This window comes from Schistocerca serialis, chromosome 3, assembly GCF_023864345.2.
Source record: "Schistocerca serialis cubense isolate TAMUIC-IGC-003099 chromosome 3, iqSchSeri2.2, whole genome shotgun sequence".
Classification (NCBI taxonomy): domain Eukaryota; kingdom Metazoa; phylum Arthropoda; class Insecta; order Orthoptera; family Acrididae; genus Schistocerca; species Schistocerca serialis.
Window position 1 is genome coordinate 241853569 of NC_064640.1, and position 72089 is coordinate 241925657.

Here is a 72089-nt window from a genome sequence, read left to right on the forward strand (position 1 = left end):
CATTACGAATGGCAGCTAATAACGAGTGAAGAAAAGACCACCACTGTACGATGGAATCATGGATTAATGTATCACGGTAGGCCTTGGCATATACCGGTGATATGGTATAAGTACGTGGAGAACTACACTAGCTGATCAAAGATATACGGATACCTATTATTGGTCATTAAATCGTGTCTCGACACCTTCCACCTTTCTGGCGACTTGAACACTTACAATGAGATGCCTTAATATCTGTGGAGGAATGGCAGCTCATTCTTCATCAGTAACCAAAACCAGAGAAGGCTGTATTGTTGGACTCTAGGACCTGGAGCAAAGTCGACCCTCTATCTCATCCCAAAGACTTTCCATCGGATTCAGGTCAGGGCTCTAGGCAGGCCAGGCTATTTCAGAAATGTTATTGTCCACAAACCATTTTCTCACAGATGAACTTCTATGACAGGTTGCATTGACATACTGACACAATCATCTTCTCCGAACTGCTCCTCTACTGTACGTAGTACACAATGTTATAAAACATTTTCATAGCCTTCGACATTTGTGTTTTTCTGAAGCGCAATAAGGGGAACACAACCTAACCACAAAAAACATCCCTATACCGTAACAAAGTCTGCGTCATTCACTGTTGGCACTACACATAGTGGTAGGTAACGTTCTCCAGGAATTCGCCAAAACCAAACCATTTCATGGGATTGCAACGTGGTGTAGCGTGATTCATCACTCTAGATCACTCGTTTTCAGTCATCCACTGTGCAGTAGCGTCTCCCTTTACAACACTTCAAGCGTCTACATTGACTGCAGAACTGTGTGGCGTATGAGGAAGTGCTCCACCCTTGTACACCTCTCTTCTTAACTCACTATGCACAACCATTGTGCTAGTTGGTCTGCCGGTACGCTTTCGACCTCATGAATGATTGCTTCCGCTGATTTCATGCAGTTTCTTACAATCACCCTATGTAATGCTCCACAGTGTCTGTCCGTCGTACATGTGGTCTGCCTGGTATTGGCTAAGCTGTGGTCGTTCCTTCGCCTTCCCTCTTCGCAGTTACATCACCAATAATACACTGAAGTGTCAAAGAAACCGGTATAGGCATGCGTATTCAAATACAGAGATATGTAAACAGGCAGAATACGGCGCTGAGGTCGTAACGCCTATATAAGACAACAAACATCTCGCGCAGTTCTTAGATCTGTTACTGCTGCTACAATGACAGGTTATCAAGATTTAAGGGACCAACGACGACTAAAGAGAATCGTTCAGCGTGACAGAAGTGCAACCTTTCCGCAAATTGCAGCAGATTTCAGTGGCCGGCTGGTGTAGCCGAGCGGTTCTAGGCGCTTCAGTCTGGAACCGCGCGACCGCTACTGTCGCAGGTTCTAATCCTGACTCGGGCATGGATGTGTGTGATGTCCTTAGGTCAGTTAGGTTTAATTAGTTCTAAGTTCTAGGCGACTGATGACCTCAGAAGTTAAGTCGCATAGTGCTCAGAGCCATTTGAACCATTTTTGAGCCACTTGCATCCGTTCATGTCCATTGTGCATTCCGACGGACTTGGACAATTCTAGAAAGACAATGCGACACCCCACACGTCCAGAATTGCTACAGAGTGGCTCCAGGAACACTCTTCAGAGTTTAAACACTTCCGCTGTCCACCAAACTTCCAAGACATGAACATTATTGAGCATATTTGGGACGGCTTGCACCGTGCTGTTGAGAAGAGATCTCCACCCCCTCGTGCTCTTACGGATTTATGGACAGCCCTGCAGGTTTCATAGTGTAAGTTACCTACAGCATTATTTCAGACATTATTCGAGTCCACGCCCCATAGCGTTGCTGCACTGATGCGTGATCGCGGGGGCCCTGCACGATATTAGGCAGGTGTACTAGTTTCTTTGGCTCTTCAGTGTAGTTGACTTGGGCAGTTTTGGAAGCGTTGAAAGTCCCTGACGGATTTGGTACTCAGTTGAGATCCAATGATTAGTTCACGTTCAAAGTCGCAGAACTCTCCTGGCTGAGCCGGCCGGTGTGACCGAGCGGTTATAGGCGCGTCAGTCTGGAGCCGCGCGACCGCTACGGTCGCAGGTTCGAATCCTGCCTCGGGAATGGATGTGTGTGATGTCCTTAGGTTAGTTAGGTTTAAGTAGTTCTAAGTTCTAGGGAACTGATGACCTCAGGTGTTAAGTTCCATAGTGCTCAGAGCCATTTTCTATCCTCGGGAATGGATGTGTGTGATGTCCTTAGATTAGTTAGATGTAAGTAGTTCTAAGTTCTAGGGGACTGATGACCTCAGGTGTTAAGTTCCATAGTGCTCAGAGTCATTTTCTATCCTGGCTGACACATTTTACTTTTACTGCTTTTTTACTCACAACACAATACTCCTTGCCTCCTTTTATAATGGAGAGTCCGCCTGACGTGACACCTAGTGGCCAGTTTCGCATTACATATGGATGTTCGGATACTTTTCAACAGACAGTACACATGATTCGCTGCATGCTGCTTCACTGAGCAGACAGTGATGGACGTGGACGTATTTTCGTCAGCACTGCCATCCGCTCTCAACTATGAACGATTCAGGAATCTACTGCCTGACCATGTGCATCCCTTCGTTCTTTTGCTGCATCCCGTGGACAACTTACGCCTTCAGCAACAAAATGCATCTTATTGCCACCGCTCTCAGTTGTGTCAGAACGGTTTGAGAAACCCTCCACATACCGGAGGGTGCTTCTGTCAGCCATTAGGTCACACACACGATTTACTGTTGAGAATTTTGGGGAAGATATGGAGTGACATGCGACCGAAATATATTCCGCTCTGAATCATCTGCACGAGTTGCGGATGGCAGTAGAGTGGTCACGGATCAGTACGGCAACGCAACTCATTTGGTCTCTCGTGGAATCCACGCTATGAAGTTCGGTAGTGGTAGTAGGGCAGAACCAAGGTGTTTCCACTTTACTAGTTCATGAGCGTAAGATTAAACCTTGGCTGTCTGCACTCGTTCGCCAATTCAGTTTAATGCTAATTGAAACAGCTACTTGTGTAACATCTAATAACGACTTTGATACACTCGTTGCGGGAACTTAGATATCCACTTTTAGTAAGCAGGGTAACATATTTCCAGTTGGTTATTCTATTCATTCCATTTCTGCTCAACTCTTAATCTTGTATACAAATCAAGAGTATCACAGAAATTTCCAGATATTACCACTGAATGCAGGCAATAATAATGCTGCACACCCATCTCATGACTCAGTACATTTTTATGAAGTTGACGCAGTCTTTCCGTGTGACCTCACCTACAACTTAAACAATAATCAAAAACTCATTACAAACTGCGTGAGAGAGATTACTTCGCGCTGTAGCATACATTAACATTGCTTTCCGTTACATTTACAATTGAGACCCAACGGGAATAACTGATTAGACGTTTTTGTATATTCTATTATTACTCTAATTTTATGTTCATTACTTTTACGGAAGCCATATTTAAGGTCTGCCGAATATTCATAGTTTACAACTAGAAACTAGGTCCTTGTTATCTTCTAAGTAGGACTTTTTGCACGACACAGATAAGCATATAATCATTTTCGTGGCGTATTGAAGTATATTATATTTTAGCCTTCGAAAGCATGTGTTTGTGAATTGTCTAAGTTACGTCATTTCGTATTCAGACAACATTTAGCTTAATGGCGTCCAGTCGGGCACAGTGGCCACTCGCTTGACATGACATTACCTTTTCTCAATACAACTAAATTGATAATAAAACAACAGTATTCCATAAAATATGTATACTAAGGCAGTAGTGTATTACTGACTTGGTGAAGAGGTATGCTCTTTTATTACACATACTCGTATACAAAGATACTTTGAAATTATTTCAGAAACCACTACAAAATTCATGGTATTCTCAAGCTGCCGATTAAAATGGAGTCGTGGATAAAGGAGAAGTAAATGACAACGGCAAAACTGTAGGGTCATTCGTCAGTGATGTAAATGAGATGGCAACACAACCTCATACCTTTGCCAGTATTAAAATTAGGCCAGCAACAACAACAAAAAAAGAAAAGCTAAAGAAAGAGCAAGACAACAATAATAACGTCGAGCCCATTCAAAACAGAGATTTTTCATAATAAGTTGAAAAGAAAATAAGCCGGTCAACAAGAGAATAAGGAAGCCAGTAGAAACTGAAGAAAAGACCAGTAGGTCCTAACCTATCTAAATGAATAATAGCGAAACAAAGACACAACAGGGAAAGGATCCATTAGAGTGCAAGACGTAGCTTTTTAGAGAATACAGTTAAGAAGACAAGGTTACGGAATGTTAGTATTGCAACGAAACCTTTTCTAACGGTGAGGACAATGGGAGCTGGATTAGATGCTCTAATTGCATGCAGTTAGCTCATGAAGAACGTGCTGGTTGGATCAACTCACAATTGATCTTCCTGCCACCGCTTTCCCCGAATTGCTAAACAGTTTCACTGTCGTCTCCGTAAATTAATTGTAATTAGTAAATTATTCTGTTTGCAATAATGTTCTTGATTTGGGAATCCCAAGAGGTCTAGTAGATCCGTACATGGAACAATATTTATGTCTCTTCCATGAATATTTCTCACTTCATCTTCAATTTTCACTTGATCGTGAGACTGTGGTCATCAACCAAGTCACGAAATTTGATGTGCCACTGGTATGATGCATAGTGTTGCGAAATGACGCATATGCACTGACCAGTACAGATACTGAAGGTTTTGCACTCAAGAAATTCATCGAAGGAACATTAGGTTTAATGTCCCGTCAACAACGAAGCCATTAGAGACGGAAGACAAGGGAGGGAAAGAGTCATGTTAATTTCAAAGAAAACAGCAAAAATCGTTGAAATGGCTCTGAGCACTATGGGACTTAACTTCTGAGGTCATCAGTCCCCTAGAACGTAGAACAACTTAAACCTAACTAACCTAAGGACATCACACACATCCATGCCCCAGGCAGGATTCGAACCTGCGACCGTAGCGGTCATGCGGTTCCAGACTGTAGTGCCTAGAACCGCTCGGCCACTCTGGCCGGCAAGGAAAATGCAGCGAGTTATGAAAAAGCCCTAAGCTTAAATCTGAACGGCCAAGTGCAGTAACCACTACATCACCACTCCGTCGCATCACTGCGCTGACTGTAGTTTTCTCTTAATCCATCGTTGATTCAGGTACGCACCATGACATCTTGTTTACCTACGCCATCTTCTTTACCGACTCTTCGAATGCTGCACACAACATGCAGTTAAGCCCATTGCACCAAATACCTGTGCCCACACACACTGTTACTGACTCATTAAGCTGCCTCTTACCGGCCTGCCATATATACTACGTGTTTCCGCGTTGTTCCGTCACGGTTTAGCCCACGCAGATTCGTCATGACTGTATGTTTCCCTCTTGATCTCAGATGTCCCGTAACTAACAGACGTGAGTGGAAATGCCAGGGACACTGAGGCCAAGACCCTATTTCTCCAGCCACCACTTCTTTTATACCTACTTTGTGGGTCAGTAAATATGTCAGATGCCTTGCAGCGCGTTTTGCGCAGACAAGGTATTTTCTGTGCTTGTTTTAATGGAAATAATCTATACGGTGTAAAGTGTGACTTTTTCGCACAGGTGAGAAAGTATAAAGTCGGTACTTCTGTAAATATCACAAATAAATAGGTATATGACACAGAATCCCGGTACAGTTGTCATTTTCATTTCCTGAAACAAAGATTCCTTAATAGTTTCACATATGCGTATATAAGAAACGATACAGTTACAGCAGAAAGAGGACCTATATTTCTAAAAGAAAATAATTTTTTTTATAAAACCTTGTTTTAAGATTAATTTCACAATTTTAAAGTCCATTGTAACACCGTTTTCTGTTCTACGCTTGTTTTATCAGTATTTGCTATAGGCTTCTACAAGCAACCGTGGGAGAATTCTATTAAACGTATCTGCATCTCTTTATTCTTGGTGGAAAGGTCACTGCTGAAAACAACTTTTATTACGAAAGGAGATTTTGAATCTTGAGGATTCAATCACTTCTCCACAGCACTCTACCACTTCTTCACTACATAATTTCGAAAAATCTGTGACTCAGAATCGAAAGTTATGTTTAACGTAAATTTTAATTCTCAACGGCAGGACATATCTAGAGGAGCAGCTCTTCATTATGAAGATAATGTTCGAAGAAATACAGCATATCAGTGGACAACCTCTTCTAGCTCGCTGATTATTATAAAATATTTGACACTATTCTTCTAATGATTAGAGAATTAGACACTAAAAGTAGTAGATGAATTTTGCTATTTAGGAGCAAAACAACTGTTGATAGTCGAAGTAGAGACGATATAAAATGAAGAATGGTACCAGTTAGGAAAGAATTTTTGACAAAGAGAAACTTGCCAACATGAAATGCAAATATAAGTTTAGTAAATCTTTTCTGAAGGTGTTCGTCTGATATGTAACCTTGTATGGAGGTGAAACGTGGACAACTGAACAGTCAGGACAAGAAGAAAACAGAACCGTCTGACTTACAGCGCTACAGAAGAATGCTGAAGATTAGATAGGTAGGTCTAATAACTAATGAGGAGGTACTGAATCTTCAGATGGATGTTTTGATCAACAGCATGTCGTCTGCTCCACACTGTATAAGAATATTTGACTATTTAATGCCATTTTACGAATTGTTTCATTCATAAAAATGAACTAAAGTGCTTACATTTTTTGTATATGATGCAGAACAGTTGTGTTCACTTACATACGTTCCAGTAGATGACGATTTGTTTTGTTGTGGTCCACGTGGCTTTTTAACTCGATGTACATGTCCTTGATTGCACTCAGCACACATACTGTAAGTAAATTACTGTGCCACACTTCATAATATTCTTAAAATGAGTGCTGAGCACCACACATGTGCTATAAGCTTGATGTTTTTCCTTTAAACAAGAATATCACTTGCTTGCAGTAAAAACTTCAGCCATTTGCTGTGCATAGCCGTCTTAGAATCCTTGGTTGGGTTTAAGTCAACTAGCGACTGCGAAAATATAGTAAAAAAAGCTTTTTTGGGTTTTCCGAGGAATCACCCACGAACTAATGGTAACTTCTTAAGTTCCATCAAATCCTTCGTAGACCACATCAAATCGAAAAAGAATCAACCGATTTGTTCCATTTTCCTTAGCAGGACGAGGTATATAATATTCATACGTTGACTCTGTACTGTAAGATGGTGGCACTAAGACGATCCTTATGTTGGGTACAAAAAAGATTTCTAGCAAAAAGGCTACCTGAAAAACTTGATACTACCCCTTTATCATCAACAGCACGAGCACCAGAAAATCCCGTTTTTATGTCCGGCGTCTTGGAACATACTGGGAAACATGCTGCCGCAAATATACCGATAAAATAAAAATCACAGAATAATAAAACTTCAACTACCATTAAACATTGTAAAACATCCTAAAATATACAAGTATCATCGCAAACAATTTAAGTAGTATAGCAGATAGCTTGTCTGGCTAATCACTGGAATAAAATTGATGAGCTAGCAACTCTGCAACCTGCCAGGGTAAACGAGAGCGCTAACGCGCTGCTTCCTGGATCGAATCCGCCCGGCGGATTAGCGGCGAGGGCCGGTGTACCGGCCATCCTGGATGTGGTTTTTAGGCGGTTTTCCACATCCTGCTAGGTGAATACCGAGCTGGTCCCCACGTTCCGCCTCAGTTACACGACATCTGAACACATTCGCACTCTTCCATGGATTACACTAGACGAAGACGGCTGGAGTACACTAATTGCTTCCCGAGGGGTACAGGGTGGCGACAGGAAGGGCACCTGGCCACCCCTTAAAATTAACATGCCACATCCGATAAACCAGCAGACCCCACAAGTCGAGATAAATGCTTGGAAGGAGAAAGAGAGAGAGCTAGCAACTCTGCAACACACTGAAGTCTTAAGCCTAAATGTATAGGCTTGAATCCAGACTCTTACAAAAAATTTAAAATCCTTACCACACTCGTCTCGTTAGCAGCTAGAATATAAAGCAGATACCCACCTAAAATGTTGTTGTGTTGTCATAAAAATATAAAAGGCTCTCAGTTAATTGTGGTGTACAGTGATTTTCACATCACAGGCATCACAGAGTGGGGGTCGCCTCGCCGGTGTATGAGGCCATGTGACAGAGGAGAGGGCCCTATTTGGAGATAGGTCAGGGTAATCTCGTCGGAGTGACTAGTATGAGATACGATGCGGCTGGATAGCTGACTTCACCGTCCGCAGCTTATTGCCCCTCGCTGCCAGCCACTGCTACTGCCCCATTTATATGCCTCTCTGCCTCAGCAGCGGAAAGAAGGCTTGCAGAGAAATCATACGCAGTGTCCCGTCATGTTTCCTGCAGGCCTCCTAGGCTGCTTGGTCTGCTTGTTGGTTTCCCCACTTTATTACCTATCCTAGTACCTAGCATAATGGATATATGTTTCCCTAGTAGCTGAAGAATGGGCAAATTGTTTTTTGTATCATTTTCTCTGCTGGCTGCATTTGTTGCAACGCTTCAGAGATGGTAAGGGAATTAGAGCGACTAAGAATTTTTTTCTCTGAAGACACCTAATCGGCTTCAGTGCCGTTAGGATTGCTTGGAGCTCGGTGAAAAATACAGTGGAATACAATGGGAGAGAGTATGCTGAAGACACGGTGAGAGAACACTACTGAACAACCAAGGGAGTCTACATCTACATGTACATGGATACTCTGGAAATCACATTTAAGTGCCTGACAGAGGGTTCATCGAACCACTTTCACAATTCTCTGTTATTTCAATCTCGTATAGCGCACGGAAAGAACAAACGCCTATATCATTCCGTACGAGCTCTGATTTTCCTTATTTTATCATGGTGATTGTTTTCCCTATGTAGATCGGTATCAACGAAATATTTACGCATTCAGTGGAGAAAGTCGACGATCGGAATTTCGTGAGAAGATTCCACCGCAACGTAAAACGCCTTTGTTTTAATGATGTTGTTGTTGTTGTTGTGGTCTTCTGTCCTGAGACTGGTTTGATGCAGCTCTCCATGCTACTCTATCCTGTGCAAGCTTTTTCATCTCCCAGTACCTACTGCAACCTACATCCTTCTGAATCTGCTTTGTATATTCATCTCTTGGTCTCCCTCTACGATTTTTACCCTCCACGCTCCCCTCCAATACTAAATTGGTGATCCCTTGATGCCTCAGAACATGTCCTACCAACCGATCCCTTCTTCTGGTCAAGTTGCGCCACAAACTTCTCTTCTCCCCAATCCTATTCAATACTTCCTCATTAGTTATGTGATCTACCCATCTAATCTTCAGCATTCTTCTGTAGCACCACATTTCGAAAGCTTCTATTCTCTTCTTGTCCAAACTATTTATCGTCCATGTTTCACTTCCATACATGGCTACACTCCATACAAATACTTTCAGAAATGACTTCCTGACACTTAAATCAATACTGGATGTTAACAAATTTCTCTTCTTCAGAAACGCTTTCCTTGCCATTGCCAGCCTACATTTTATATCCTCTCTACTTCGACCATCATCAGTTATTTTGCTCCCCAAATAGCAAAACTCCTTTCCTAATTTAAGTGACTCATTTCCTAATCTAATTCCCTCAGCATCACCCGACTTAATTAGACTACATTCCATTATCCTTGTTTTGCTTTTGTTGATGTTCATCTTATATCCTCCTTTCAAGACACTGTCCATTCCATTCAACTGCTCTTCCAAGTCCTTTGCTGTCTCTGACAGAATTACAATGTCATCGGCGAACCTCAAAGTTTTTATTTCTTCTCCATGAATTTTAATACCTACTCCGAATTTTTCTTTTGTTTCCTTTACTGCTTGCTTAATATACAGATTGAACAACATCGGGGAGAGGCTACAACCCTGTCTTACTCCCTTCCCAACCACTGCTTCCCTTTCATGTCCCTCGACTCTTATAACTGCCATCTGGTTTCTGTACAAATTGTAAATAGCCTTTCGCTCCCTGTATTTTACCCCTGCCACCTTCAGAATTTGAAAGAGAGTATTCCAGTCAACATTGTCAAAAGCTTTCTCTAAGTCTACAAATGCTAGAAACGTAGGTTTGCCTTCCCTTAATCTTTCTTCTAAGATAAGTCGTAAGGTCAGTATTGCCTCACGTGTTCCAGTGTTTCTACGGAATCCAAACTGATCTTCCCCGAGGTTGGCTTCTACTAGTTTTTCCATTCGTCTGTAAAGAATTCGTGTTAGTATTTTGCAGCTGTGACTTATTAAGCTGATAGTTCGGTAATTTTCACATCTGTCAACACCTGCTTTCTTTGGGATTGGAATTATTGTATTCTTCTTGAAGTCTGAGGGTATTTCGCCTGTCTCATACATCTTCCTCACCAGATGGTAGAGTTTTGTCAGGACTGGCTCTCCCACGGCCGTCAGTAGTTCCAATGGAATATTGTCTACTCTGGGGGCTTTGTTTCGACTCAGGTCTTTCAGTGCTCTATCAAACTCTTCACGCAGTATCATATCTCCCATTTCATCTTCATCTACATCCTCTTCCATTTCTATAATATTGTCCTCAAGTACATCGCTCTTGTATAGACCCTCTATATACTCCTTCCACCTTTCTGCTTTCCCTTCTTTGCTTAGAACTGGGTTTCCATCTGAGCTCTTGATATTCATACAAGTCGTTCTCTTATCTCCAAAGGTCTCTTTAATTTTCCTGTAGGCGGTATCTGTCTTACCCCTAGTGAGATAGGCCTCTACATCCTTACATTTGTCCTCTAGCCATCCCTGCTTAGCCATTTTGCACTTCCTGTCGATCTCATTTTTGAGACGTTTGTATTCCTTTTTGCCTGTTTCACTTACTGCATTTTTATAGTTTCTCCTTTCATCAATTAAATTCAATATTTCTTCTGTTACCCAAGGATTTCTACTAGCCCTCGTCTTTTTACCTACTTGATCCTCTGCTGCCTTCACTACTTCATCCCTCAAAGCTACCCATTCTTCTTCTACTGTATTTACTTCCCCCATTCCTGTCAATTGCTCCCTTATGCTCTCCCTGAATCTCCGTACAACCTCTGGTTCTTTTAGTTTATCCAGGTCCCATCTCCTTAAATTCCCACCTTTTTGCAGTTTCTTCAGTTTTAATCTACAGGTCATAACCAATAGATTGTGGTCAGAGTCCACATCTGCCCCTGGAAATATCTTACAATTTAAAACCTGGTTCCTAAATCTCTGTCTTACCATTATATAATCTATCTGATACCTTTTAGTATCTCCAGGGTTCTTCCATGTATACAACCTTCTTTCATGATTCTTAAACCAAGTGTTAGTTATGATTATGTTGTGCTCTGTGCAAAATTCTACCAGACGGCTTCCTCTTTCATTTCTTAGCCCCAATCCATATTCACCTACTATGTTTCCTTCTCTCCCTTTTCCTACACTCGAATTCCAGTCACCCATGACTATTAAATTTTCGTCTCCCTTCACAATCTGAATAATTTCTTTTATTTCATCATACATTTCTTCAATTTCTTCGTCATCTGCAGAGCTAGTTGGCATATAAACTTGTACTACTGTAGTAGGTGTGGGCTTCGTATCTATCTTGGCCACAATAATGCGTTCACTATGCTGTTTGTAGTAGCTTACCCGCATTCCTATTTTCCTATTCATTATTAAACCTACTCCTGCATTACCCCTATTTGATTTTGTGTTTATAATCCTGTAGTCACCTGACCAGAAGTCTTGTTCCTCCTGCCACCGAACTTCACTAATTCCCACTATATCTAACTTCAACCTAACCATTTCCCTTTTTAAATTTTCTAACCTACCTGCCCGATTAAGGGATCTGACATTCCACGCTCCGATCCGTAGAACGCCAGTTTTCTTTCTCCTGATAACGACATCCTCTTGAGTAGTCCCCGCCCGGAGATCCGAATGGGGGACTATTTTACCTCCGGAATATTTTACCCAAGAGGACGCCATCATCATGTAATCATACAGTAAAGCTGCATGCCCTCGGGAAAAATTACGGCTGTAGTTTCCCCTTGCTTTCAGCCGTTCGCAGTACCGGCACGGCAATGCCATTTTGGTTATTGTTACAAGGCCAGATCATTCAATCATCCAGACTGTTGCCCTTGCAACTACTGAAAAGGCTGCTGCCCCTCTTCAGGAACCACACGTTTGTCTGGCCTCTCAACAGATACCCCTCCATTGTGGTTGCACCTACGGTACGGCTATCTGTATCGCTGAGGCACGCAAGCCTCCCCACCAACGGCAAGGTCCATGGTTCATGGGGGGGGGGGGTTTTAATGATATCTACCCCAAATCCTGAATAATTTCAGTGACACTCTCTCCCTGTGCCCTTCTTAACCGTTATCGTTACGTTTTTAACTTACTTCGGTTAGGGATGAACAACGCTATTTCCAATTTTACAAAAACGGGGTCTCACATTTGACATTAATCCTACCCGATTGTCGCATCTTAGAGACCTGAAAACCAGGTCGCTAAATGTCCTAAATATTTTAAAATTTGTTTTCTATACACTGGTGAGCCAAAACATCATGAGCAACTGCTTAATAGCTTGTTTGACAGCCTTTGCAATGAAATAAATCATTGATTCTTATCCACATAGGTCTCTGTAGATTCCATATGTAAACTGTATTGCGAATAGATTCGTTAATAAAGTAGTAATAGTTTAAAACGTCGCGTCTGTTTCTGAAATTTCAGTGCATGAATAGCGAAAATGTAGTGACCGAAAAACTTCATCTCTTTCATCAATTTATGAGAAATGTCAGCGATGAATGTTTCGTAAAGGTTTGAAATTATTTGTAAAGACAGTTGGGAGTCGCTAAGTGCTCTCTTGCACAAGTACTTGATGAACAAATTCGGGGTATTTCAACGCTGTCACTTACGTTGCCTCAAGACAAACGCACAGTTTCTAACTCTGTTACTTGTCTTGGTGTGTTAAACTTTTCACATATGATTATACCTCTTGATGAGCAGATTATGGTAGCATTTTAAATTTTTCAATTCGGTGAATAACCACACGAAATATTGAAAGTCAAATATTGTTTGCACTTGGAAGACGTTAGGTAGGCAACTACTAGTACCAGATTCTGGGTTCCAGGATAGTTGGTTAATAATATACAGAGGTGCATTGTAGAGATCAAATAGTAAAGTCAGCTTTTCGGATATCACACTTTTCGTTTCTTGAAGAAAGAAAACGTGTCACAGAGACAAGTCCCTATATTGCACGAAAGAACTCGAAGCGTGATGGTACACTGTAGTGGGGTGCTGTAAACAGCCGCGAGATTTCAAATTGGCTTAGTGATGGAACCACCAGACGCAGGAAGAAAGAAATGGCGCCCTGAATTGTGGATTAGAAAGGTGATTGAACAAAAGAAGGTCAAGGGTTTGGAGCATATCAACTGGAAAGGAAACATTGTTCCTAAAAGGGAAAAGGGTTCAGACTGTAGGTATATAGTCATACAGTGTCCATTGTTTGCATTCTCTGTACACAATATAATAGTAGAAGCAAATTGAGTAAAAACGTTATACTAAAATTTCTTTCATGTATGAAGTTTTCAAGGAGAGAGCAACCATGCTATTAAGACTGCAGCGTAAAATGAGTTGGAACCCAACAGCCTTCGGGCACGTCTGTTTCATGATAACATTAGATGTGGAAAATTTGTACAAGGAGAAGAGGCGTAAATATCCGAAATGATCACATTCGATTTGGACCAGAACGTACCTGTTCCACAGTGACAGGTAACCGATATGTTCTAATTACGGTAACCATGGGTATTTGGTATTCATAGATTTTCTGATAACAAAGCTCTGTGTACGAGAAGTAACCGTCAAGAAGGATAATAATGCAGTAATTTCCCCCCGTTATCGATCTCGTAATGAAACATGTGGCCTCTCGTGTGAAAACTTTCTATGTTTTTTTTTCAGTTTCCTATATGCGACAGAACAGAATCACACAATGGTTCAATTTTGGTGCACTTTAGTACATAATCATAGATTTTCCAACGCTTTCCCCATGTTCCCAACCCGTTGATATTCCTACGATGCTTGTGATAGGGATTTTACAAGCCTGAAATTACGAAAAAGGATACAGAACACAGTGTACACTGACAAGCCAAAACATTATGACCTCTTGTCCACCGCGACGTTGGATGCCGCCTGGTGATGTCGTGGGCACGGGCGCGGTGAAAAAGGTATATAAGCGGAGCAGACACGGACAGGGGATCACCCTCGTGAAGATACGTGATGCAGATGAGGAAATCCTTTGAGCTAGGTGACTCTGACAACGGGCAGGTTATTATTATGAAGAGCCTGTGAACTAGAATCTCGAAAACGGCGAAACTGGTAGAATGTTCACACGCAACTGTCGTGAACATATACGGAAAGGAGTAGAAGGACAGTAAACTACCACTAGGCGGTAAATGGTTGGACGTCCACGACTCTCCACAGAACGCGGGGTTTGAAGGCTTGTCTGCTCTGTAAAGTAGAATAGATGGTGATCTGTGGCACCTCTGCCGAAAGAGCTAAGTGTTGGTGCACGCACAGATGTTTCGGAGGATACGGTTCATCGTACATTGTTGAACATGGAGCTCCACAGTAGACCACGCCTACGTGTTCACATGTCGACCCAGCGACATCGTTAGTCACGATTGCAATGGGCACGGGTCCATCTGGATTCGACCGTCGATCAATAAAAGTATATCGGCTCCTCGGATGAATCACATTTTTGCTACACTAGGTGGCTGGTCGTCTTCACCAACACCGTCATCGAGGTGAACAACAGCTCGAAACGCGCCACGGCCTCAGGCTGGTGAGATGTTATGCTACGGGAGACATTCTCCTGCGGTTGCGTAGGACCTGTGGTAGTAATTGATGACACGCTGACAGCTGCGAACCATCTGCATCCCTTTATGCTTAATGTCTTCCCCGACGGCGTTGTCATCTTTCAGCAGTATAACTGTCCGTGCCTCGGTGCCAGAACCTTGCTACAGTGGTTTAAGAAGCATTATAGTGAACTGACGTTGATGTCTCGGCGACCAAATTCGCCTGATGTAGATCCTGTCGAACCCGTCTGGGTCGTTATCGGGCGCAATCACGGCGTACGCAAATCTCCGGCCCGTCATTTACGCGAAGGACATGACCTGTGTGCTGGCATCTAATGCCACATACCCCCACAAACCTACCAATAAACTGTCGGATCCCTGATACGTAGAATCAGTGATGTAATTTGTTCCAAAGATGAAAAAGGAAGCTATTAAGCAAGTGGTCGTAATGTTTTGGCTCATCAGTGTATACTCTCTATCAATAGTTCATATTACTAATCCGGATGTTGATCTGTCCACACGATATGCATTTTTTGACTATCACAGACATCTAGGCTCGTTTTTAAGACTTCTGTAACTGTGACAGGAGAAAAGTGAGCTTTTACACAATACAAAATATTTGAGCACACTGTTCAGTCAAAATACGTGTCTGTTTCATCCAATTGCAGAGAAACGGTGACTTACGATTTTCCTCTGGTTAAGACTGGTGTAGTCGCTCATATTCATAATGTGCCGAGAGCATACATGGATGTCATTCCTCTGAAACCTGAGAAACTACAGAATGTTTCATGCATGACTGACGTTATACCTTTCCAATTTCGTGGGTATTTTGATAATATTCTAAAGAAATGTGCCATTAATTAAGTTTGGGACAGTGATCAAGAGTGACAAGTTTATGAAAAGTGTGTCTGTCAAAATAAACGGGATATTTTTTGAAAACTGTGGAATTAACTCTTCCACGTCATAAACCAGGGCACTAAAAAGGATATTGGCTTCCATTATATTGTGAATTTTGATATATATTGTTCAATTATGAAAATTTATACAAATATTAAGAATGTGTATGAACGTGTTGAAATAGTTAAGAAGAATATTTTGCTCGAAAATACACTTTTTTTCGTTAAATTAACAAGGGAATATATCAGTCATTTTCTGTTACAGATTTTGGTATAGGGTTACATTCTTTCTGATGAGAATGTGGAAGTAAATATACGGCTTGGAAATAATACTATTCAAGATTGTACAGTTTTTCCGGTATATTTCACAACTGCTGTCGAATGACATGCTCCTCTTTATATCTCAACGCCTCACTTATTAACTGGAGTGAACTGTAATACCATCACTGATGAATTTAATGTAGCGAACTCCACATTGTTCTTAGAGCGCCGGAAGATGTTCACAGCTGAGGTACTTTCCATTCCTCCACTGGATCCCTCATATGTTTTTCTGACAGTTGTGTTCATAGAATTGTTTCCTTTCATTATTGGTAATCACTTTTGTTCATCCACGGTAATGTTTTGATAATACTTCAACGGAAAGTACCTGCCCAGTATCAATTCTTATGACAGCTGCACAATAATTTTTAGACTGATGGCCTGTTTTACGTCATGATCCGTCAAATGCTAAGGAAATTTCATTGCTACTATCATTTTCTTCAATTACTTTCACTTTTGCAGATTCTATTGTTTCTTTTTCAGGTATTTTTACTGTTTCCCCTAAACCATCTGTTTATTTTGAAACATTAGTAGTGGGCATGACTTATTCATAAGGGCACTCAAGATTTTGCCAGCCGATGGAAATACCTGACGTTCGCCTCAAAAAGATTATTGGTCTTACATTTTTCAGATGTTCGTAAGTCTTAACTCGAACAAGAGACTTCCAGACTAAGAACTACACCGTATCTTCAGAAGAAATTTCCAGAAATTATTGTCTCTCCATCACACAAATTACAGTATGCAGTTTGATCAAACATTGTTTTAGTACACTGAAACCTAATTTTAAACTGACATCATTGACACCGTTCTTACAGTATACGTCATTACTGTTCACAGTGTTTCTTCTGGAAGCAGCTGGTGGATAAGGATTTGGTCCAGTGTTGCTAGCCCTAAACTCATTCACTGGGTGTAAACTTCCAACAGCACACGTTCTGTACAATCTATTACTCTTATTTTCTTCTCTTTTAAAAATTTCTTTTGGTGGAGTCCTATCAAAGAGAGAAACGAGTCCAAATGTGTACAAAGAAAGGTGTAATGCGCCGTACAAAACGTGGATGATACCATGCTTTATACTACAAACAGAAAGTGACGTGACAGAAACCAATCTAGTCAATATATGCATCAGGATATTTATTATAAATCAACTTATGCCACTGCCTTCTAGACCAAACAGTTTCCAACATATCTTGGCGTAACTGAGCAAGTGTACAAGGAACCTGTAGAAATTACTTGTGCAGTAAATTATTTCGAAATAAATTAAAAATATTTACAGTCATCCAAAATCAAAGAAATATACATAAAATTAAAGAGAAAGCTGCAAACTATAATTTTCCGTAAAAAATAAAAATCGACATTTTATACTCACACGACCTTTCCTACTCCTACTAATGGTCCCTTTGAAACCATCAACAACTTCTAATTGTGTCAAGTCGCCCTACTCCAGTCTCCCTAATTTCATACCTTTCTGTATTTCTATAACTATGAAATTAAGATCAGAGTGCACATCTGCTTATATACGTATTTTGTAGTTCAAAATATGGCCTCAATATCAGTGTCTTACTACTGTATAATCTATCGCAAACCTTCCGCTGTCTCCAAGCCTTTTTGACAGATAACTTTATTTTATGTTTCTCAAACCAAGCTACACATATCTCTTAAAAATATATATATTAACAATTTAAAGTTTATTCTCGTAGCTGCTTTTGTGAACTTGAAAATTGCCCCACTGGTGGAAAGGAAATGGTTGTATTGATACTGCGTCAGTCTCTGCAGCATATTAATATGGAATATGGAATGAATAAATCGTTATTCCATCATTATGGAAGGAAGTGTAAATGTCACGTAAAGAAAATTAATGCTGATCTGAATCTCAAAATTCTGTGCTATGTCTGAAGGAATGAAATCATATGACAGTGTTGTTGGTGCTCTTCCGTTGGACGGGAACGTTATGCACAGTAGCCTTTTCGTTGCTATGAGAAGTAAGTAGTCTCTTTGTGGTACCGATTTTGACTTTTATTTGTACCCTCCTGATATTTGTGGGATAATTTAGAGCCCTACCTCTGTGTCCAGCCAGAAAACCACGTTGTCACCTCCCATTATTACGATTTCCTTTAAAGAAAGCGCTTTTTTTAGGAACTGGTCGCTAGAATGACTGCAAGATAGGATTCTGTAACAGAGGTGCTACATGGTAAGACAGATGCATACATATAATCAAACTTCTATTGTAAATTCTTGTGGGTCTCCGGGTATCTTTTATCGTGATGTACAGCACCGTTAGTTTGGGTATTAAGTCCGTTGTCTAGTGTGCTCAATTTTTTAATGTCAGATTAATAAACTATGAAACTACATAAAAACGAAAAGAAAGAATGTGCAGAGATTAAATCAATTTCAACTACTAGGTCATTCAGCAGCAGAGCAAATTCTTGGATAGGACGTTGGTGAGAGAGGCTGAAAGCTTGGTAAGGACTATTAGTATACGAACTACTTACGTGTCACGCAAAAAAAAGGCGTATGGTATTATTCACTTAGAGGTTCTACCTGGGATATTCGGCCACCTGGTGAAGTTATTTTTATTTGGTAATACTCCAGCTGCTTGTGTCTTGATGATGATGAGGTGATGGTGATGAGGACAACAAACGCTCGCACGCTGCCCCGAGCGGAGCAAATCGTTGACCCGGGTGGGAACTACTTACGTATCACGCAAAAAAAAGGCGTATGGTATTATTCACTTGAAGGTTCTACCTGGGATATTCGGCCACCTGGTGAAGTTATTTTTATTTGGTAATACTCCAGCTGCTTGTGTCTTGATGATGATGAGGTGATGGTGATGAGGACAACAAACGCTCGCACGCTGCCCCGAGCGGAGCAAATCGTTGACCCGGGTGGGAATCGAGCTCGGTGTCCCATGACCAAGAGTCAGCAACGCTAATCACAAGAGCACGAGCTGCTGACTTCGATGAAAAGACTCCAATTGAAAGCCAAAAGCAAGGATTGCTCTGGCACGACGACTCAGGATCAAGTAAATGTCACAACGGGTCGATGTAGAGATTTTAATGAGTTTCAATGAGTTCAAGCTGCGAATGGTTATACGAGCTCACATCTTCTGGATTTCCATCAGAAAGACTTCACCGGAGTTACATACGGCCCAGTCTGTGGTTAGATATAGTACTGTGAAGCGGAAAAGTTAAGAAAGTGCTGAACCATCACTCTGAACGTTATAAGAATCTAAGTGACAGCGACCGTCAACTCTAAACAGTGCCTTTTTAACTATTGATGAAGACTTCCATGGCAGCTTAGTAGAAAGGTAAATTAGTGAACAACGCGCCAGTGTCTATACTATCCGCTTTTCACAGATGTGCTGCTAACCAAAAGTTACGGTTTCAAAAAGAATGGAAGCAAATTTCGCTTTCAGTGTATCATGTCTGCAGGAGATATTAAGCGCCATTAGATTTGTGACTAGAGCTGAGAGAATTAGCAGTCATTCGTATCCGGGAACTTTTTGCCATAAAATGTTAGTTATTTTCACAGAGCCTAAAACTTCACGAGGCAGCTTGGAGGATAATAGACTAAAAGATTACAGAGATAGTTCTTATAGCCCAGTAGAATGTAATGTTCATGAACGACTGGACACTAACACAACAGCACTATGTGTCAGTTGTAATTTGTTGTACAAAAGTCTATAGAACCTGCCTCTGCCGTAATATGACTGCATTTATTTGGGTGTACTTCATGTACTTCGTTATTTCTTACCGCAACTTCTTACGTTTGGAATAGACACATGTCACTCTTAGAGTGTACCACCAAACATAGATATTATTCACATCAAAATAAAATATATGCAAATATCCTCGTACATATTCGCACCTCACATCTCTTGAAAAGACCTCCAACGTCTTCTAAATAGTACTTCAGATGCTAGTAAGTAGGCGGCATTCACTCTCGTCCGTCTTACAAGGTCTCCGTGCCGAAACATTCTGGACGTCTTTCAGCGCGGCTGGTAAGTAGCGGGAAGGAGGTCAGAGTCAGGCGCGCCTATTTGTGGCACCATGCGCTGCGCCTGGCGAAGCCAACAGGCGATACTCCTAATGCCTCTTCAGCATTCCTGCCTCTAGCTATTCAGGTATTTAGATTTCGCAGGAATACTGTTAGATTATAACGTATTATTCTGATTTTCGCTATGATTCTCGCCTTATGGACAAGATGTCTTTTCTTATTTTATCAAGGGAAAAAGAAAGCGACATTTCTTGCCTCTGTGGGCCTCTGTACAGCTCAAGAAAAAAACAGTAATGGGTGCAATATCAGAGGGGATAACAGGAAACATACACACTAATCACATGTAGAAATAGTAAAAGCTCTCTTGGCTTATTACTGTCAAACCTGAAGCATGATATCAGCCGGTTCTTATTCAAAATAGGTAGGGGATCAAATGGAATTACTTCTCTTAGTTGACGCATTAACAACACAATTATCCATAAAATCTCAAATCATTATTAGCTTATTCACCGAGGGGCGCTAATCTGTCATTCCTGAAATTATTTGTACTTCAATTTGTAAAAGCTTAATCCATGATGCAGTTGTTCTATAGTTGATAGAATTATCTAGGAAAGAAGTATATGGTAAATCTCTAACAGAAGAAGCGAGAGGTTAACGAAATATATACAATATTATACATCCAAAAATAGTTAATTTACTACTGGAAGAAGGAAACAAGATAAAGGCAGAGAAAGATGGAATGTGTAAAGTAGACTGTCTAGGAGATTAAGTGCAGTAGACTCTGGGACATTAAAAGTTTACCACTGTAGATTCAATAAAATGGCTCTGAGCACTATGGGACTTAACTGCTGTGGTCATCAGTCCCCTAGAACTTAGGACTACTTAAACCTAACAAACCTAAGGACATCACATACATCCATGCCCGAGGCAGGATTCGAACCTGCGACCGTAGCGGTCATGCGGTTCCAGACTGTAGCGCCTTTAACCGCTCGGCCACTCCGGCCGGCATTACCACTGTAGAAGAATGGAACGAAAGCAGTAGACAAAATAATAATAAGTGAAGCAGACTTTCATTCTATACGAAACATACAATTTACGATTTATAGACCAAACCACTAGTCATTAAAACTAACTGGTGATGAAATAGATAAAGATCTATCATGAATACGCTATAATTGTCAGACAGCAGTTGAGACTTAGAATTCTTCCTCTTGTAAGGAGAACTTCACAAGATGACTCTCCGAGAGAGGTTGAACTGTAGGTAAGACAATAGGCTTGCATGTAGGAGGACGACGGTTGAGATCCCGGTCCGGCTGAGCAGAGTTAAGTTTCCGTGGTTTACCTAAACTGCTTTAGGTAAATGTCACGATAATTCCTTCGAAAATAACACGACAGATTTTATCCCCCGTTTCTCCCAAAATACGAGGTTGTGCTCCGTCTTTGGTGGCAACGTCACGAGCAGGACATGGAATCGCAAACTTTCTTCGACGAGTTGAGCTGTTCGGTGCACTTTCGATAACATGACAACAAGCCTGAATGTGATAATGCCTCTCGTCTTATAGTATGAGGAGAACTGTGAATACTCCGTTCGCAGAACAAGAATCATCAGAAGACCAAAACCAGGTGTATAGCCCTCACGAAGTCAACTCCATTTAATTGTAAGCAATTTGATTTAGATAGCTTTTTAAAATACTAACAACATCATTTTCTATTAATTGTATCTTTTTTAAATTCCTTGATTTCACATGTTTAGGTATATTAAAAACCTATTTTATGATCTCTTTGGATTTCAGTTTGCCTTTACTACAGGAAGCTATGTTCTTGATTTCACTCCGATTAACCCCTTTATTGATTTTTTTCTTTCTATTTCTCTTTTAAAACAACATGTTTTATAAAAAGAATTTTCTCTATACCAGACTGAAAAAAAATAATAACTCAGACGTTTATGGCTTGTTTTAAGTCAATACAGTAAATGCTTAAAGCTCTAAGTTTGGTAAATGTCCTTTTCGCTGTATACTACAAGTTGCAAAGAAATTAATAGAAAGACATGTGATACCTTCACACAATCTCGCAACCTCGTATTGTTTTCGCGCAATGGCATTTCTTTTGCTACGGTCACAAGCGTAGGATGTAACCTGATTTCTCGAAAAAGATGATTTCGATGGATGCGGTGCCACGGACGTCCGTTCCGATGTCAATCAGAGCAATATGCAACAGTAGAAGGTCTTATGACTACCTTTGAAATCTGAAACTCTCCAATTTAACAAGGATATTGACCAGAGGCTTAAGCACGGACGCATGGAAAACGCAATCTTATACTTAAACATACATATCTTAAAAATACACTCCTGGCAATTGAAATAAGAACACCGTGAATTCATTGTCCCAGGAAGGGGAAACTTTATTGACACATTCCTGGGGTCAGATACATCACATGATCACACTGACAGAACCACAGGCACATAGACACAGGCAACAGAGCATGCACAATGTCGGCACTAGTACAGTGTATATCCACCTTTCGCGGCAATGCAGGTTGCTATTCTCCCATGGAGACGATCGTAGAGATGCTGGATGTAGTCCTGTGGAACGGCTTGCCATGCCATTTCCCCCTGGCGCCTCAGTTGGACCAGCGTTCGTGCTGGACGTGCAGACCGCGTGAGACGACGCTTCATCCAGTCCCAAACATGCTCAATGGGGGACAGATCCGGAGATCTTGCTGGCCAGGGTAGTTGACTTACACCTTCTAGAGCACGTTGGGTGGCACGGGATACATGCGGACGTGCATTGTCCTGTTGGAACAGCAAGTTCCCTTGCCGGTCTAGGAATGGTAGAACGATGGGTTCGATGACGGTTTGGATGTACCGTGCACTATTCAGTGTCCCCTCGACTATCACCAGTGGTGTACGGCCAGTGTAGGAGATCGCTCCCTACACCATGATGCCGGGTGTTGGCCCTGTGTGCCTCGGTCGTATGCAGTCCTGATTGTGGCGCTCACCTGCACGGCGCCAAACACGCATACGACCATCATTGGCACCAAGGCAGAAGCGACTCTCATCGCTGAAGACGACACGTCTCCATTCGTCCCTCCATTCACGCCTGTCGCCACACCACTGGAGGCGGGCTGCACGATGTTGGGGCGTGAGCGGAAGACGGCCTAACGGTGTGCGGGACCGTAGCCCAGCTTCATGGAGACGGTTGCGAATGGTCCTCGCCGATACCCCAGGAGCAACAGTGTCCCTAATTTGCTGGGAAGTGGCGGTGCGGTCCCCTACGGCACTGCGTAGGATCCTACGGTCTTGGCGTGCATCCGTGCGTCGGTGCGGTCCCGTCCCTGGTCGACGGGCACGTGCACCTTCCGCCGACCACTGGCGACAACATCGATGTACTGTGGAGACCTCACGCCCCACGTGTTGAACAATTCGGCGGTACGTCCACCCGGCCTCCCGCATGCCCACTATACGCCCTCGCTCAAAGTCCGTCAACTGCACATACGGTTCACGTCCACGCTGTCGCGGCATGCTACCAGTGTTAAAGACTGCGATGGAGCTCCGTATGCCACGGCAAACTGGCTGACACTGACTGCGGCGGTGCACAAATGCTGCGCAGCTAGCGCCATTCGACGGCCAACACCGCGGTTCCTGGTGTGTCCGCTGTGCCGTGCGTGTGATCATTGCTTGTACAGCCCTCTCGCAGTGTCTGGAGCAAGTATGGTGGGTCTGACACACCGGTGTCAATGTGTTCTTTTTTCCATTTCCAGGAGTGTAGATTAGGAAATGAGACACTTAAAGCAGTAAAGGAGTTTTGCTATTTGGGGAGCAAAATAACTGATGATGGTCGAGGTAGAGAAGATATAAAATGTAGACTGCCAATGGCAAGGAAAGCATTTCTGAAGAAGAGAAGTTTGTTAACATCGAGTATAGATTTAAGTGTCAGGAAGTCCAGAATGAGATTTTCACTCTGCAGCGGAGTGTGCGCTGATATGAAACTTCCTGGCAGATTAAAACTGTATGCCCGACCGAGACTCGAAATCGGGACCTTTGCCTTCCGCTGGCAAGTGCTCTACCATCTGAGCTACCGAAGCACGACTCACGCCCGGTCCTCACAGCTTTACTTCTGCCAGTATCTCATCTCCTACCTTCCAAACTTTACAGAAGCTCTCCTGCGAACCTTGCAGAACTAGCACTCCTGAAAGAAAGGATACTGCGGAGACATGGCTTAGCCACAGCCTGGGGGATGTTTCCAGAATGAGATTTTCACTCTGCAGCGGAGTGTGTGCTGATATGAAACTTCCTGGCAGATTAAAACTGTGTGCCCGAACGAGACTCGAACTCGGGACCTTTGCCTTTCGCGGGCAAGTGCTCTACCATCTGAGCTACCGAAGCACGACTCACGGCCGGTCCTCACAGCTGTACTTCTGCCAGTATCTCATCTCCTACCTTCCAAACTTTACATCCCCCAGGCTGTGGCTAAGCCATGTCTCCGCAGTATCCTTTCTTTCAGGAGTGCTAGTTCTGCAAGGTTCGCAGGAGAGCTTCTGTAAAGTTTGGAAGGTAGGAGATGAGATACTGGCAGAAGTACAGCTGTGAGGACCGGGCGTGAGTCGTGCTTCGGTAGCTCAGATGGTAGAGCACTTGCCCGCGAAAGGCAAAGGTTCCGAGTTCGAGTCTCGGTCGGGCACACAGTTTTAATCTGCCAGGAAGTTTCATGTCAGGAAGTCGTTTCTGAAAGTATTTGTATGGAGTGTAGCCACGTATGGAAGTGAAACATGAACGATAAATAGTTTGGACAAGAAGAGAATAGAAGCTTTCGAAATGTGGTGCTACAGAAGGATGCTGAAGATTAGATGGGTAGATCACATGACTAATGAGGAGGTATTGAATAGGATTGGGGAGAAGAGGAGTTTGTGGCACAACTTGACTAGAAGAAGGGACCGGTTGGTAGGACATGTTCTGAGGCATCAAGAGATCACAAATTTAGCATTGGAGGGCAGTGTGGAGGGTAAAAATCGTAGAGGGAGACCAAGAGATGAATACACTAAGCAGATTCAGAAGGATGTACGTTGCAGTAGGTACTGGGAGATGAAGAAACTTGCACAGGATAGGGTAGCATGGAGAGCTGCATCAAACCAGTCTCAGGACTGAAGACCACAACAACAACAACTTCTAGCCAGAATTCTATTATGAAACTTTCCAATGTTATTCTTATAGAATCAATGTAATAAATTACGCAATAAAAAATGCGATTTTTTTTTTAGGAATTTTGCCCTGCATCTGTCCTTAATCGATGTGTCGGACAATAGCAATTACTGACACTGCTGTTGTAAGTATTCTACTACATCTTGTTGCAGTGATGAATAAATAATTTTGGCTACAGTATTTGTAGATGCCTTTTCGTTTTCCTTTTCCTTTACTGGGCTTTTTCAAAAACCATATTGATGAACGTGACTCAGTAATTGCTTTACCCTAAACTGCTGTATTTATTTTACAACTATTTAAATTGTTTTCCCATTATTTCTTTACAGGGCATATTTTTATTCATTGCTTCGTTTAATTCCTGTTAACCTAGATGATTTTATGTTTCTGTTATGGTAATGGGAAACGAATTTCATACACTGCATTTAAATGTGTTGTTTTTATACTGGAAACCATCTTTAGCACCACGCAGGGAGGAACTCCTAGAATACTATGTTGTATACATCACCGACGTTAACTTCGGTACCCAAGATCTGATAACTTCACTACTTTTGGATGGATCATACGATCTATGAACTCATACACATAAAAAATCGGAGGAGTATCCAAAAGTTAAATCTTAAAAGGAAAAGAGGAAAACATAAAGAGAAGACATTAGTAATAACTGTAAAGTAACTCAAGGATTCCCAACAAATGGAAATTGTAGTGTCTAAATAGAAAATGTATGGGGATGATTCTGAGACAGTTAAAAGCAGTGAATTAGCCCCAAATTATATTGAGAAATATTCAGTCAAGGTGGCGTTCTATATATTGAAATTTACCAACATGATGAGGTAATCATTTATTGGAATGATAAATGATATTAAAACATTCATATTGATAAAGTATGGTGGAATATTACTTGCTGATACGGTAACAAATTAAAATAGAGAGGAACAGTATTTCATAAATAATTACAAAACATGCAGCGCTGTTACAATATTCAATTAAAGAAGGCTTCTTATTGCCTTGACCGCGTGTATGTACACTGGATTACTAGTTTCGGAGGACTAGGTTGCCATCTTCAGATCTACAAGGTTAGAAAATTACGACTCCAGCTACTACAGTGTAAGTATTTTCGTAATTTTTGTAACCTTACAGCCCATAAAACACGATTACAGGTACTGCAGTGTAAATATTCTATCAGTTTTTGTAACCTTGCAGATCTGAAGATGGGCCGGCCGGAGTGGCTGAGCGATTCTAGGCGCTTCAGTCTGGAACCGCGTGACCGCTACGGTCGCAGGTTCGAATCCTGCCTCGGGCATGAATGTGTGTGATGTCCTTAGGTTAGTTAGGTTTAAGTAGTTCTAAGTTCTAGGGGACTGATGACCTCAGATGTTAGGACCCATAGTGCTTAGAGCCATTGAACCATTGAAGATCTGAAGATGGCAGCTTAGTCCTGTCGAAACTAGTAATACTAGTAATTGAATGTACATGCACGCGATAAAGGCAATAAAAAACTTCATATCAAAAGATTTCTTTACATAGAATTAATTGATGGCTCTCCACCTGACAATATCAGCTATTTATAGTTGCAATGTTCCACATATATTTGCTTTTGCTGGGATGCGGCATGTTTATAGTGCTTATCAAAATAACAATTAGAGTGGCTGTGTTCGCATGTACATAGTTGACTACACTATTATCTTTGTAGTTTACTTGATGGGACATTCTGTTGAAACCGGTAGTGGTACATAACCGATGTGAGCGTGACTAATGGAGATCACGTGAAACGTCCAGTGGTGACTTCTGGCGGGTGTCCTCGGCGATTCCACACTCTTACCTTCTTCCTCCAAGCATCCAGTCACACTGTTTATGAAAGAATTCCTCAGTCTTAGCGCAGAAGAAATATTCGCTTCTTCAATGGAAAGTTAAAGAATGTCTCTGTCCCTGTTGCTGGTCTTGCAAGTGATGTTTTCGCCACGCTCCAGAAATCTCTAGGCCTATATTTACGCAAATTTGGAATTAATTGAGCTAATAGTAAGGCAATGATTGTTCTGTGATAGAGTGTTTTGTTGCCAGTCTACCCCCCCCCCCCCTCTCCACTTATGATGTCACTGATGAAATCATGCATTTTTGCTAGATTTCTTCCCCTCTGACAAAGGCCAATTGCCCTACATATAAAATGGCAGCAATTTCAAAAACTGCCAGTAAATGAAAAAAAAATAGTGGTCGATTCAAAATAGCTCGGTTGTGCCAATGGCTTTTCCTCCACTCCTATGATATAAGAATGGAAGTAGACCCATTGCTCAAGATCTAAAATGTCGGGAAATTAAATATGGTACATTGTTCTTTTGGAATCCCAGATAGTGATTCAAGAAAGATGAACTGACACCAGCAGACGGATGACTTGGGATACTCTATGAGAACAGAATCCGTGGAGGTTAATGTGGGATACAGGTGCAACCTGTATTCTTGCCAGATTTCCTGCATTTTTCCTAGCTTTCACGCCAGTCTAAGCCTGTAGAGGCTTTTTTCACATCCATGACAAAAGATGTATTTTGTTGGCTGTCCTTGGATATGTAAACATTTTTTTCACCCTACAGTTAGTAACCATTCTGAACTTTCCTGCTATATGTGTAGCAGACCTACTTTCAGTGACATGAAAACCAGATTAACACATTTTCTCCAAACTATTATTCACTCAGATGTGTAGAAATATATATAGATATTTATAGTAGTCACGTCACCTATAGAAATTTAGATGGCTACGGTATTTTCCTCCGACATCACGCACAGTCCTACACATGTCAATTGTCCAATTCCCATTTGATATCATGCTAAATTTTGATCTGTTCACTTCTGTTTTGCTGGGAAAGGATAGGAATGTTTATATCTTCATTTAAACATACACTGCAAGTGCCCTCTACATACTGGTCAAAATGTCAATGAGTACTGTATTACCTTGACCATGACTCACCATTCCTGAAAGCAAGGTAGCTGTGATGGCTGCTGCCATCGCTCTGGGCTTCAGCAGGCTGCATATTGGGCCAGCCAGCTGTTTCCTTGGGATTGTTGGGGACCCCACCTGCTCCAGGTCCCACCAAGTTCCACTCGCTTGGGAATCAAGCCACAATCTGTTGGTGATAGCTCTGTGCAACATACGCATGGCTGATTCAGTATCTAACGCCAAGTAGAGGACAGAAGTTGTGATCACCAGCGATAGCATATTGTTGTGATGGCGCTGCACCCATGGCCACAATCTCTCTAATATTACAGATCTGTTCAAAAATGGTTCAAATGGCTCTGAGCACTATGGGACTCAAGCTGTTGTCATCAGTCCGCTAGAACTTAAAACTACTTAAACCTAACTAACCTAAGGACATCACACACATCCATGCCCGAGCCAGGATTCGAACCTGCGACCGTACCAGTCGCACGGTTCCGGACTGCGCGCCTAGAACCGCGAGACCACCGCAGCCGGCTACAGACCTGTGACGTGAGCTAAAATACCGAAAATGTGACACACTAGTCAATTTACCCATATTGAAAAAGGCTGGAAACTCAAATCAACAGAAACCTGCACGTATATTCTGAGGGGAAAGTCAAAAACTGAACGAAATTCACTTATCCTCTTAATGACGAACATGTGCCGTGGCTCAAAATTAGAAAAAGAGGCTATGTTTATAAAATTATACATGAAAAATTAATGTATGACAGAGGCGAAAGCCACTGCACCAACACTAACCTACCTTGTTCAAAACCAACTGCCATGCGACAGAGTGCACCCCATCTACCGAATGGATGTTGAACTAAATCGTCCAGAATCTACCTGTAATCCACAACAGCGACTGCTTGTGGACAGTGTACAGAAAATGCTGTTGCGACAGGCAGCAGAATGATTCACATCGTACATAAAGGCGCGAAATGTGCAGAAGCAGTCAGCCGGACAATTTACATGGGAGGTAATAATGGTCCAACACAAACACGCGTCCATATTGTATCTTCTCAAATTTCCACGCCATCACGAAAGCTGTCCATCACATACCATTAGTTCACTATTCGGTCGTCTAGAGGACGACATGGTTAAGTCAACTACATTCCTGCATCCCAACAGGCCTTTCCATTCGGACACCTCCTGGTATTAGCGGGAAACGTCAATCATTCCCTCCACAGGTCACCGCCGGCACCCCTAGACAGAATCGTCCTAGGATATTTGATCGCTGTACTTACAATTAAATATTACAATCGTGGTCTCAATTCGACGACATTCGACAATGAGCGAAGTATCTGAAATACACCCTGCTGATGGCTGTGGCCCCAGAAATAGATATATCTGTACCATTGTTATGACTTGACTTAGCCGGCCGCTGTGTCCGAGTGGTTCTGGTCGCTTCAGTCTGGAACCGCGCTGCTGCTATGGTCGCAGGTTCGAATCCTGCCTCGGGCCTGGATGTGTGTGATGTTCTTAGGTTAGCTAGGTTTACATAGTTGTAAGTCTAGGGGACTGATGACCTCAGATGTTAAGTCTCATAGTGCTTAAAGCCATTAGAACCATTTGACTTGACTTACTTTTCCCCTAGGTATCGTCAAATCCATACCTTCCTTATAACTGGACATAGTCATTTCCTTTGCACATCTCGGAACACACACACATACTTGGTATGTGTGATGCTCGAGGCGAAACTATCACACATTCCCTACTACTAAGTATAATACTTTGCCAATAAGTGATTGCCGAAACGAAATAATACTGACCGAAAATCAGCGATGGTGGACGTGTCTCGTAAGTTTTTCGTGCGAGTAGTAACAGTGTGTCTTAGAATGAGATAATCTAACAAACCACCAGATGTTAAAAAAACACGATCACAACGACCATTTTAGAATCACAATCGGTCTTAGTCACACAAGTAGCCATGTTAAAAGCTATACTGTTTTTATCAATCGAGGTATGGCAATATCTGGGAATGAAGTGGTTTTTCCAGACAAATACCATGACACTGAATATAGATGGTGATCGCTGGTTCAGACAGACAGTAAGAGTAACACATGACGGATGGGGTGCCACATTAGGACCATCAGGAGATATGCCTTCGGCGTTATTCTGTGCTATTGTCATAAACAAGTCCTGTTAGGGCACGAATTTCCATGCAGACATGCTGAGACATCACGAAAGCGCCTAGAAAAGCGACCATTGTCTGTTTCTGCGACAGTTTACGATTTCTGTGAGGGTTTGATATGTGATGGACGGGCTCTGCCTCTAGGAGCATCAGGAAGAATGCATTCGGCGCTATTCTGGACTATTTTCGTTAACAGTTTCTGAAAGCATTGCAGAAGATTTCTATAGCGCATCCAGAGGTGGGACTTGCTGTTATTTACATAAACATGAGACATCAGTATAATGCTGACTGCCCTTGAGCAGCGCCTGCGCGGATGAGTCGCTACACAGACATCTCTCGCTTGGCAATTAGGCCTGCACTGAACCAGCAGGTATGCGTGGTGACTGGGTAAACACGTACGCAGCCAGAAGCGTCTTGCAAATCCCGTTAGGACCGCCAGGGTGAATGCAGCCTGCCCTATTGTGGGTAGCATTGCAACGCATTTTTATAGTGCATTCAGAGGGGAGACTTGTCTCTTATTTACATAGACCTGAGACGTCAGTATAGCATTGATGAACCTTTTAGCTGTGTCTGCGAGGGAGAGCCACTATGCAAACATCTCTCTCAGTGCTGGACCAGCAGGTATGCCTCAGCCACTGTGGTTAGGTGAACATGTGCATGTCCAGAGAGTGACATGACACTTATTTACATAGACATTGGACGTCTGTATAACATTCGAAGGACTCTGACTGTACACCCTAAAACAGACGTGAAGTTCACCTACTGGCTATAGGTGACAGCGGCCTGAGAGCCCTTGCGTTCGTCTCTCCTGCGGTGGGTCGGCGGCGTCGGTGCACGTACACACGTTGGAACCTTTGTAGGGAATAGTTCGCTGAAAGATCGCGGTTCATGATAGTTCGAAAGCGTTTTTCCATGTGCACTGAGTGTGTACTGCATTATTTTCGGCTTTTTAAGCGTTGTGAGCGTATTTGCAGAGCCTTTTACATGCATTATTTTGACAATTTACGAGTTGTTTGCGTGTCTGTACATCAGTGTACTGCATTATATCGGTGATTTACGAGTATTTTGCAGGTCTTTAGGCTATCTATTGTGACCTTAAAGCACGGCAGAGTGAGTGTTTTGTATCAGAGTAATAAATAGAATACATGAAATCCATCCCTAAATAAACTGTTCCATAATAAATAAAGTACAGTCCTTCCTCTCACCTGCAGCCCAGAACAGGCTGACTCCTTTTCCCCCCATTTTCCCCCCATAGACCGCCATTGGATGACAGCGCCCTCTGTTGGCAGTACTGTATACTATGTCAGTTGGACTCCTGACCTCATGGTGAATTCGCTGGATGGAGCTACTGTCTATGATAACTCAAATTGTTTAAATAAAGACTGCCTGTAAACTAAATACTTACGTCCATCCTATCCAGCAGCCCAGCGCAAGCTGTCCTTTCCCTGTCAATTCCTAGGCAGAGGTAGTGGTCGAATGACTTAGGTTTGTGGAGATAGCCGAAGTGACCTTTTTTCCTATCATTTTCTTAGATTTGTGGTGGTAGCCCAAGTGACCTTTTTTTTTTTGCCAAAATTTGAACTTCCTGCCATTTTCTGGGGGCGGCGAGGGAGAAGTGGAGGAGAGGGGGTTACGTTAGTGGAGGTAGCCCAATTGATCTGTTTTCCCGCCAGAATTTGAACTTCTGGCCATGATGTCATTGCGATGTTACCATATCTAATGCCACCATCTTGGATCTGCCATCTTTAATAAATTTAGCAACAATGCAGAGTGGGGTGAATTGACCTTTGTCCCACTACCGATGCCATCATTCACAATCTCAGGCCAGAGAACAGGGTCCTTCAATGGTTTGCTATCTGAAGGACGAACCAAGAGGTAAGGCTCGTAAACTGCATTATCATCCCGCATTCTGTGACTCTTGTTTGAATGAGGCATTGCCAGAGTGGCGGCTTTAATATCCCTATGCATGGGCAGTGGGGGAAATTCATGGGTATTATCCCTCAAAGATCCCATTTGATGCTCAGTAACCAGGGTTGGTGTAGCTGCAGAATACTGTGGGAGAACATCTGATATAGTCAGTTTCTACGCTGTTCACAATCAGGTTTTAATACCTCCACACGACACATGCAATTGGTATGTAGGTGGCCATTATTATTACAAATAAAGTAGGTTCCTTTCTGGCCAGTAAAAGTAATATGAACCTGATAGCCAAATACCCGCAAGTGAGAGGTAATATCTGGAAGCAGTGGTGAGTAGAACAGTGTTCTCTTCGAATGTGTTGTATATCCCCATAAGGGAGCAGGATGGATCTTAGAAAACTGTATCTACGTCTGATGGAAGAAGAAAAACCTGAACATTTGTATAGATCACTTCTGCAGTCACCATAAGAACAATGCTAGTGGAATAAAGGGGACCTGTGTACCATGACGTAATAATATCCTGTCAACCGGAAGCGGATCAGAAATTTAACAAAAAACACTTATAATTCTGAATCAGAGTATGCAGAATGCACCTATCTGTAGTAAATTTGATCTTCCCCACCAAGCAGTCGTGTATCTCTAAAGAGCTGGGCTACACATGGCATGTGTATCAAAACTGAAGCTGACAATATTTGTTCGTGGAATAGACGTAGGAAGCAAGACAATGCTGCATCAGTAAGGGTTGCATGAACACCAGGCACTAAAAAACAAGGACTCAAGGACTCATGCGACACTGAACAGAAAAATGTGAGACACACGACGCTACAGTAAGAGGGAGAACTAGGTCAACTTACCAGTCTACTATACAAAGCAGGAATGACGGACTCAGTTATCCAAGAACAATTCACGACCCCTCCTCACAGCTTTACTTCCGCCAGTACCTCATCTCCTATCTTCCGAACTTCACAGAAACTCTGCTGAAAACCGTGCGAGAAGAAGAAAGGATATTGCGAAGATATTGCTAAGCCAGAGCCTGATGGATATTTCCAGAACGAAATGTTCACTCTGCTGTGGAGTGTGTTCTGGTATGAAACTTCCAGGCAGATTAAAACTGTGTGTGCTGTACCAAGACACGAACTCGCAAGCTTTATCTTTAATGGGTAAGTGCTCTAGCAACTGAGTAGAGAGCTTCTTTGAAGTCTGGAAGGAAGTAGATGACGTACTGGCGTAAGTAAAGCTGTGAGGTGAGGTCGTGATTCGTGCTTGTGTCATCTTTCACTTTCTGACACTAGTGTGGTAGACATTTGGACCCAAGCTTCCTCACACAGCCAGCGCCAGTTCTTGGTGGAGTACTGAAACTCTTATGAATCTTTAGTTGAGGGAAAGCAGTAAATGCTTAAATGTCGGACATGGACGATGACATTCTTAACCGTGTTGGATTGGAATAGGAATGTTGTGGCTAATCATTACGTGCAACCACTTAGCCTCATTACCACTGCAGTAGTAACACAGGTTTATCAGTGCAAAAAATGGTTCAAATGGCTCTGAGCACTATGCGACTTAACTTCTGAGGTCATCAGTCGCCTAGAACTTAGAACTAATTAAACTTAACTAACCTAAGGACATCACACACATCCATGCCCGAGGCAGGATTCGAACCTGCGACCGTAGCTGTCCCGAGGTTCCGGACTGAGCGCCTAGAACCGTTATCAGTGCAACACACCCACCCACCCACACACACACACACACACACACACACACACACACACACACACACACACACGCATATTCTCTCCAATCTGTTTGCAAACCATCCAAAATCTTTCCCCAAACTACTACAAATCTAATTAATCGAGTGTTAATGGGACTAACTGCTAACGTGTTACCAGAGATTATAGATTATGTACTGATAAGTAAACCAGCGACACTATTTCGGCACTGAAAATTTACCAAATCGTCAATACAGCTCTTATTCTGGAGTGAGAATATTGGGAAACCTCACCTGTTAATCGCTTCTTGGTAAACGAGTAGTATTCTTCAGCTGACAGTGCCAACACTTACAGATCGAAATTGTTCTTCGAACATATACGTTAACAGTCGTACACTCTAGCGTTTATGTGAAAAATTTATTATAATTACATAAATACGGTGGAGGGTTTGTTGTACGCATTACTGGCAGCTGTTCGTTGTTAAATAAATCTTGCACTGAGCTCAATCCAGGCCAAACTTTTGTTGCGTAAGTACAACAATTACTGCATGCTACAGTACTGTTCATTTAACGAAATATACACTCAAAATGAAAGTTGCTGATCATCTTGCACCACTAATATAAATGTCGATTTGGATGTACAGCAGTTGGAACCATGCTGCACAAAATAAGTAGACACTGCCATTGAACTGAGAAATAACTGCATAATCAGCACCGCTTTAGAACTAATAATAGCCCACTTCAGTGTCCCGTGCACAGTAATCACAGCAAATCATTCACGTTAAGTTCGGCATCCCCCTTTGATGCACTGTTAAATTTTAACTGAGACCTTCATATAATATAATCAGCCATTTCAGTGAAAATGAGAATTTAGTATTAGTTTTGCCATAAATAGTTATTCTCGAGATGAATGTTACTCTCTGACAGTGAGTCCGGTAAAAACATATCAGTAAACACAGAGAACACAAATGCAGAGATATATAATGCGTTGCAAAAAAAGCGAAGCACCCAGAAGGGAGGAAGAGCACGAAACGAAACTTGCGACTTGAGTCAGACTGAGCTTCAATTATAGTCACGTGTGATTCATTGCTTCTCTGTTCACTTCTCTCCCCATGCATGTACTGCAACTGTCTGTTCACAGACTGATAGAATCGACAGCTATCACATTTGCTGTTGTTGTAACAGTGTGTGTAATGTTAATTCAGTGGTCACACAACCGAGTCAAATTTACAAAGAAGTGGGCTGTATGAGGCCACTTATCAGTGTCACGTCTGGCTTCGATGCATACACTGATTCGGTTGGGAAGGCTGTGGTAAAATCATTGTAGCCTCTGCTGACGTAAGTTAACCCACACCTGTCGTAACTGGCCCTTGATATCCTGGAGCGAGGAAGATACAGATGGTGACAACGAGATAGAAGAAGAATGGGACAAAGAAACTGGCAGTGGGACAGACAGACAGTGAAAGTGGTAGACAAGGAGACAGTGGTAAGGAACGGCGTGAGAAAGGGCTGAGACAATGACAGAAGGAGAGACAGACAGGAGAAAGGGCCAATGTGAGAAAAATGTTACGGTAGACAGTGGCAGTGAGAGGGAGATGCTGAGTATGAAGGCTTCACTACAAAGGGAGACTGGGTAAAATGACAGAAAGTTCTGTGTTAAAAGAGTCTGAATATGTTCACATGCAACTTTTTGAAGGTGCTACTATGCACTTGGTGCACAATATGCGATTCGCTCTTATGGCGGCCAGACATAGTCGACTGGAATATTTATGAATAATCCTGCCCTGTCTTTCCCATGTAGGACATCGTCAGACCACTTTCATATCCGACTGCACCACAAATCTGGATATTGCACAACTCTATCAGCCTGCCACATGGAGACCCACATTAAAGACCCTTTCGAATCCTGTCAGATGTTGATAACATTGTCTCACATGAGTATGCGGCACATCCGTGTGCTTCACAGTGCTCATTCAACATCTGATGTTGTTCGCTGCCATTATTTACGTTACCATGTCTGAGAACACCACTGTAAAGGAACAACGCTAATGCACTGTGGAGCCCATTCTACCTTTCATAGAGAATGGCGACTCTGTTTAAAAAACTGCTAATGTGTACACGTGCGAAGTTACGTTGACATGCGACCATGTTTTCTGGGTGCTTCAATTTTCTTTTGTCAGGCAGTGTATTTTAACATGGCGTAATTACTGAAAGATACCGTTAGCACTGAAGTAAAGGTAGTCTACAATACGTATCTTAGCTGGCATTATTATCTCTTCTGCGTTTACAATAATTTCGCTGGCGATCGTAAAGTACACATGTATTAAGCAAAATACTTACGAAACTTGATGTACAGATCGCTACGTCATAAGAAAATGCAGTAGAAGTCGGCAGACCTCGCCATAACGATGTTTTCTGCCTTAACCCGACACTTTTAGAAACAATGTATGGTTATTTCTAAGACGTTATATATTGATCAACATGTAATGATGTAACCCAACCGTTTCCGTAAACTTTCTTAAGAATGGACTTGCTCTCGTACTAGCGTCCTGGCTGCAATAGAATTTTTTATGTTAGCAGCTGCAAAATGCTCCTGAAAGATCACAAAAAAGGCGATTATGTTCCTCTTTAAAAGACACTTAGAGAACAGTGGGGATCATTAAAATTTTGACATATGAACATATTCGGGCTGTTTTAGCACAGAACTTTTGAAATTCTTTGACCCAGTTTCCGTTTATAGTGAAGCCTTCATACTCAGCATATCTCTCTCACTGTCACTGTCTGCATATGTCTCCCTCCCACCGTCATATTTTTCTCATGTTGGCACTTTCTCCTGTCTGTCTCTCCTCCTGTCACTGTCTTACCCCTTTCTCATGCCCTTCCCTACCACTGTCTCCTTCTCTGCCACTTTCATTGCCTCTCTGTCCCACTGCCATTGTTTTCTCGCTTCCCTTCTGCTATCTTAACTACCATTATCTCCTCTCTACACTTGTTCTCTGGGATGGTCTGCATGGCGCTTTGAGCCCTAGACTGGGAAATTTAACACATAGGTATAGGGGATGGGGGTATGTGGGCCAATTTTTTCGTGTTGAAGTTCGCTAGTCGGGTGATTAGGGGTTGTGGGGGGATATATCCCCCAAGCCTATGTACGTCTCCACAAATCATTGTTTTTAATTTCCATTGCTCTTGATTCCACTGCTACTCTCTCCATCCATCTCTCTTTCTCTTTTACTACGACTGTCTCTCAATGACTGTCACTTATCCTCTCTCTTTTACTCTCACAACTATTGTCTTCATCCATCTCACTTTCTCTTTCATTGTCACTTTCTCTCCACCACCATCATTGTCTCCTCTCTCTTTGTCTCCCACTGGCACTATCTGCCCTCTCTTCCACTGTCACTGACCCTCTGCCACTCTCTTTCAGCACAAAAAGCACAGATCTGCACGCCAAAATTTTTGGTGAAGAAGGTGGAGTGAGGATTGAGGTAACTTGTCCTCCACTTATCTGTCAGGGTCTTTTAAAGAGGAACATATTCACCTTTTTTGTGCTCTGACAGCTGGTTCCCTTCTTTTCCCTCCTACAACAGGATGTGATGCTTACATAAAACGAAGTCTGTAGATCAGAAAAGTTTTGACTGTTTATCCATACACATCAACACATGAATATATTTAGAAGCATATAATCAACTAATAAGAACGTATAATATAAGGTAAATGTAAAATCGTCTCCCATACAACCCAAGTTCGCTTTACACCATTTTGCATAAAAATGCAAAATACTTTCAGGTTACACGTACGATATACCAAAAAGTTCAGTGTCTGATTTGCAAATACAAAGAATTTGTATGTAAAAATTATTTTTCATAAGGATAAATCTAATAATTTCCAAGTCAAGAGAACTTGTAGAGATGTGAATTGCCCATTATACAGCGACGGGGCTTCATAAAGCTTTATTGGTGGGAAAATTGCGGGCAAAAACTGTTTCGTGGCCTCAGAATCGTGCGATGATCCCAGAACCCTAATCAAGTATTCACTGTTGTTGTTGTTGTGGTCTTCAGTCCTGAGACTGGTTTGATGCAGTTCTCCATGCTACTCTATCCTGTGCAAGCTTCTTCATCTCCCAGTACGTACTGCAGCCTACATCCTTTTGAATTTGTCTAGTGTATTCATCTCTTGGTCTCCCTCTAGGATTTTTACCCTCTACGCTGCCCTCCAATACTAAATTGGTGATCCCTTGATGCCTTAGAACATGTCCTACCAACCGATCCCTTCTTCTTGTCAAGTTGTGCCACAAACTCCTCTTCTCCCCAATCCTATTCAATACTTCCTCATTAGTTACGTGATCTACCCATCTAATCTTCAGCATTCTTCTGTAGCACCACATTTCAAAGGCTAATATTCTCTTCTTGTCAAAACTATTTATCATCCATGTTTCACTTCCATACATGGCTACACTCCATACAAATACCTTCAGAAACGACTTCCTGACATTTAAATCTATACTCGATGTTAACAAATTTCTCTTCTTCAGAAACGCTTTCCTTGCCATTGCCAGTCTACATTTTATATCCTCTCTACTTCGACCATCATCAATTACTTTGCTCCCCAAATAACAAATCTCCTTTACTACTTTAAGTGTCTCATTCCCTAATCTAATTCCCTCAGCATCGCCCGACTTAATTCGACTAAATTCCATTATCCTCGTTTTGCTTTTGTTGATGTTCATCTTACATCCTCCCTTCAAGACACTGTCCATTCCGTTCAACTGCTCTTCCAAGTCCTTTGCTGTCTCTGACAGAATTACAATGTCATCGGCGAACCTTAAAGTCTTTATTTCTTCTCCATGGATTTTAATACCTACTCCGAATTTTTCTTTTGTTTCCTTTACTGCTTGCTCAATATACAGATTGAATAACTAAGGCAGTTAAAACTACATTTACGATGTTACGTGCATATTTTGGGAAAATTGCGGGCAAAAACAGTTTCGTGACCTCAGAATCGTGCGATGATCCCAGAACCCTAATCAGGTTTTCACTAAGGCAGTCGAAACTACATTTACGATATTACGTGCATATTTTGTGTACATAAGTACGTTAAGTTTGAACCTCTGGTTCTCAGTAATGGATAATGCTATCGAAAACAGTTTCAGTGTTCCCGGAGAACATCATAGTAAGAACATACGGTAAAAATTACGACGAACTGCTGTGAATAGAAATTACGAAAGTGGCTATCCCCACATTAGTACTCTTGGTACTCTAAAATCATGACTTTTCGGGGTTTTATCAGGAAACGCCCATGAACAAATAGTGCTTTTATAAACCGTCTAAGGCCCATTCGAGACCACATCCAGTGCAAAAGCACTAACGGATTTCCTCAATTTGCCTGGGCTGGAAGAAGTGTGTAAATTTCACATTTTGGCTCTGTACTGCAGGACAGCTGCAATATGTCCGTTCTCCCGATACGTATACAAATGGTCGCTAAACCAAGGGCTATTCATGCATACATGTCCAAATGAACTTTGGATCGTAATCTGAATAACACAGGCACTGCAATATCGTAATGCTCTGAATAGTTTCGGCTGCCACAATTACACTAGCTACATTTCCCGTTGCATGCTTTTGTTAGAAAATGTAATGTGAACTATATGTCAGTACTGGTTTTCCCCATGGAATATTCTATGCACTTCCTCAGGATCGTGTGGAAGCGACATTGAAGAACCACGAAATACGTTTATGTCTGCATTGCTTGTCAAAATTTACGTCTCGTGGCATGATATACTGATAAGATAAACAAAAATTAGAAAAAACAGTGGTAAAAATACACGGAAATACTAACGTAAATGAAAAGTATATCCTTACCATCATATGTGTTAGAATTAAATTAAAAATCTCTTAATATTTCCCCTCACAATTTGTTTTCAAAATACGCTATGTAAAATAGTAAAGCAAATAGTTGGGAAACTTGGAAAATTTTCACTGTGGACATCTTGATACTGACGACAACTCAGAACAGGACGGTCTGAAGTACCGAGATCCTTGAAACCACAGTCTTCTCATCATAACCTCTGAATATTCACCTAATGAGTTGGTTAATTATCCCGTTAGATAATGCAGAGTATTTTACTTTAGCTGAGATCCATGTGATTTCTGAAATGGTGTGTAAGTTGTAGTTTTCGGTCTGAGAATGAATTATTGCCATATTTCTGAGGATATCACTTCCCGTGGTCCCTTCTCGTCTCTGTCCTTATAGTGTTGCCAGTTTACTGGTGGTAAGCTCACTTGTCCTAAACAAAAATAATCGGGAAATTTGGCAGGATATTCGAAAAGAAAGCAAATGACTAACGTAAAAATTCAAATACGGCGGTCCGAATTATGGAAACCACAGTGACACAGATGGCATCACGAATGTTTAAATTTTTGAGAATTTACTTATGCTGCTGGTCGAGGTAGCACAGTGGTAAAGAGACTGGGTTTAGAAGTATCAGTGTCAAATCCGTGTCTAACCTTTAAAGTTCTGTGGATGTCCTGAACTGAGTAAGCCGAATGCATGGATGATTCTTTTATTACGAGCATGCCTAGTTCCGTTATCGATTTGGGTCCCATGTAAGGAGCTCATCTCTACCCATTATAATCGTCAAGTGGACGTTAAATCCTTGTTTGCCTTCTTTTCACCCTTAAACTGTGTAAAACTGTCGGGAAATTCAAATTTTGCTGGGAATATCTGTAAATAGACCAATTGTCATTCTCTAGGTCATGTCCATCCTTCATAAACCTTGTTTTTCTCTGGTGCTCCATCCATAAACATGTTCCAACTTGTAATCTCCATATTCCTCATTCGGTACGTTTGGAAATGCCATTAGGTCTACTGGATTCTAAGGTAAAGCCACAATTAGTCTTGTAATGGTTGGGGCAAATAAATGTGGCTCAGACATTCGACGCGCTACATTGCCAACATTTTGGAACCATTTGTGACAGCGTTAATGGAGGAAGAAAAGACCTAATGTTGCTTACAACAAGATGGAGCAACTGCCTATACAGCCAGCCGAACCTTGGAGCACATTTACACACTCTTCACGCCTGACAGAGTTGTTAGCAAAGGTCAGTCTGGTCGCGGAACTAGATGGCCACTCAGGTAACCAGATCTGTCAGAAAACTGTTACCTTGTGTGCGGAGCCCTCAATGCAAGGTGTATTGCAACAATCCTCATAGTCTTCAAGAACTGCATGTGAACATATCCGATGAGATTTCACTAATCCTAGCAGCCCAGCTTCGATCGGCCTTCGGCAGCTTGCTGATCAGGGCTCAAAAGTGCCAAGAGATGCATGGTGGCCACTTTCAACATCTGCTATAGTAAAGTTAGTTCTGTATTTCGTTTCCTCTTCTGTGTTTCTTTGTACCCTGGAACTCTGTTCTTTGGTCCACTTTTATTTGCCCTATCCTGTATCTGGTGTCGTGGATATGAGACCGAGAAGAGTGGTTTTCATTTCCTCTACTTTTTTTTTCGTTTCATCATCAATTTAACATTTTAACCAGTGTTTGAGGCCACTTCTGCATGTCATGCATGATTGAACCACAAGAATAGTATCAGAGTTTCTCTTAGTTGATTGATTGATATGGGGAAGGTGGCCAATTAGCGAGGACATCGGTCCCATCGGATTAGGGAAGGATGGGGAAGAAATTCGGCAGTGTCCTTTTACAGGAACCATCCCAGAGTTTCCCTGAAACGACTTAGGGAATTCACGGAAAACCTAAATCAGGATAGCCGGACGCGGGTTTGAACCGCCGTCCTCTCGAATACGGGTCCAGTGCGCTAACCACTGCGCTGTCTCGCTCGGTTTCTTCTTCGTTTTCGTAATTTTTCGTTATTTTGTCTGGTACATTTTTGCTAGTTCATTACTTTATACGAAATATCACAGGATCTAAGCATTGCACAAGTATCTCTCACCAAGTCTGCAGAAACTTTTGCATGTGGTCAGACACGAGGCAACCAAAGCTAGAGAGAGAACTTCCTGACGCTCAAAATAAATATTCTGTGGCCAATGTTACTACAAATGATTCAGTTCCTTTTCTGAGTTCCGTGTTGCTGGCGGTTAAAAACTCTAAGTGATTGCAAGTCTGTTTACACTGAGATCATTAGTAGTTAAACGTTGAAAGGTAGTCCACTTCCTTATTCTCGAGTAGTTATTTCTGTTCTCTAAAGGTATGTCTGTTTAACTGCTACAACAGACTGATTTTCTCAGATTGTTGGCTGTCCTGTGACATTTAGCATTAGCAAGTCCCTCTCCTCTGTCAATGCCTAGATCATGCCAGTAACAGGGCTGTAGGAGGAGAAGGACAACCTGCATTGTAGTCAGATTTCCCCCTCCTCTATTACATCATCAACGAAGTCACACAACATTGCAAGATCTCCTCTTCTCATCCGACGTAGGCCAACTGCTCTGTGTGTAAAATGGATAAAAATCCAACAAATGGTGGGAAATTCAAAAAACTCATTTCTGCTACAGGATTTTCTCCTACTCGTGCGATGTCACCGTGAAAGTAGGAATTACGTCCAAAGTATAAATTGGGAGTAAATTCGAGATGATGTAGTGTTCTGTTGATGTGAAATTCTAGGACAGTCTATATGACATAATAATCCCAAATGGCGATCCAAGGAGACTGGCCTGGAAATACAAGGACTGTCTGTATGACATCAGAATCCAAGGTGACCACTGAAGATGGTCACCTGGAGATATTAGGATGGTGGCCTCTATGAGGTGATAATCCAATGTGGTGACATGGAGGTATTAGGACAGTCTCTATGATAAACTAAATTCACTATGGAGATATAAGGACAGTCTACATGGTTGTCAGGACACTTAAATCCAAGATGGTGGATCTAAGGAAAAGTAGACAGCCTGCATGCTTGGCCACCCACTTATTATTAAAATGGGGAGAAATTTAAAAGTTATTGCTTCTCCTAGGAGGTTATAGTTGACTGTACCTAACTGTAAGTCCGCTTGCTCTGCCCTGCCAGCATTGCTTGGAAAGACAAGAAGGTTTATGTCTTTATTTAATGAAATGCCACACTGGGGAGGTCCCCCTTTTGTGATCGCTAAGTTCAAGATCTCCAGGAGTGTTGGACCACAGATGCTGTAATGTGCTCCTGCTGATCTGAGCACTACTATCAGCCAAATCACTGCATTGCAACACACAAGGGTCAGGCAGGGAGGAGCCATCAGCCTCAGCCATCAGCTGTCAGCTGGCCAAGTCCTGCAGTTTCATTACCTACCATGAAGTACAGACTGCAGTCTTCCACACCAACATGGTATACACCACTCTAAGTTAAAAACTGGGAAATTCCAAAAGCCAAGATAGCAGTTCTGATTTCCAGAAATATTATGATGCTTATGATGACGTTGCAGTCGTCCCTACAATCCATTTAACATCACAGCCCACATGACCCAGGTTCAAATGGCGTGGAAATTTGAAAATGCTTTATAGCCAACACTCAAAAATGGCGGATACTCAAACCATTCCTAAGCTAAAAATGCCCAGTGATCCACACATACACATTTTTCTTGGAAACTGAAAAAATCGCAGCTGCATGTTTGTCCTCTTGGGGAGATACTTGTGCAGTGGTTCAGGTGAAAAAAAAGAAAAAAATAGGTTAGTGTATTACGGTTGTAAGACTCATAAAAAACTATGGTATGGGTTGCAGCTACATCAATAATCAGTCCCACAGATTCAACTAAACATGTAAAGATCATATACTTGTACAAAAAATGAGTACCAAGCACATTGAAAGCAAAACATCTCTATATGTAGTGACAACACGATTCACGGTAGAAATAGAGATGATGGAAACGAACTTTATGGTATGAGACTAGTGGTCAAGACCCAACATATACGCATCATTAATGATGAAAAATCTCCGGTAAAGTCTGAGGGAGAGTGTAACCCGACATGTTGTACAGGAGTCAGTTTCACGCATAAATCAACGAATTAAATTCACGTCAAGTCAGTCTCATCCCATGACACTTTCGTCTGGATTATACGTACATGTTATGAACCTAGCAATATGTCTTTGATTTTGTTCAATATCTCTTGTCATTATTATTTCATAAACACCCAAACAAACCTCTATAATCGAACTGCTGGCAAGGTTCCTTATTAGCGAGCTTACACTTTTCCACAAGAGTTCTAAACCATTCTGACAAATACTGGAAATTTCAGACGTTCTACAATGTCCCAACTACGTTCTGACAAGACGGATTTGACAGTTATGTCAATGTGGCTTCTTCAACAAGATCAAACCAGATTTATAACCTCGTCTGTGTGAGCTACCGTTGTTCCCTAATGGTAACAATCTAGACCGTATGTTAAACTCCAGTCATCCCTCCTATAAACAGAAAGCGATCTATAATTCAGGATAGCATTGTATTTCTTAAGCACATCAGCATTTAACATCTCTAGCGAATTTATAATGGTACTCTCTTCTCAGGTTGAACACCAGGTAGACTCATCAGCCATGGAGGCCAGTACCATCATAAGGAAGATGAACATAGGTACTTTATGCATAGAGCTCGCAACGGTAGATCTGTGGTCCTGTCTTGCTTACGGTACTGGAAGCACTGAGATGGGTATGTGCTGTTCGTGATTTAGTCACTTGGTATTTCTAAAATCACATTTTGTAGCTTGGCAGAAGCACCATGGAACTCTTGCATCCACAAGAGCTGAAAATAGCTCCAAACATGATAGTGTAACCCTTTCAAATGGCGAAAGTATTATCTTGCTACATGCTACATGAACGATGTCAGGTGTCACAAGTTTGTGATAAGAGATAAATCGCAGCACAGTACACCCATTCGGAAGGGTCGCAAAAGACATGCTGTGAGTTAATCGTCAGATATAGAAATCGCTTGTTTCCATAGGATATCTAAACTATTTCTAACAACACACTTGCAGTGGACGCCTTTTGCTGGCGAAAGTTGCAGACGTTTACAACAGAGGGTTCTACTATTACGACTAACACTACGCCCCACATGCAGGCGTACGAGTTTCAGTCAATCTAGCATGCAGGCGAATCAGTTATACAGCAGTTTCTTCCAGAGGTATCTGGAATTGTATACTTGCACACAAGTTCCATAAACTCCAAGTGTAGTCTTATACCATTGTCAATTACAAGGGTGCTTGTTTGAGAAAATGCACTGTAATAGATTTTAAAGACGTTTGGATGATGCGGTACGGTTTGTAGAATACTAACTATTTCTGTTGTAATAGTACATTGAATCCAAGATTCAAATAGTAGGTCTTTTGGTGATTTCAGTAAGGTAGTAGAAGCAGATTCATACCATAAATTGAAATAGGTCCCCAAGTAGCTGCAGTAGTAGTAGTAGTAGATCCTTACGAAAGATTCTCAATTAGCTGTAACCTAATAATCGCACACTTTTTGACAGATGACAGTATTATTTTTTAAGCATAACCTGTTACTGCTGTAGGTATGCCTTGGGGTAATGGAAATTTGATACTGATACAGACAAAATGTTAAACACTAATTATCATTTCTACGAACATAATGTGCTTTAATGTCGAGACTACAGTTGCATTTTGAAGTGACTTTTAAGCGATTCCTCGCCTACCTCGTAAATACATTACGCTATGCATACGATATCTAACATTTCCAGTGGATTTCTAAATGGTGACAGCTGAGGAATCTGAAGGAGTAAGCGATATATGAAGGGCTCTTATGTTCGTAGTCATCTGGGGGTGGGGGGGGGGGGGGGCTAGTGGGACTTCTGTTTGCTAACTTCCACGCTTCCACAGGATTTAAAAATCATTTTCCAGTGAAAAGCTGTACGATTCCTTCAACAATGATGCTCATGCAGGAGGTGTTAGGCTGGTTGCGATGCAGGTGTCAGGAGATGTGATGTGAAATGACTGCATGCGCAGACTTGCGAAAATTCTACAAGCCTGCTAGATAGTAGAACATTGAAATACGTTCGACTCTAGTGAAATATTTCTGACAATCATCAGACTTATTTTTATTCAACCTCACGGGTAGTCTGATTTTATAAAAGCTATACTGAAATATTTTGGATGATGTTTGAACTTTGAATATCTTATATGAAGAATTCATGCTTTGATGAAGGGAGACTACATAACACTTCACTTTTCAAATCTGCATGTTACAGTGAAATTGAAACAAAATGCCCCTGTTACTGTACATCTGCCCCTGTCACAGGAAAAATTATAACAAATTGCCTCAAAAATGTACGAAATTGCCATGAAATTGTAATAAATTAATCCCTAAAAGACGAGTTTTAAATTTTCTACAGATAGGTATGTGTGTGTTATTTTTATTCATTCTCATCATATTTTTAATTTACCTGACTTACATGTGACGGACACCATTCTACACCGTAAAGAGTCAGTGAGGTTTCTGGGCTTCATTTTTTATTCCAAATTGTCATGGTTACCACACCTAAGGGACTTGGAGGTAAGGAACCAGACAGCACTTAATATCGTGAACTGCCTTCACCATAGCTCTTGGGGAGCAGACAGGGCACGTCTGCTGCAGTTTTATAGGGCTTTCACGAGATCACAGCTAGACTATGGGTGCATTCAATATGAATCAGTCAGACATTCTTACCTGAATACCATTGACGATGTCCACCATGAGGAGGATCAGGCTCGCTGCTGGTGCTTATATGATGTCCCCATACCTACCATTTATGTTGAGTTTAGGGAGCCACTATTCGCCATCTGGTCGCAACTCCTTGTGGAGTGTGAAATATTTAAGTCCCATGTTGCTCCCAACTGAAAAGCATAAAATACTGTTGCTCACCCAGTTGCAGATCATCTTTCCTCTACGAGCAACATGGCCATTTGGTACCTGTGCAAAGCTTGTGCTGGAGGCACTTGGTGTGGGCCATGTCCAAACCCACATCCTGGATTTTAAGTGACTGCTACCATGGCTACTGCACAGGGCCAGAGTTATTATAGATTTAATGCGATACAGGAGAGGCTGCAATCCTGCATCTGTTTTAACACAGTGTCCAAGGAGCCCCACTGAATTCTCAATTGTTCCGCTAATCATGTGCTCAAGATCTGATTGAGTCAAATCTTCACTGTCTTTGATGTGGTATTGTACTTGATCTTGCAGCACTGATATGTGTTGCGACAGCTGAATTCCTCATCTGTTCCTGTAATCTGAGTGTCCTTCACTCTCTAAAACACTTGTACACAGCAGATAAAGTAGTCCAGGATATGTAGGACGCCCTTCTCCAATATTTACTCTGAAGGGGGACGAGGTGCCACTCTATGGGTTGTCAGAACACATGGATATTAAGGGAGAAATGTTGAATGTAGCAACAAAGGAGACATGTAAAAATAATCAGACAGTTCAGTATGTCATCCCCCTACACACTAATGCCTCGCTGTTGAGGTACAGATTCATGCATCTATGGGAAGATTGGCTGGAAATGACAGACGATAAGATCCACCTGGCCAAGTCAAGTGGCATACCTCCTTCCAGCCCCCAGGATAGGATGAGGTCCTTCCACTCGTCTTCGCGTAGGAAATAGAGCTATAATGCATGAATTCTTGCTCAATTGGGAGTACCTTCTAGTGTGTGTGCTCGTGGCATACAGATCACGGTGTGTCACATTTTAGTGGACTGCATTTTATATTCAGACTAGAGCGCAACAGTTGATTTCCAGACACAATTGCCTTCAAATTTCACTTACAGTGGGATGAATATGGTATGTACATTGAAGAGCAACTCTTAAAGAAAAAAGTAACTTTTGTACAATGTGTCACTGATAAGTGATTAAGTGAAACTTGGACAGTTCATATAAATAAATGCTATAGTGTAGTACAGAAGGTAACTGAAAAAATACGCCATGACTCAAACAGAAATTACACTTTTATTCAAAGACAATGATTACACTCAAGTCACTGCAATTCATTATGGGTCTCTGGACATTACAAATCTTGAGACATGGGTCGTGGTGGTGCCCTCTATGCGCTCTATAAATGAGAGAGTACCTGCAGCCTCAGTGGCAGTAGCCGGATGACCTCAGAAGATTTCTCCCGCAGATGGAGACGAAACGTCAGCAAGAAATTTTATAGATCGACCACGGCCTCTCAGCCCGGAAGTTTCAACTGAAGAAAAGTAAGGTAGCATAGCACTCAAAGTCTGCAGCGGGCCTCTAGTTTTGAGCATAGTGAAAGGTCTTAACCAGAAGTTCAGATACCTCTGTGACGGTATTAGATGCGAATTTCTCTACTTCCGCGACCAGGTGGATCCCTTAGTAGGTCAGACGTGCACTATATAAGCAGCCACTAGGGCAGCAGAGAATGTGTGGCGTGCACATAGGGCTGTTTAGGTTAGAGACAGCCCCATCCCCCTCTTGGGATCAGAGACGAATTGCCTATCAAACTCGAAGATACATCAGCCAAAATATTCTCAGAGAATGCTCGTCTGCGCAGATCAGATATAGAACAGATTAATACGATATTAATAAATTGCAAGGAGCATCCAAGGAAAGATCGCAGAATAAGTATCGCTTGTGCGGCTCCCCTCGTCGGAGGTTCGAGTCCTCCCTCGGGTATGAGTGTGTGTGTTGTCGTTAGCGTAAGATAGTTTAAGTTAGATTAATTAGTGAGTAGGCTTAGGTTATAATGCCAAGATAGTATTAGAAACAGAAAGTTGGCTTAAACCGGAAGTGAATAGCAACGAAGTATAGCTCAAATACTACGTCAAGCTCAAATATTATAGCTCAAATACTATCTCAAAGAAAGTGACACATCATGAAGCAATAGAAAAAACACTGAGACAAGACCAATCGGCCGTCTATGTAATTACAAGTTCTATAGTCACGCACACGAACAACACAATAATCTGACTGTTTTTAAAAAAGTGGTAAATCGTATGCCTACAAACCGGAAGGTGCCGAGATCAAATATCGGTCGCACCACCGAATATTTAAATTTTCCTTAAACCTGGCCTCCACATCTAAATGATGTGAAAATTCACCACGAAAGTCACATGGTTCACATCATAAGTTAAACTGTAGGTTCTCAAGATCCAGTACTAAAAATTCGGTACGTTAAGGTCAAGTAAGTCGCTAAACTGGCATCAAGTTTGAAGACTAGCACCAGGCTGTTGAGATAAGCAGAATTTTTATTACCATTATATGAACGGAATGGGCAAAACAGATGTGATTCTCAGATTAGTTGTGATTTATTTCGTTCGAGGCAACGCCCGATACCTTCAATATTTGTTTGTAATAACAAGGGAAACTCCGAATCACACCCCTCTCATATTTAGTGGTAATATAGCCCAGTGGATAGACCGACAAAAACTGAACACAGATCAAGCATGAAAAAAGGAAGAAGGACTACTGAACTGTGAAAAAAAAGCAAAATAGAAACAGTGAACGGTACAAGAACAAGAAGTGCAATAAAGAGCAACTAGAAATGGCAACGGTGTTGTTGGTAAGTCGACGTGGATTTTACTGCCACGCGGGCGAGCCGTATTCAAAACACCCTCACGCATTTCTTTTTCACAACATTATGAACTGTCCATCCGGTGACTGAAATGATGTTCTCTTTCTGTAGTCTTGGCAGCTGTCATACTACACACTGATTACAGAATATGAGTCATGTGATAAGAATACGTTACCGTCGCAAGTAAATGCGATGAATAGTGAGAGCGGTCGAGATACGACATAGACGTCTCACAGAAATGAAAACAACAAATAAACGGGTATGAACTATGTTACCACAAAGTAATTCAAGTGTCAAGACTTCCGAAAGGGAACTCAACTTCAAAAACGTTAAAAACATAATTACATTTCGACAGAGCACAGAGAAAGTGTGTGATTGTGAAACTGTTGCGTTCATTTGTTGGTGCTTATGTGACAAACTCTAATGTTTTCATCATTCCCTTGTGAGTGATCTCATTCGCATTCATACGAACGTCTATGTCAGTCAAAGAGGCATATCTCACTCACTTACCAGGTGTACAAATTACGCGCGTCGATAAGAGATTCCTATCATATGACGCACGTACAAATATTGTCACTAATTCTGTTTATGAGACACCAGACGTGTTTTCGGGTCGAGGATTCGGTTGACTTGTCGCCTTATCATCAAACATTTGCGGTTCCGGCTCCCATTCGATAGCCCTTTTCTTTCGGCTGCTAATAGAGTAGTTACGCAGAATCAACTGTCGTTATAGGTCCCTACCTTACACGTCGCTTTAGGAAACGGACGTTACGCCACGACACAGACACAAATTTGAATAAAGCGAACAGCGACAAAAAAAACCTCCTTAACCATTTACCCACGACGCCATCACTTCATCCTGATGCCTTATACTGTCCTTTTTCTTCTTGGACCATTCACTGGTTCTATTTTGCTTTTTTTTTTTTTAGTCCAGTACACTTTATTCCAGTTTTCATGCTTGATCTGTGTTCAGTTTATGACTGGCTGTCCACTGGGCCTTCTTATTACCTCTAAATCTGGGTGGGTGCGATGGGGTGTTTCCCTTGTAACAAGAGCCACTCAGCCGTGTTTGACAATGGGGAGGTCGAGTCTTCGTCTGAACGCGTAGAATGTCCATTCATCTGTGATGTTACGAAATCATTTCTCCCAAGTAATATGGATGACCATTTCAGGCATTCAGAACAGTGTTCCCCAAAAGGCGGAACTTCATACAGGAAGATTCGAAAATGGATAACTGTGACTGCCTTGCCAGACCTACTTCCTGTAAGAGGAGTTTAATGGCTCTGCATATGAAAGTGATTTTGAAGGTTATGTCAGTTTTAATCCTGAAGGAAGATGAATGTCCCCCAGTGACTCACACCTAGTGAGTACGTGGCTGGCAACCACGGGGCCCCGAGCTGAGTCCTGGCATTGCTTCCACTTACTTATGCCAGGCTCCTCACTTTTATCTTTCCTATCTGGCCAGCCTAGGCCAACTCTTGTTCTTTTCCGACCCTGACGCGATTAGGTTTCGATGGCTAGAGGTCTTTCATTTTCCAACCTATACTTCTCATGCAGCGTCTGACCCGGAGCGGGCGGCTGCGAAAGGCGTCTGTATCCCATGTTAGGGGCGGCCTCCAGAACTGCGGAAGACAATGGAATACCACCGCAGATTATCTTCTCTGCATAACGCAGTCTCCATTTTATGCACAAAAATGGCTTTGTTAAATCAGTATCCGGAGGTAAAATAGTCCTCCATTCGTATCTCCGCGGGGGACAACTTGAAAGGAGGCAAAAAATCAAAATGAGAATTGGTACCTGGAAAGTTTGAAATCTGCTTCAAGCAGGAAAACTAGAAAACCTTAAAGGAGAGATGGAAAAGAATCATATGGAACTCGTAGGAGTTACTGAGGTAAGGTGGAATGTATGTGGAGAGTTACAGTCAGATGAATATGTATTCTACTACTCAGGAGGAGAAGTTAAAGGAATGAATGGAGTATGTATGATTATGACAAAGGAATTGGCTAAATGTGTGGAACATGTGGACTATGCAAATGACCGGGTTATTTATTGGAGTGAGGCTGAAAGGACTACAAAAAGATTTACTGATTGTCCAGGTGTATATGCCAGCTTCAGAACATGATGACCAAATTGTACAGGAAACGTACGTGAGAATAATGGACGAAAATAAAAAATGTTGAAAAATAGTAACGAGAGACTGGAACGCCATTGTGGGGAAAGGAAAAGAGGGAAACACAGTAGGCATTCATGGTCTTGGAAAGAGAACTGATAGAGGTGAATCGCTAATTGACTTCTGAAGGAAAAGGCAGCTAATAGTGGCAAATAGGCTCTACACTTGGATATCGCCACGGGATCAAAACAGAAACGAAATCGATTTTATAGTGGTAGAACAAAGATACAGGAGTAGAATCAGGAAGGTGCACACATTACAAGGTGCAGATATTAATAGCGACCACAACTTACTTATGACAAAATAGAAATATGAATGAAAAAACTGAAGATGGCGACCATGGTGAAGAAGTGGGATCTAGAGAAGATAAGATCCAACTAGGAACAAATTACAGAAATGCCATAACTTGAGTTTCTAAAGACAAAGAGCCACCTGATAATGTCAACAAGTACTGGAATATGCTGAAAGAAGGAATTATTAAAACAGGACAGAAAAATATAGGCTATATAAATTGGAAAATTGCGAAAAAACTATGGGTCACACGAGAAAGGATTTCTAACTTGGAGGGGAGAAGAGAATTTAAAAACATTAACACTAAAGATGCAAGGAAGATGCATACAACTGCGAAGAGAAATACAGCAGGCAAGGAAATAATGGGTAAAAGAGGAATGTGATGCAATTGAAGAACTGGACAGGAAGGGAAGATACGACTTGTTGTACAACAGAGTAAAGACTATGACAAGGGATCAGAACAGAGCAGGAAGTGCTACTACGGAAATTTTGAGTAAAGACGAAGAAGGGGTGTACAAAGATCGTGACAATGTCCTCCAGAGATGGGAAGAATATCTAAAAGAGCTATATGACACAGATCGCAAACCAGAAACTCTGGAACTTCAATCACTCACCAGTGTAAGTGATGACGAGAAAGGACCAACAATCACAATGAAAGAAGTAAAGTCTGCATAGCTGCAATGAAAAATGGCAAAGCAGTCGGTACAAAGACGATACCGAGAGAAATATTAAACTGCTTGAACCAAAATGGAATAAGAGAAATATTGAGGTTATGTAATAAAATATATGACAGTGGTGAATGGCCTGAGGACTTTCTGACAACAGTAATGATTCCATTACCGAAAAAACAAGGAACCAAGAAACGCAGTGAGCACAGGACAATTATCCTCATTTCACATGCAGCCAAAGTGATGTTAAGAATAATTAATAAGAGACTTGAAAAAGTATTGGAGGAGAATCTTGGAGAGGAGCAGTTTGGCTTTAGACGGAATACGTGCACCAGAGATGCAATAGGGCTCCTACGAATCTTGGGAGAAAGGTTTATTGAAATAGGAATGGACCTCTATATGTGCTTCATCGCTCTAGAAAAGGCATTTGACAATGTGGCTTGGGACAAGCTGGCGACCATAATGAGGGAAAAGTGAGCGGACTCGAAAACCAGAAGACTTGTAAACTCATTATATCTGAATCGAAAAGCCTAAGTTAAAGTGAGAAAAGAGAGTACAAACTGGATCGGACTAGGAAAAGGAGTAAGACAAAGATGCTGTCTGTCACCTACCCTTTTCAACCTCTACTTGGAAAATATGATTGACCAATCTTCATTAGATGACAAAGAAGTAGAAATTAGAGGAAGAAGAGTAGGGTGTTTGAGGTTTGCTGATGATATGGTCCTTGTAGCCACAGGGGAAAAAGAATTACAGGATTTAGTGGACACCATTGAAGTTAACGGAAGAAATTATGGAATGAAAATTAACACAAAGAAAACAAAAGCATTGGCACCAGGAGGAAATAAAGAAATAAAAATTATGCTGAAAGAAAAAATATTAGAACAGGTGCAAAATTTTAAGTATCCTGAAAGCAGGATAGACACCGACTGGAAGTGTATCACTGGAAGTGTATCACAGAAATTAATGGCAAAAGAGGCATTTTATAACAAAAGGAGAATTTTCTGCAGCAGTCTGGACAGAGAAGTGACGAAAAGACTCATAAAATGTTTTGTATGGAATGTTCTTCTGTATGGCGCTGAAACATGGACTTTCAGGAAGAAAGACAGTGAAAGACTGGAGGCTTTTGAGATGTGGACATGGTGGAGGACGGAAAGAAGAAGTTGGATGGACAGAGTAAAAAATAAAGAGGTGCTGAGAAGACTGAGAGAGAAAGGACAGCTACTAGATGTAATCAGAAGGAAAAGAAATTGGATTGGGCATACATTAAGAAAGAATGGCAGACTGATAAAAACAGTTTTAAAAGGTTATGTAGAAGGGAAAAGGAAGCGATGAAGGAAGAGATTTCAGATACTGGATGACGTGATGGACGGTATAACATACAGCAGCCTTAAGAAGGAAGCAAAGGATCGCAGAAAATGTAGAGGGAAAGGACCTGCTAATATAGCAGAAGACTGATGATGATGATGATGATTATGATGATGATGAAGAAGAAGAAGATGATGATGATGATGAATGACGGAGACACCACTATGTCATGCGTCCGATTAATATTGTCGAAAGTTATGAGGAGGCAGCTGATGTAAACGGATTTACAGATCAGTTGTAAACCTAATTGGGAGGTTTTGTTTTACGTATAATTTTCAAACTTTAAACGTGAATACACTGCAAAGGATGCATAAATTGTATCACCATGCATTGATAAGCCGTGTTCATCACTTAGATTTTGCCATTGTAGTGGAATAACGGCTAAGAGCAGCTATGTACACTCTAGTTATGCTATGAACTTAGATTAGGATGCATGAGGAGGGGCCAGAAAGACATGAGTTTCTTCTGAAACATCCACGAATTCTTGAAGGTGAGTCAATAGTTATGTACATCATTTCTCATGATTTAGTCGTAATTTAATTGGTCTGTAAAAGCATGAGAGGTAGTGATTATGTGTACTATAAAAGGTTCGCTGCAAACATTCAGTGTTATGGATCCCAGGTACAGTTAACCGATAGCCTGCAAAATCATTTTCTGAGTATTGCTGGTGAATTAAATAAAAACTTAGTTTCTACAGGGAATCATATAACTCTCTTGGAAAATGCTCTTTCGAGACTGATGCCTGAAATACTCTTCTGTGATACTGACAAAGGGGAGGTTGAGTCAATAATCAAATCACTGAAGACTTAGTACTCTCTCATGGACACGATGGAGAGTCTAGCAGAATATTAAAGTACTGTGCTGCACATATTCGCCCTGTGCTTAGCCATATTTGTAATTTTTCCTTTAAGAATGGTCAGTTTCCTGAATAATTAAAGTGCTCAGTAGTAAAGCCGCTTTGTAAAAAGAGAGGAAGAGATAATGTAGACACCTTTAGACCTATTTCTATGCCGTCAATGTTTGCTAAAGTTTATATTGGGTATAAACGACACATTCTCACATGGAAATGGATGGTTCACTGTTGCACTAGTGAGAGGTCGTAGTGGAGTTTCTAGTGTACCTATCATACGTTTGAACTTGCTAATAAAGACTTTGGTAAATCTGCCTATGACTCTACCTCTCCACTTGTATTGTATACTTGTAACAAAAGAAAACTCAGTCCTAATAGTGTAAGTAGGCTGTTTAGGTTTTCTTATTGGTAACGCCACGTAGCGCTCTGTATGAAAAATCACTGGCTGTGCTGTGTGCAGTCTGTGGCTAGTTTGCATTGTTGTCTGCCATTGTAGTGTTGGGCAGCTGGATGTGAACAGTGCGTAGCGTTGCGCAGTTGGAGGTGAGCCGCCAGCAGTGGTGGATGTGGGGAGAGAGATGGCGGAGTTTTGAAATTTGTAAGACTGGATGTCATGAACTGCTATATATATTATGACTATTAAGGTAAATACATTGTTTGTTCTCTATCAAAATCTTTCATTTGCTAACTATGCCTATCAGTAGTTAGTGCCTTCAGTAGTTTGAATCTTTTATTTAGCTGGCAGTAGTGGCACTCGCTGTATTGAAGTAGTGCGGGTAACGAAGATTTTTGGTGAGGTAAGTGGTTTGTGAAAGGTATAGGTTAATGTTAGTCAGGGCCATTCTTTTGTAGGGATTATTGAAAGTCAGATTGCGTTACGCTAAAAAAATATTGTGTGTCAGTTTAAGCACAGTCATGTATAATTTTTCAAAGGGGACGTTTCATATGTCGACCCTTAGCCGAGGATACCTCACTGGAATCTTCTGATTTTTTCTTGTAGTTTGTGTAATTAGTGTAGCTATTGTTTATTGCTAGCGCGTAATTGTAGAGAGAATCTCCCTTGTAGTTGCAGTCTTTCATTGTTGTACAGTAAAACAGTTGTGGCATGCATGTGGATTTGCACCAAGTATTTCGCAGCTGCGCTTGCAATTAACTAGATATTATTTTGAGTGCTATGTTAATGTGTTCTCTTATTTTTGCTCTTCAAATTGTGTTTTTCTGTGTTGTCGTGTGAAATATTGTGACAATAATGGCGTGTGAAAAACGTAATACTAGGCTCCAAAGTAAACTGAGAAATAACAGTGAAGACGTAAGCAGTGTGTTAGCTCCACCGTGTAAGGAATTAACTAATGTTCAAAGTAGTAATTTGATAATAGTGCATAGGGAAATTGAGCGGGCGGCAAATAATGGTGTAGACAGTGAAACAAGTAGTGAACAGGGAAGTATTATCGATCGATCGGTCGGCAACAGCTCGCCTCAGGATTCCGAAATGACAGTACACAATCTTGCAAATAGTGTAGATTCAGGTTTTGCGTCCTCACCATTTTCTCAAATAAATCAAGACACATTTTCTGCTTTTCAAAATGCGAATATTTCCGGTTCAAATGCACTGCCGAATAGCACTGAGGAACATGTTTCAGACACCAGTGCACTGCTATTACAGTTAATGCAACAAATGGGACAAAGGCTACAAAAGTTAGACACAACTCTTGAACAAAATCAGAAACAAATGAGACACAATCTTCAAAAGTTAGACACAATGGAACAAAATCTTCTAAATTTAGACACAATGGAACAAAATCTTCAAAAGTTAGACACAATGGAACAACACCAGAGACAAACACAGCAACAGTTAGACACAATGGAACAAAATCAAAGACAAACACAGCAAAAGCTTCAAAAGTTAGACACAATGGAACAAAATCTTCGGAAGTTAGACACCACACTTGAACAAACACGTGAAGATTTAACTTCTGAGTTACATAACATTGAATCGAAATGCCAAAAAGTCTGTAATGACGTAAAAACACAAATTTGTGAGCATTTCCAACGTATTTTTCGCGTCATGAAAATGCATTACAGAATCACGAAGCAGCCATAAAAGAACTGCAAACTATTGTTCATGAAAATCATGAGACCTTGCAAGCTAAAATTGACTCAGTTGCATCTACCGATTCGGTTACGCTACTTGCAAAAACTCAGGAAAACTTAAAGAACACAGTAGATACGATTTCAACACAAATAGACACTCTGAAACTTGGTTCAGAAAAACACACAGAGGAAATAATTTCACTATCGGATAAAGTAGCCGAACTTTCAGATCAGTTCACTAACTTACCTACAAAGGTAGATGATGATCTGAATGATACAAGACCTGTAGCCTTCACTGACACTGAAGAATATGAACAAATTAGAAAATTCAAACAAAATCAAAATCAAATCAATACACTGTACAAAAGAGAAATCCGGGAAGTACAAGATCAGTTGGCACAAGTAATACAAGAGTTTCATATTTCAGAGGACACTCGCGCTCCAGTATGGAAAGAGGGACATAGAAATACGGAACAACCACAAAATAATAACACAGGACACTTCGGAAATTATGAAAGAAATTGGCAAGGTGCACCGAATTTTGAGATGGAACCGCCGACACGACGTAACAATGACTGATATGCTACTCGCCGACACGTTGATTTTGACTATAAGCTGTTCATTACTACACGTAAATTCAAAACATTTAAGAATTCTGGCAACGACATTCATCCACAAGCGTGGCTCCATCCATTCTCTCATTGTTTTTCTCCCAACTGGTCATTCGAGCAAAGATTAGAATTTATGTGTGGCTACTTAGAGAATGAACCAGCTGAAAGAATGCGATCGGTCATTCACGATTGTCACAGTGAAGGAGAATTTTATCATGCCTTCCTCTCAGCATATTGGTCTCAAGCTACACAAGACTGAGTAAAACATAGCATCATAATGATGAAACATTTCGAACAATCTGAATTTTCCAGTCTTGTGAAATATTTTGAAGACATGTTGCATAAGAATCAATATCTTTCAAACCCATACAGCCCTTCAGAACTCATCCGCATTTGCTTAATGAAATTGCCTGAACATTTAAGAAATATTATTTTGGCAGGACGTTGCAAAGACGACATTGAAGCTTTTCAGGGACTCTTACAAGAATTAGAAATTGACACAGACAGTCACGGGATGCGAAAATAGGAAATCAATCACTACAGGTCACATCCGTCACAATTCCGTGACGACAGGAACAATAACTGAACACGACAAGTCTATTCTTACAACGCAAATCGTGACCAAAACAGACACCACCCATATGACAACCACTGGCAGAGTAATAATAGTTACAGAGAAAGATCGCATTTCCGTAGTAATGAATATGACAGAGATAACCATAGAAACAGACAATATGGCAACCAGAACTATTATTATCACGGGAGACAAAACAACTTCAGACGCAACGGTCCATCATGCAGTGATAATTCAGGGAGAAATTCACCACTTAACCGACAAGAAAGAAACTACAGGAACTACCGACATGACGACAGACGATATAATCATAACGGCAGACCTGAATTTTATCAGAACTGGCGGGATTTAAACAGAGCAGGGCCCTCTTGACAAGGTGAATTTGTAGAAGTTAGACGTCCAAATCCCAATAACGACGCGCGCCAACAAAGAAACAGACAATGACTCGCGCCGCAGGCAGCCACGTGCGTCGGCTGGCTCAGGGAAAAATTACATAGACACTAACCTTGAGAAAAATTCCAGTATTCTTTACCGACGTATACCACATGATAATTGCGTCGAAGTTGAAACACTGCGTACTAGGAAGAGTAAAGGTTTACACCACATTTCACATGTAAAACCATTTATTTAGAGATAATCTGCTTTGTAACTTAGTCTTTGCTATAAAATTTTTCACTTCACGTTACTAGTACTCTTTTCAATCTTGGAAACTGTTAACATGCAACTATGTTTTAAAGTTAACTATCCAGTCAAGAACCAAGAGAACTTACTTAAACAGAAATTACGAGTGCATTGTTATAGTGAACAGACGTCACAGTGCTATTGTGTGTGTACATTCTTGCTTGTTAGTTGCACGATTACGTAACGACTATAAGGCTCACATACTTAGAACATTTGCCAGTACTGCTAATGAGATTTTAATGCAACATTTTGGTTTACTTGAAAATACATTCTGGATTTAAAGTACTTTCTGTGAGACACCAGATGACACAGTGGTTAGTTTATGTGACAGCTACACGATTTTATCATGACACTACTAATGAGTGACAATTTACAATGTTGCTTTTGTGGTGTATCTGTTTTAGATCTGCATAGTTTTTCTGTATTATTCTGGAAAGCAAAACATGTTTTAGTAGTAACTTTTGTGGTATAGCTACAATGAGACAGCCTTTTCTGTACCACAACAATACATTACAGCACAGTACTTTCTTCATCATGGCAATAAGCGTAATAAGTAAGATTTCTATACGCAAAGCATTTCACTTTTGTTTATCATGAGGTAAGTACATTGACTTCTGCAGAACTTAGCTTTCGGAGGACGATAACTACGACACTTCCACAAAGATTATCTTACAACAAGACGCACAGTTTAGCGCTACAGCACACGTATTTGTTTGATTAATTTTGTACTTAAAACATTTATTTTTAAAGATATTTGAATTACAATGATAAAAAGGTTTTCCGTGATACATTTCATTCCATTGCTGTAATCTGTAACACCTGAGGGTATAATTACATTAATCCTCAGGGGGGTACACGCTTACTTTGTGTACCATGTGTTTGGCAAGCACAAGGAGCCCTAGCTAATGTGGTATTTGCTTATACAACTTTACACATCGGTACCATATTTCTCTAACACACAAATTACACAGCTATATGATCATTTAACTGACAGATAAACATTTTTTTTTACTACATCAGTGACACATGTTTACACAATTACACAGTTGGATAACTTCACACTTATGAAACTGTATTTTGTCTGTACTGTGTGAACTGTTCATATTTTTTCGGAACCATTGTGATACTATGAGAGCTTTGAATGATGTATTTGATATGGGATCATGATTTTTAAAGTACGTTTGAGGTAGATGACACTTTTGAAATGAGCAGAGAATTTTTTAAGTTTTAAAATATCCAGAAAGCTACGACGATTTTGAGATGTGATTGATCTGTTATGATTTATTGTTACGACGACGATGTGTATTATGCTGTTGAGGTATGTTTATGATCAATGAGATGATGCTATATGAAGAATCTGATTATGCTATGTAGTTATTATGATGAAATATTGAAGACGTGTTGATGAATATGAATATGTACATGTGTAATAAGGTAAGGAATAAAGAGTAGTGGTTAGGGCTCTGATTTATGAAAAGGATGTTGGAAACCAAGAATCGTACTTTAAGAGTTATGAAATGTGTGTAAATGCGTGAATGTATCACAATGCAGGCGAAAATTTTTTGCACACTGTTATATTCATAGCATTTTGTTTCTACACATTTGCAACGCAAATTCTCGACCTGTGAAATTTTTTATATGAGTCTGTCACTGTAATGCAAACTGGTGTCTTAAATATTTCAATAAGAAAGTTAAGTGACCACCTTCACATAATTAGTCGTGGGCACCCAGCTGCGCGACAGTCGCCTGGAAAAAAGCCATTAGTGTGTGCCTTTCAGAGGCACAGGTGGAGAAAAAAAAAGAGGCCATTATCCTCGCTATTGACATTCCATTGTAGAAAGCATCGCAAATACGACATGCTCATTACTTGGAAACATATCGTATTTTGTGCTACTTACTGAAATGCTTATGAATTGATGGGAAATATTCTTACATCTGCAAACCTGATTATGACAAGTGTCTTTCTACGAGAGTTGAGAGCTACTGACTTACGAAATGCCACATAGCTATTGAATGATGTTTTTATGCTTTGGTTTGCGTAATTGCTTATTTCATTTGATATCTGTTTTCCAGCTGTGTTGCAGCATTGGTTTTATAAAATAAACTTAAATGCATCTGCTAATGTGAACACTTTCTGTCAACAGATCTATTAAATAATTATTTTCTGATCCACATTCTTCGAAAAAGGAGCTCTTGGAAAGGAAAGAACAATAAGAAGGGACTAATAACAGTAACTGCATATATAATTTTCTTTTCAAGTACTTGGTAATTTTTTGTAGAATTAGTTTTTGTGGTGCACCACTTTAATTACATAGACATTAAGATGTGAATAGACATTTCCCTTATCTGCATTGTTGTCTTTAGTGTACTATTTTTACTGCTTGAGCTTTGTCATGTTTAGGTATAAGTTATTTCATTAGCTTCTGCTGTTTGCCAGGCATAGTGTTACTGAATTTGACTTTGTATTACTCTGTTAAGCCAGTTTTACTACTGATTTATTTTTCTTGTTGCTGCACATTGGCTCATATTAATTGTAATGTTGCATTTTCTCTGTTAATTTAGATTTACTGCTGCTTGCTTGCCAATTTGCATTTTTTTGTCATTGCTGTTTGTGTTAATTGTTTTGTGCTGCTGCATTGCCTCGTCCCTTAGTTTAGCATCTGAGCTCAGTAGATTTAAGTAAGCTTAAGAGGGAGTAGACTATATAAGAGAATGAGTTGCGATGCATTGGAAGAAATGCATTGAGAAGTTATACGAAAAAAGTACAGAAAACAGGTATAGATAGGACTTTTTGGAAATAATGAAGAATGAAGGGAGATCTCCGAGAAGTAAAGAAAGTATTGTTTGCAAAACACTGCAGTAAAACAAACCCTGTCCTTTCCTTGTGTTATCCCACTATGTGTTTGTGTACCCTTGGGTATTTGTGTTCTTCCTGTCTTTATGTGTTTATCTGATGAGAGTTATGCTGTAGAATTTTTCTGATAATATGTTATTTACTTTGTAAAGATGTTTAGACATTATTTATTCTGTTTTGTTTTAATGCTCATGTCTAAAGTTGATGTTTCAAAAATTATTCTGATCTTTTATGTATTTACTTATGTCATAATTCCTGCAACACTGATGTATATGTTAGTTCGATTCTTTTGTAAAGCCTGTATTACAAACGTTATCTGTATTGTTATGTTTTTAATGATGTATTTTTTACCTTTGTTATTGTATTCTTATGTTATAAAATTGTAATTGACACCAGTTCATCAAATTAAGTAACTTGTAAGTTACATTTCACTGCACACGTTTCTGTTGGTCATAGTATATGGACAATATGTGAGAAGTAGGGACTGCTAGTGTTTGCACGAGTGTTAATAATTCAGCAAGGGACTGGATAATAGCATTGCTGGTTGGAAGGACATTTGAAAAAAAAATTTTGTGAGTGCACAAGAGGTGGTTCATGGACTTGCTATATTATCCACAAGACTCTTCAATAGTGATTGTGCACCTGCACAGTCGCAACAGATGGCTGCTGGCCGTCACTACAAGGACTACAGTGGGTCTGCATCCTTGATGACCCACCAATACCATTATTTCTACAAGGACTGCAGTGGGTCTGCACCTCTGGTGGCCCACCAATACCGTAATCTCTACCAGGACTACAGTAGGTCTATTCTGTGATGACCTACCTACCAATATTCTTCAAAACGTCGAATGACTCTGCTGTGGATTTGCTCTGTTGTTGCCCATTACCTGTCAGCATGTCAAGAGTCAGCACTGTCTTTCCGTTGGAAGGACAACACTACTTCTTCAAGACTGCATGGAAATCCACTACTTCCGTGTGCATTGTCTTTTACTGCTCAGACTTTGAGAAAAGAAACGGCAGTTTTACTGTGATGAATGATCAGGACTGTCTTTATGGACTGTGAGAAAATTTTTGCTTTTGACCAACATTGTATCAATAAGTGTGTGCATTTGATATCTTTGTTATTGTAACTACGAAAAATTTTATCAAATCACTATTGGCCACTGCCCAAAACAATTTGTAAAATGTTTTTGTGGGGAGCATGGGGGCTATGTAAGTAGGCTGTTTAGGTTTTCTTATTGGTAACGCCACGTAGCGCTCTGTATGAAAAATCACTGGCTGTGCTGTGTGCAGTCTGTGGCTAGTTTGCATTGTTGTCTGCCATTGTAGTGTTGGGCAGCTGGAAGTGAACAGCGCGTAGCGTTGCGCAGTTGGAGGTGAGCCGCCAGCAGTGGTGGATGTGGGGAGAGAGATGGCGGAGTTTTGAAATTTGTAAGACTGGATGTCATGAACTGCTATATATATTATGACTATTAAGGTAAATACATTGTTTGTTCTCTATTAAAATCTTTCATTTGCTAACTATGCCTATCATTAGTTAGTGCCTTCAGTAGTTTGAATCTTTTATTTAGCTGGCAGTAGTGGCGCTCGCTGTATTGCAGTAGTGCGAGTAACGAAGATTTTTGGTGGGGTAAGTGGTTTGTGAAAGGTATAGGTTAATGTTAGTCAGGGCCATTCTTTTGTAGGGATTATTGAAAGTCAGACTGTGTTGCACTAAAAAACTATTGTGTGTCAGTTTAAGCACAGTCATATACAATTTTTCAAAGGGGACGTTTCAATAGATCATTTTATATCACATAATTTGCTATCAGATTTACAGGTCGGCTTTAGAAATCATTTAACAACTGGAAGCGCTATATTCTCTCTTCTCTGTGAGGAACCGAATGGATTAAACAAAAGATTTCAAACGCTAGGCATATGTTTGATTCAACTAAGGTGTTAGATTGTGTTGATCACAAAATAATGATCCAGAAGTTGGACCATTACGGAATACGGAGAGTAACTCACAAATGGTTCACCTCTTACTTTAACTGTAGACAGCAGACAGTGTTGCGAATTGCTGTGATGTGAGGTCTGAGTGTGGTGCGGTCAAATGGTGGGTGCCCCAGAGATCAGTGTTTGGGCCGCTCTTGTTCCTCATTTATATAAATCATATGCCCTCTAGCATACACGGGTAATTCTAAAATATTTCTGTTTGCTGATGACACTAGCTTGGTAGTAAAGGATGTTGTGTGCAACATTGGCTTGGTTTGAACGTGTGCAGTTCAAGACCTAAGTTCATGGCTTGTAGAAAATAATCGCTAAATCACAGTAAGACTCAGTTTTTACAGTTTCTAAGACAGAATTCAAAAAAACATGACGTTTTAATTTCACATAATGGGCATATGATTAGTGAAACTGAACAGTTTAAATTTCGAAGTGTTCAGATAGATAGTAAACTGTTGTGGAAAGCCCACGTTCAGGAACTTCTTCAAAGACCTAATGCTCCCATTTTTACTATCTGAACGGTATCTGAAGTAAGTGATCGTTCGACACGAAAATTAGTCTACTTTGCTTATTTTCATTCGCTTATGTCGTATGGTATTGAGAGGCACCCACATGCCTTGCTCATACTGTGGCATCAAGCAGTCAGGCCTGCAAGATGAGTGGTCTACCAAGCGAGTGGATTCATTCTTAATTTATCGAGTAACATGAACTCTCGTACTCACAATTTAGGTTACAAGTTATCCTCCTATATGATTAATACGCAACGGAAACACGCATCTGAGTATCAATAATTTACAGAACTCTGACTGTACACTACGCACTGGCAATACCACATTTTCCTTTTTGTCTTTTATTTAACGGCTTTTACCAACACGTGGCCACCGCACTGAATATGAGTGGCGCACACATTATAAATTCGGGACATTATGACAACATGCAATTCGAAGGAAAAGTTCACCAATCTTTTTCTTTTCACTATCTTATTTATTCCGCTAAATTCTCTAACCTAAGCACACAAATTCTACAACCTACAACAATAACATATGAGAAATTCCGCCCAGTGGGCATGGCTTTACAATAGTGAATCTCTATATTATGGTCTCGTAATTATTTAACGCTACAGTGCACTTTCTGGATAGGATGGTGGATCTTTTATTATACCTCACACTTCGACTCTCACAATCATCATCACTAAACTTTCCTCCAGACCGAGCGGTACCGAAGGAACAAGCATAACCCACTAATCTTTTGAAACTACCTTGCTACTCTCCCATGCAAACCACACATACCCAAATTACATGACATACATCACACTGCAATAAGAAATATAAAACACTAAATAGTCACAACACTATCACTTTCAGCTTTCCCACTTCAATTAATATTTATCCCAGTTTCACACGACACTGCCCCACTTTGTAATTCTACTTTCCTACTATGAACTCTGGAGATATTTGCACGTCTTCCTGTGCAATGCAAGCCAAGTGGCGTTGCTGGATAGACGGCCGACTCACCTTGCTTCTCTCTCAGAGTTTGAATCAAGCATCACACGGAATCATATCACGCAAAGTAATATTAAGAACATCACACACGCGAGTCCTCAAGTGATACCATGGACAAGTACTTCTCTTTATCCTTTGTCTCATACACAGATTGAGACTCACACAGTACTCACCACGTGGAAGTACTCATCTCTAATTTCAAGTCCTGCACACGCCATTTCTTAAATATTTCAACTTATGGTACACACGCTATTTCTTAAATATTTCAACTTATTGTACACACGCTAGTAATTCAGCTTAACTTAAGCACACGGAAGTATTGCAACTTATTGCTACACGTGGTTTCATTGTGACCGTTGGTCACTTCCGAAGATTCCTACAATCCCATTAATATTACCTGCCTGACATTTAATTCTCCCCACAAAAGTTCCTGAAATAGAGAAATTAATATTTCAAACTACTCTTAAATATTCCACATGCATACCATGTCTCCACTCTTTCGTCATTACGGAGCACAACTAAAACAGGTCTTAACAGCACAAGATCCAGCGGCAGAGTGCCGAAACATGGCCGTTCTCTAGGTCCTCTCCCATCTCTGTCGAGGTGGGGGAAGCACCTTGCTATCGTATTGGTCAGCCACATTTCAGGCGCTCAAAGCTCTGGTAAATTTCATCTCTTTGGTTCCACCAAAGGTGGCCAAAGGATCGACTCAAATATGATCATATATTCACATTCACTATCTGCGGTTAGCAGACGACCATACATTCATTCATTTCACAGATCTCACCAAACTGGATGTAGGGATTTACTTTGTAGGAGTGCACATGTGATCAATTAAATAAATAAATTGTCATTCTTTCCCACACTGGTAGCCGGCTTCGCTGTATTAATTGAAATTGAGTTATTTTACAAAAAAATGTGTTGTTCTGACAAAAATAATGAAATATGTTGTACCTATTTTCAATGTTCGGCGGTACTGTACCCTTTCAGTATTATATTTTGGGGTAACTCTTCCCATTCTAAAAGGATATTTTTGGCTCAGAAATGGGCAGTTCGGGCAATAAGTGGTGTAAGTTCGAGAACCTCTTACCGATCGCTGTTCACTGCTCTGGGTATTTTGACATTGGCCTCTCAATATATATATTCTTCATTGTTGTTCCTCGTTAACAATATCAGCTTATTCCCAAGAATTAGCAGCTTTCACTCAGTTAATACTCGGCAGAAATCCAATCTGCGTTTGGATCGCACTTCCTTAACTCTTTTGCTGAAAGGTGTGCAGTATATTCCTGCATCCATTTTCGATAAGCTACCTCATGAATTCAGAAATCTTAGCAGTAATCCACGCGCTTTCAAATAGAAACTGAAGAGTTTCCTCATGAGTCACTCTTTCTATTCTATCGAAGAATTTCTTGAAAAATTAAGCGGATTCTTATGTTATATTGCTGACTGCGTTTACTTTATCTTATGGCTTGACAGTTTTTGCATTCACAAACATTTTATATTATCTGTTCTTACTTTTATGTTGTAATTTCATTTACTGGCGCGTTCCATGACCTTGGGGATTTGCTCCTCAATTTGGTCCTACAGATGTGTAAATAAATAACAAAGTAAACTTCACCACCACAAAAAATTACAAATAACGAAATTTTACTGATGGTACGTGGTTGGAAAAATACCGGATGAAATTTATAAGTAATTTGTTTATTACATGGTGCCAAATTTAGTACACAAAACTGTCACACCCAGCAGCAGTAATGCTCTCAGGAAATCGAGTCGAATAAGCTTGGATTTCCACACTGCATCATTTATGTGCCATAGTCATCAGTTCCGGCGAGTGGTGACGTGTCAGTCTCTCGGTAACGTATGGCAAGATAGTTTCAGTGAGTGAGAGATATGGAGTACGTGATACCCTGGTCAACTGTCGAACACCCTCTTTATCGACGTATATAAGTACAGCATGGACAGCATGCGGTCTCGCGTTATCTTGTTGAAACACAGAATCACGGATACTTCGAATCGCTCTCTCAGCGATCGAATAATGACGACTTGATTCCCAGTTTCGATAAGTTCACTGAACAATAACATCAGTTCTGATTCCGTAAAATTTCGACTTGCGCCGCTTCGTTACTCCGTACCACCGCCACGCAGAGAGCTCAGTCAGGCTTGTAAACAGTCAGTGCACTGAGTGAGAGTACGTCGGGGGATTATACAATGACAAGTAAAAAGTGCAAGAAGCTTTTGGTGTTAGATGGTTACAAATTTTGCTTCCGTAAGTGTCTCGTAGCTGGCGTTGATAGATACAGGGGTACGAGGAGAACATGTAAATGGTTTTGCAGAGTTAAATTCCTTAAACTGTATTGTCGATCAACAACTAGGCCATAATCATGAAAAGGATGACTCATATATTAAACGGGCAGAGAGTCGGTAATATTGTCAAGAGGTAGATTGAAGAAAATTAGTGTGAGCACCCCTCCAAACCTACACGCCTCGAGTTAGACTCTCTCACTACTAACGAGTCGGTTCGAATGAGGAAAAGTATCGTCTTCACTCGATTACGCAAACTTCTGAACTTGTCTAGACTTAAATGAAGCATTTTTTTAACGACTCTGAAGAGAATATTGTGAGCTTCTCTTACTACAGCAATTTGAATTTTCTGAAAGAGCCGAGAACTTTATTTTTAGATGGGACCTTCAAGAGCTGCCCCAAGCTGTCCTGCAAAATATTTATGATTCACGGGGTAACTGAAAAAAAAACTATTTCATTTTTTCTTTGCTCACAAAAAATGCAACATATGTGGAATCTTTGTCCTTAACAGCAAATAACACCTAACCGGATATTACATACGTTGATGTTGACTTTCAGACGGCAGTTCACCAGGCAGCTGCTTTCATTTGACCCCAAACGAATATAAAGGGCTGCAGATTTCATCTCGGGTAGACATCGTGGAGAGAGATTCAATCATTAGGATTACCAAATGATTTTAAATCAACGTAATCTAAATTCGGAAAACTTCTGAAAACTTTTTTTTGGATTGCCTCTTCTGCCTCCTGACCAAATTGAAAATGGATTGGCCGAAGACCTAATGTCTCACAAAATTAACAATGAACATCTGGATAACTTTTCTGATTATTTACTAATTACCTATATTCTTGCTGATAGCGACTTTCCACCCATTATGTGGACCAACCTTAGCAATATTGTGTACGGACTACTAACTGCTGTGAGACATTTCACTCCAAACTGAACGCTCAGTATTACCCTTTCCATTCCAACATACTCCATCCGCTAGAGGCATTCAAAGGTCTTCAGACTGAAACTTACATTAAAATGAAAAGAGAGAAGAAAAGTACTGTCAAAAAATGAAGGCAAACAACATTAAAAGGTCTTACTGAAACTTACATTAAAATGAAAAGAGAGAAGAAAGTACTCCCAAAAACTGCAGACAAAGAAAACTATATGAAAGAACAATTGGAAAATCTGTCTAGTTCAACCTTTACCCAATAATAATCTTTAAAACATCTGATAAAAGTTTCTCCCAGCTACACAATTTTATTCCTTATTCTTGACAGTTGCAGCATTGCGTGTACTGCACTTACATTATGAGAATATCAAAAGACAAACATTTTTAAGCTTACCAACAGCATTTAGACAGTCCTAACTCTGTGTAAAAGGGGAAGGGAAATGTTATCGTACTACTGATAGTTTATTGGAATCGACATTTACGCTATGAAAAAATAAGATTGCAACTAATCGGAATCAGTATCCCACTATCTGATAAATACGGTGGGAGTTACTGGGTATCAAGACGTCTGTTTCGGAAGCAATTCAGGGTCAACCTCTCGAAGATAAGGCACAGCCATCGGCGTTAGCAAGTCACTATTGTAAAGGATGCTGTTGAAATCACCGGATTTGCGAATCAGAGGTGTTCATGTTGTGCACCAAATGCCAATTCATACCACCATGTCAGGTACTTTCTGCATTGTCCCAGCACATTTCAGTTTGCACAGTGTCGCCATGACACAATGTTTGCTATAAGTTTCTTGAAGCTCAAAATACATAGTCTTCAGGCCAAAGGGCGCCTCGAGATCTTTTTCTGGTTGGGCATGACTACATGTGTTGTACGCAGGTGAGATTCTTTCTTTAGCTGGTGAAGGATTTCTAGTGATTCTGTCTCGCAAGTATCATGTTACATTAGCCATTAAATATTAGTTTGTAAAGTGAACAGTGAATGATTTGATAAGTATTATACGCATAGACTGTATTAAAGAGACTAATGGAGAAGAAGTGTCTATAATTACCAGTAATAAATAAATAAATGAGGCATTTACCAGTCTTTGCAACAACAATGACTCGAGTAAAAATTCGTGTGTCCGAAGATATAAAACAAATTACTCTACGCTTAATCTGTTAACCACCTTGTGGTACCAATCACAAGCTCGTTGTACAACGATTATCCCACGTTCTACATCAGCTGCTAAGGGAACTAAAATATATGGAACACAGTCTGCCTTCAGTCACAAAATGCGATTTTATTTCGTCATCTTCAGTTGCTTTTCTTCATTTCCTTATGGCAAATATTCTACTGGCCCTATTACAGGTAGATAAGACATAGTTAAGATGTAAATATGTATTTTTACAAAATCCGCTTGCTAGTCCTAGAAGTGGTTTGACAGCACTGCTAAACAAATGATTTAAATTGTATAACAGTGTTTTTGCACTCTGTGAACAACCTTCTGCTCGTACACATTCCGTACAGTGGCATTAATTGAGCGCCAAAGCTAAGACTGGCACAACGGAGAAAAATCTTCCGTCGAAGAACTGGGCGGGCAGCAGGTGTGGCTCCAGACTTCATTTCCGCTGTGTAATGAGCATGGCTCATAACTTTTCGCATGGCCTTCCCCTCCCACCTACACACTTAATTAAGAACTGCACACCGCTCACGGCGGCACATTGCGCTACTTGCGCAGTGACACAGACATGAAATAAGTGCATAGGAACTGCGACGACTGGATTCAGATGATAAATACTGATTGAAGGTTACGTAGAAAACACATATGCTGGTATGTCCAGTTATATATGCACTGCACGGCAAATAGAGGAAGAAGGCTAAGAAGTTTAGTATCTCGTACGCTACAAGGTCATTAGAGACGGAGTACAGGTTCGGTTTGAGAAAAGGTGTGGAAATAAAACTATATGTCTCTTTTTTAAGAAATCGTCTCGGTATTTGCCATAAGTGATTTTGTAAATCGAGGAAAACCTATATGGCTGGATAAACGGAGGGTATTCGAACCGCCCTCCTCCCGAATGGAACCCGTGTCTTACGACCTTGCCATCTGGTTCATTATCGCCAAATACTTTTTTCTGGTACACTATTAAATTGTTGGAAAAAAATACCGACTCTGATGGGGAGTTTATAAGGATACAGTAACATTTTTAACATAAATAGGCACTTTCTTATACCACTTACACTTTCAGAATGTACACAATTGTGTAATGTTTCGAAGTAGGAACTAATATTTGTGACAGTGGGTGATGTTTTCACCTAAGGAATCCATTTAATACCTTACAGATATAGTTAGTTTCGATTATGATCACGTGTTTAGATCTTGAGTAGGTGCATACATTTTTGATTGCATGATGAGTTATGTGGGCGAACGTGTAAAACCCATCTTCGGGTTCAGAGGCTCAAATGTTCAAAGATGCTAAGGCTGTCAAAATTTATGGTGTAATAGCGAGAAAATATTTTCCAATTTACGGAAAACTGAAGAAAAGTGTTTATGGATTGTTAGTCTCAATTCGGATTAAGCAGTGACTGACCACAATGTGGAATTAGCGTACGCATCGTCATACCATCTAGCCAGAAATCCGACTAACAGATGCATGAATGAGGAGAACGGGATAACTGTGCTGAGCGTACTCCCGTTGTTATAAACACATTCTTGGGAGAATATTGTTACTGAAATAGAGCATGTGCTAAGCCATATAATGTATGACAGAAAAATTTATTTCCAAACGAAATAATGAAGAACAGTGTTGGTATTGTTGTGTTCTTCTGTCAGAATCCTGGTTTGAAGCACCTCTCTATACTGCTCTATCCTGTGTCTGTTGCTTCGGCCTGAATGGTGTCTGTGAAAAATGTTAAATGAAAATGCAAGTGCAACAGCCATTAATTGTAGTAGTGAACGCTATAATCGCCAAGATGTACGCATCAAATCGTGGATTCAGTTATAAATCTGTTATAGCTTCTTGTGAGCTGGTGATGTAACATTATCACAAAACGTATAATCAGGATGACGAAGCAGCTGCTGCCCTGAAGTTCTCTAGGCAAACTTGCCTTTCGTGTTCTGAAAATAATTTATTAAAGAGTTGAATGAATCATGTGAGGACAGCAGTGGTTCTGATGGAACTACTGATGAGTTAAAGGCAATAGATCGTTTCTTTCATTACTAATGCTAGAATATCGGTATTAAGCCTCGTGGTTGCTCAGTGTCACCATCACAACAAAATATATTTCATTTAACTGTTGTGATAAAGGAATGAGACGGAAATGAACATATGACATTCTCCCTACCTGCAATTATTGTTGGATCCCAAGAATACAAAGATTTTATACAAAACCGTAATGTTAGTATTATATGACCCACGTGATGCCCCCGACACAGTAATACAAAGATCTGTTCTATAATATAGATCGGAAAAACATGTGACCTACGAAAAGATTTATCAAATGAAATACTGGCTTGCCAAACCTGATCACGAATCATAATGGTTCAAATGGCTCTAAGCACTATGGTACTTAACATCTGAGGTCATCAGTCCCCTAGACTTAAAACTACTTAAACCGAACTAACCTAAGGACATCACATACATCCACGCCCGAGGCAGGATTCGAACCTGCGACCGTGGCAGCAGCGCGGTTCCGGACTGAAGCGCCTAGGATCTCTCGGCCAGATCACGAATC